At 40.6% G+C, this 72,089-nt stretch overlaps 3 protein-coding genes and 2 pseudogenes across 3 annotated transcripts in view; 4 read left to right on the top strand and 1 right to left on the bottom strand.

Annotated features, from left to right (window-relative positions):
- Positions 1-2,710, top strand: part of MBOAT4 (membrane bound O-acyltransferase domain containing 4) — a 7,034-nt gene extending 4,324 nt beyond the window's left edge. The window contains exon 3 of the mRNA XM_036250524.1: positions 1,753-2,710. Within this exon, the coding sequence (XP_036106417.1) occupies positions 1,753-2,710 (958 nt within the window). The remainder of the gene's footprint in view (positions 1-1,752) is intronic.
- A 9,318-nt stretch (positions 2,711-12,028) lies between these two features.
- LEPROTL1 (leptin receptor overlapping transcript like 1) lies at positions 12,029-24,009 on the bottom strand. Its single transcript, XM_036250326.1, has 4 exons — positions 23,853-24,009; positions 17,760-17,835; positions 15,666-15,852; positions 12,029-14,323 (listed from the first exon to the last, which is right to left on the bottom strand). Exons 1-4 carry the CDS (start codon positions 23,866-23,868, stop codon positions 14,207-14,209), a joined length of 396 nt encoding a protein of 131 aa, XP_036106219.1. The 5' UTR covers positions 23,869-24,009; the 3' UTR covers positions 12,029-14,206.
- Positions 14,530-14,962, top strand: LOC118622812 (annotated as a pseudogene).
- Positions 24,010-28,569: 4,560 nt separating the features above from the next.
- SARAF (store-operated calcium entry associated regulatory factor) lies at positions 28,570-50,313 on the top strand. Its single transcript, XM_036250534.1, has 6 exons — positions 28,570-28,825; positions 38,008-38,186; positions 42,842-43,241; positions 46,014-46,140; positions 47,520-47,644; positions 49,523-50,313. The coding sequence occupies exons 1-6, from the start codon at positions 28,690-28,692 to the stop codon at positions 49,546-49,548; spliced, it is 993 nt and encodes a 330-aa protein (XP_036106427.1). The 5' UTR covers positions 28,570-28,689; the 3' UTR covers positions 49,549-50,313.
- Positions 50,314-62,244: 11,931 nt separating this feature from the next.
- LOC118623033 lies at positions 62,245-67,696 on the top strand (annotated as a pseudogene).
- The last annotated feature ends 4,393 nt before the right edge of the window (positions 67,697-72,089 follow it).

Genomic DNA, 72,089 nt, shown 5'->3' with positions numbered 1-72,089 from the left:
GGCCCACAGATGAGGCCTGCCTGGCAGTGACTAAGCAGTTTGCTCACCTTTCCTGGGTGGTTTAGACACACAGACAGCAGCCGTCCCTCCCCGTTAGCAGGACAGGGAAGGCATAAATCCACTGTAAACTTAGCTGCCTTCCCATGGCACCTGCTGTGCAAGAGATGTACTGTCATGGACACTCAGCTGGTGCATTCGCCCAGAAGGAAAGTCAGCTAATCTAGGAAAGAAAAAAATTGGACACTAACTAGAGCCTAGAGAAGTGTTTTCATAAGTCGGTGAGATCACCATGATTTGGGGGAGGCCTGTCTCTGCGATCTTGAGGCCTGTGTTTCAGGCTCCCTCTGTTACCACAACCAATATGGGCCCATGGTCACTCAGACAGCGGGGGCTTTGACCTGTTGAGGTGGGTCAGCTCTCTGATTCAGCCTGCCATTGCTTCACTCACTTCGCTGTCCCCACCACACCCAGAATCCTCTTCTTTATTCTGACTGTTTCACCAAAACTTCACGGTTTGTTTCTTGGAAGAAAAGGCAAGATGGCAGGTGGATGGGGGTGGGGATTCTGCCGGGGATGTGATGGATTAGGGTTCCAGTAGGAGGAACCAGTTGAGCAGGATCTAGCTGGACAGGAGGAAGGCTGAGCCAGAGCTGAAATGGGAAGATTACGAGTTTGCCGTGACTGTCATAACAAAGTACCACAGGCCGGGTGGCTTAAACAGCAGAAATTTATTTCCCCTGGAGGCTGGAAATCCAAGATCAAGGTGTTGGTAGGTTCGGCTTCTTCTGAGGCCTCACTCCTTGGCTTGCAGATGGCCACCTTCCCTCTGTGTCTGTGTCCTAACCTTCACTTCTTACAAGGATACAAGTCGTATTGGATTAGGGCCCACCCTAATGACTTCATTGTAACTTAATTACCTCTTTAAAGACCCTATCTCCAAATATAGTCACATTCTGAGGTACCAGGATTAGGACTTCAACATATGAATTTGTAGGGGACACATTCAACCCTTAACAGAAGGTGAGTGAAAGGGGTTGGTGGCAGTGGATGCTGCTTGGTTCACTGTTAGGATAAGCCAAGTGAGGGCAGTTGTCCTTAAATGCCCAGACACAAAGATAGGAACAGCAGTGACTGGGAAACATGTTATTTTCTCTCCACAGGACAGCATTTCTGATTGTAGAGTACGTCACTGTAATTTTCATTCTCTCCACACTAACCTTGCCAGTGGGATCTTCTCTGCTTTGTGATGATGAAGCAGGGACAGTTCAGGTGACCGGTTAAGAACATAACCTCACATTGCTAATAACTCAGCACATACCCCAAACCTTTAGCTCATCCACGTTCCTCAGCACAAATCCCCAGCAAAAGTCAGGACTGGTTCATTTTTCAAATCTTCAACTTCCTATCATCTCTTCACCATTTTTTGTTTCTTCTATGGCAAATTTCTCTCAGGCCCCCGATCCTAATCTTTATAAGCCAGTCTTAGAAACATTATAAATCAGTATTTCCCCACAATATTCCTTATCATTCTTTTATTTGCCTAATGATTAATTTCCCCATTTATCTTTTGATCCTGCCTGGGGTAGCCTGTGATTCTGGATTAACCCGAGTTTTTGTGGGGGCATTCCAGGCCATGAGATTGGTCTTAATTGTTCAGAAGCCCCCATTTACTGTGGGGTCATGTGTGAGGGCTGGAATGGGATAAAATAAATGTGGAATGTTTTTTACATTAAAAAAAAAAATCTCTTTCAGGTTCTGCATCACTCTTTCTTCCCTCATGCTTTTGACCCAAAGGATCACATCCCTCTCTCTGGACATTTGTGAGGGGAAAGTGGAGGCATCAGGCCCCAGGAGCAGGAGCTCTTTCTCCGAGCATCTGCGTAAGGCCCTGCCCTATTTCAGCTACTTGCTCTTTTTCCCTGCTCTCCTAGGAGGCCCTCTGTGTTCTTTCCAGAGATTTCAGGCTCGTGTTCGAGGGTCCAGCCCTCCGTGCCCCAGGCGCTCCTTCTGGGCTCTAACCTGGAGGGGTCTGCAGATTCTCGGACTAGAGTGTCTGTTGGTGGTCACGAGGCGGGTGGTGAGTGCGGGAGCAGGACTGGCCGACTGCCGCCAACTCCAGTGCATCTATGTCATGTGGTCCACAGCCGGGCTCTTCAAACTCACCTACTACTTCCACTGGCTCCTGGATGACTCCCTCCTCTGTGCAGCGGGCTTTGGATCTGAGTCTGGCAAGAGCCCTGGGGAGGAGGGATACATCCCCGATGCGGACATTTGGACACTGGAAACGACCCACAGGATATCCCTGTTCACGAGAAAGTGGAACCAAAGCACAGCTCGGTGGCTCAGACGCCTCGTATTCCAACAAGGCAGGGCCTGGCCATTGCTGCAAACGTTCACCTTCTCTGCCTGGTGGCACGGACTCCATCCAGGCCAGGTGTTTGGTTTCCTTTGCTGGGCTGTGATGGTGGAAGCTGACTATCTGATTCACACCTTTGCCAATTTGTTTATCAGATCCTGGCCTATGTGGCTGCTCTACAGAACGCTCACCTGGGCCCACACCCAGCTCATCATTGCCTATATAATGTTGGCCGTGCAGGTCAGGAGCCCCTCCTCTCTCTGGTTACTGTGTAATTCTTACAACAGTGTCTTTCCCATGGTGTACTGTATTCTGCTTTTTCTATTAGCAAAGAGAAAGCATAAACTTAACTGACATCTTTCCCCAGCCTTCATCTTATACATCCATGAGACGGAATTTAGAAAGTACCAGATGGTTGTTTGTGGAGGGCGGCTGAGCCAAGGTCTCCTGTTGCTCCTGTGGTGTTTACAAAGCTAACCCAGGAACATTCTGTGCCAAGGGCAAGACCCTGTGGTGTCAGCAAGGCTCACCCAGGAGCATTCTGCCCAAGGTCTCTTGTTGGTTCTGCATGCTGGCAAGGCCACGCAAGAGCATTCTGAGCTGTGGGCAAGAATGTATCGACTGTCTGGACCTTGAGCTCAGAGGCCGGTGGAAACATCTGGTGTTTGAAGATAATGAAGCTTTTGAACTCCCCCCTCCATTATTGCTATATAATAAACATGCTGAGCTAGCTCAGGGTCACTGTTTCTCCATCAGAGAACAGTGTCCCACCTGTCCCCAGCTTTTGTCTGTATGATGTCTCTGTGTCTTTCTTAATCTCCCATCGCCCCTCCTCAGGTCTGATTTGACTACCTGCGCGGGTCGCAGCAGTTGTTGATGATGTCAATATTTGAACTTTTTCATAATAAAAGTGTTTAAAAATACTGGGTGAACATGCATGATATATTGCTATAAAAATTTGTGTATCTACTTTAACAAGCTATTATATTGATACTGAGGACCAACAAAAGAAAGACCTGGTTTCTTCCCTTAGGGTTTACAGTTTTGGTGTGGAAGCAAAGTTCAAGTAAAGCAGTACATAGAAACAGAAGGTAGGATGAGCCAAATAGCAAATAGTATATACACAGACATCCAAAAACTGAGTGTCTGATTGGTCTGCTTGATCCTGGAATGTGAGTTTAGCAAGACAACAACAAACAATACCTAAATCATGTTATATTGGTTTGTTACATGAAGTAGAGTTCTTGTCCTGGCACGTTTGCTGGCCCAAGAAGATTAGTATTTGGACAAAACATGCTCATCTTCTATAATGCAAGGGAGAGGTCAGCAGCCTCTGTCTTGTAGGCAGTAACCCTGGACAAGGGAATCAGATTCTGTGGGCCAAGGAAGTACCAGAACTAAGTGACCCACGGAAAGAGCCCCCAGTGGGCATACATGACCTGACCCCTGGCCTCCCACCTGTTATCAGCCAAATTACTTTGAAGGGCTTGGCAGGAACCCTTATAGACCCACAGGGGATCTCATCCAGTTGTTTAAAAGTATTTCATGAGATTCTGGTGATTAAGAAATCCCTGAAAATTGGATAAGCCATAACTGAAAAGCTCAGAATGCTGGCAAAGCTTAATTAGAAAATATTTAACAAAAGCCACAAAATGTGCCTTCCTAAGAGGACCAAAGAACTACAGATACCACTGTGCATTGAAATGGCATTGCCTAGTAAATGTTCAATGAAAACTTCAGGCCACCTCTTGACCTATTATTCTGTTTTTAATTTTTTTAACATCCTCACCTGAGGATGTTTATTGATTTGAGAGAGAAGGGAGAGGGAGGAAGGCGGGGGAGAGTGAGAGAAACATCGATCGGTTGCCTCCTGTACATGCCCTGATCTCGGACTGAACCACAAAGTAGGTATGTGCCCAGGCTCACAGGGCAGCCCTATCCCTGTGGCACTGGCAGCCACTCACCTGTGCTGGCCTTACTCCGGGCCGCTGCCATGACCAAGAGGCAGCCCGTGGCTCTGAATGGGGAACCAGGTTTACAATCCACCCCAACTGTTCAACTTCTCTAAAGGAGACAATCCGATCCTGTTTTTTCCTGCCCATGTAGTTTTATGAACAGACACAGGGAGAGTTCACTGGTGCATCCAGCCTGTTGACTCACTGGTCCTTGTGCAGCTGCAGAGAACATGGAAAAGGAGGCTCAGATGGCGAGTTTTGAGGAGTTTGTCCTGGCAAGTATTAGATCTTTCCAACTGGGAAAGTGCCAAGAACCCACGTTCTACTTTCTGGAGGCAATGGGCTGTCTCTGGTCACCTCGGAGGCCCTGGCAGCCGGCCTGCCAAACCTGGGTAAAGGCGAGGGGATCGAACAATGAGGACCAGGTTGGCGGTGAAGCAGGTTCTGTGGGTGTGAAAGAACAGACTTGACCACTGTACCCACAGGAGCACGGTAGAGACCAACAGATTATGGGCACTGCAATGACCAATTGCTGTAAAAGAACAAATGGGCCCTGGCCAAGCAGCTCAGTTGGTTAGAGCGTTGTCCCGATACGCCAAGGTTGTGAGTTTGATCTCTGGTCAGGGCACATAAAAGCAACCAATGAATGCATAAATAAGTGGAACAACAAATCAATGTTTCTCTCTCCCTTCCTCTCTCTCTAAAAAGTAATTTTTAAAAAATGGCAATCACTAGTATTCATGCTGATTAAAATGGCAATTACTAGACAGTAGATTCAAGTCACTTCCAACAGATTCTTCTTTACATGCTTGCAACATGGCAGACGGTGTGGAAAAACTGGTTTCCTGTCATTTCAGGGATTGGCACTAAGAAGTGAAGGAGTAGTGACTGTATTTTATGTTACCTTTCTCAACCATGCCTATTTCCAAAGCATTTCAAAAGAAACTGTCTAGCAAAATGGATATTACTACTTTAGTATTTGATTCTCAATCACTGTTGATTCTGATGTTGGCAAGGCTGCCCTGTGGTGGTGTGGCCACAGCCCCTGGCCAGGAGGCAGCGGGTCTGGTTTGGTCCCAAGCTGACACTAACCAGCCATGTGACCCCAGCCATTCCCTCTCCAGGCTCAAGTTTCCTAGTGTAACAAAACAAGAGGCAGATAAAATATATTTTGCTTTTAAACTTGAAGGCATTATGACTGTGCAAGTGCTTTGCCAATTTTTTGAGACAAGAAAAAGTAAAGCATTTTTCTCCTGACCTGCATCTATTTATCCAGCAAGAAGTTTGCAGGATGAAATAAACCTGCCGAGTGCCTGTAACAACTGGCGTGTTATATTTCTTACACTTAATTTCCACCATATAAAAAGGACAAAGTGATATTTTGGGGGCTTATTAAAAACCTGAGAGAAAACAGTATTTCTCTAGTACTAATAAAACACCATTAAGTACTCTTCACTCTCCCATTCCTGAATAATCATTTTCATTCCTCAGTCTATATTAGGCAGCTGATAATTGTCAAACACTAACATTATTAATCTGCTTTGGGCCTCATGTCCTGGGATGATTTGTAACAACAGCTAGAGATGCCAGATTATTTATAAGGAAGTACCTTGGTCTCACTTGGTTTTTGCTGCATCTTTTTTTAGAAACATTTGTTAAGCTACAACAATTGAGTTATATAGTTATGTATATAACACAGACGTTACTTTGGTTTAGTTGCATGGCCACTCTGAGTATGTTAAATTAAATGACTTAGATGAATTCACTGGTGTGGAGACATACAGGTGGCATTTTATGGCATCCTCAAGTTACTAATGGATTATTTTCTACAACTTTAGTTTCTAAATCGTTTGGAAGTTAATTGCATTTTCCTAGAGAGAGAACATTATGCCAACTCCTACTGGGTGTCACTCATTGTAATGATCTGAATTCAAGGTCACATGCAAGATAGAAGGAAAGAACAAAGATAATGCCCTCCTCATTCCTTAAATTGTAACTGAAACTAAGCACCTTTTATTTTTGTAATTTTCCCTATTTATATAGTTATATAAATGTGTGGACTTTGTTTAGATCTTTACTCAAATGAGCCAAAAGCAAAAAGACATTTATAGGGGAAATTTGAACACTAATTGGATATTAGAGCATTATTTTTAATTTGTTCAGGTGTAATAATATTTGTTTTAAAAGGGTCACAATTTAGAAATACCCACAGACAAAATGAGGTGTCTTGGATTTGCATTTAAGTAATTTGGGGTATGGCAAATAGGGTACACACAGACAAAACAGTGGGACGCATGCTGACAGTGTTGAAGCTGAGCGATGGGGACATGGGAGTTCAATCTATTCTACTTTTGTGTAGGTTTGAGAATTTACATGAAAACAAATATGCAAAGACTAGTGGGTACATATGGCAGAGTAAGCCAAATTAAGGAATTTCCCTTCCACAATCTCTTATGAAAAGAATAAAAACTGTAAAAGTCACTGCAATAAGTATCCTCTAAGATAATCCCTAATGATCCTTCTCCTCTCCTGGAATTCACATTCCCCCACATTCAACCAAGGCAAATCACCTCTAAGATTCGTTCACAAAAGACAATGCAGTTTACCTGCTAATCTTTTTTTTTTTTTTTGGTATGTGCCCCGAGTGGGAACCGAACCTGGGACTCTCTGCTCCGCAGGCCGACGCTCCAACCGCTGAGCCAAACTGGCCAGGGCTAATCTTAGCAACTTCACTTTTTGGCATTTTCTTCTTCCCTCTAGTCCAGCTGTACACCTGACTCACTTTCTATCTCCCTAAGACAGTAAGTTCCTGAGCTTCTGAAAACTGCAGTTTCCTCCATCTAGAATGTTCTTGCTCAGATCTACATACATATGGCTGCTCCTTCACATCACTCATGTCTCTGCTCAAAGGACACCTCACCAGGGAGAACCACGACGTCTAAAATAAACCCTCTGTCCACTTCATCATTCCCTTCTCCTCTCCCTGCTTTGTTGGCTTCGTATGATTTTTCACAAATTGAAATTCTATTGTTTCTCTCTAGTTAAATAAATTAAAGGCCTGGATAGTTTCCTAAACAGGGACAAGGAGAGACATGGAAACCATGCAAACATACCTTGTACTTCAAGTTTGACAGAGAATGTGCTCATATGACATCAGAAACCTCAGATATTTAGGGGTCTACTAAAATGAGTATAAGACCTGTACAGTAAAAACTGCATAACATTTGCTGAGAAAAAGTAAAAACCAAAATAGAGAGATATACTATACTCATCGACTGAAACACTCAATATTGTGGCAGATTATATTTTCTAAACATGAACACCATAATATATTCTTTCCCCTAGGCTTTTTTTACAAAATAACTATCACTTTTCCCATTGAGTGACCGATGGCTCTTTCCCTTGACCTGGTGAGGGGAGGGTAACTTTTTCACTAGCTTGACCAATAGATTATGGCAGAAGTGATACCATATGTCTTCCAAGGTATGTCATAACATTCCCATATGCTTCTGACTAGTTTTACTGGAACATCTGCTCTTAAGAGTCTGGACAACATGTGGTGAGGAAGCCAAATTTCCACGGAGAGGCAGAGGTTCACAGAGAGAAAGACAAACAGAGGTGCCTGGCCTTCATCCTGGCTGAGCTCCCAGTTGACAGCCAACCCCAATTTGCCAGCCATGTAGGTAACCCATCTTGGGAGATGATCCACCACTCCCAAGTTGAGCCACCTCAGCTGACACCACATGGAGCAGAAATGAATCTTCACTGTTAAGCCCTGCTCAAATTGCAGATTGGTGAGCTAAATAAATGACTAATTTAAGCCAATAGGTTTTAGTGTGGTTTATTATGCAGCAAAAGATAACTTAAGATTTTAATTTTTCCAAATTAAATATTTTTTCTTTTAAAAGATATGTTTTTATTGATCTTAGAGAGAGAGGAAGGAAGAGGGAGACAGAGATAGAAACACTGTTGAGAGATCCACATTGACCAGATTGAACCCGCAACCAGGGCATGTGCCCTGACTGGGAATCAAACTGGGACCTCCCAGTCCATGGGACAACATTCAATCCACTAAGCCACACCAGCGAGGCTAAATATTTTTTCTTTATTGATTTTAGAGAGAGAGAGGAAGGAGGAGCGAGAGATAGAAACATTGATGAGAAAAAACATCAACTGACTGCCTCCTGCACACCCCTCACTGGGAATTGGGCCCACAATCTGGGCATGTGTCCTGACTGGGAATCGAACCAGTGACATCTTGGTGCATGGGTCGATGCTCAACCACTGAGCCACACTGGCAAGGCAATTTTTCTCCAAATTAACCTACAGATTCAATGCAATCCCAATCAAAATCCCAGAGGCTTTTAAAAAAAGAAATTGACAAGCTAATTCTAAAGTTTATAAATGTACTAAGAACTTAATACAATGTTGGAAAAAAAGGAAGAGTTGGAAGCCTTACTATAAAGCTACAATAGAGTCACACTTACACGGTCAATTAATTTTTTACAAACGTGTCAAAGACCTTGAAAGAGAAAAGGATAGTCTTAACAATATACAGTGATGGAGGTGAATATTCATGTTAAAAAAAAAAGGAACCTCAACTCTTATTTCAAACCTCAATTCTTATTTCATACCACACACAAAAATAACTTGAATTGTAGGTCTTAATATAAGAAGAATATAAACTTCTAGAAGGAAACAGAAGAAAAGTCTTCATGACCTTAGAGGTATTTAACAAATACTTCCAACTCAGAAAAAGCAGTAACCATTTTTAAAAGAAAAAAGTTGATAACTGACTCAACAAAATAATACATATAATCCGACACAGGACTTTACAACTCAGTAAGAGCCCGTACAACAAAAATGTGCAAAAAAATTTGAATATACACTTCACAACTTCAGAAGACATCAGGCAGTGTGGTTCAGTGGTTGTGTGTCAACACATGTACCAAGAGGTCGCTGGTTCGATTCCCAGTCAGGGCATGTGTCCAGATTGTGGGTCCAATCCCCAGTGGGGAGCATGTGGGATACAGCCAGTTATTCTTTATTATCTGTATTTCTCTCTCTCCCCCTCTCCCTTCCTCTCTCTCTAAAAAAAGGAAAAAAAAATTAAAAAAAAGAACACATTTCACTTTTTAGCTATTATAAGCTTGTATCATGTACAAGCTTTTGTGTAGATATTTTCATTTTCTTGGGTATATATATTTAGGAGTGAAATTGCTGGGTCATATGGTAACCATGTTTAACTTTGAGGAACTGCAAATGTTTTTCACAACAGCTGAACCATTTTAAATCCCTAGCAATTAATGTATGAAGGTTCCAATTTTTCTGCATTCTCGCCAATTTATTTCTTTTCATTCTAGCTACCCTAGGGGGTGTGAAGTGGTATCTTATTGTGGTTTGCATTTGGATTTCCCTAATGACTAATAATGCTGAGAATCTTTTCATGTGCTTACTGGCATCTGTATCTTCTTTGGAGAAATGACTATTTGGATGCTTTGCCCATTTCTTAATTGGGTGTCTTTCCACTGTTATAATTTTGGATACTTAATCCTTATCAAATATCTAACTTGCAAATATCTTCTATTCTGTAGGTTGCCTTTTCACTTTCTTGATAATGTCCTTTGCTTTTATTTTTTTTGTTAATCCTCACCTGAGAATATTTTCCATTGATTTATAGATAAAGTGGAAGGGGGGTGGGAAGGGAAGAGAGAGAGAGAGCAAGAGAAGAAGAGAGGGAGAAAGACATCCGATTGGTTGCCTCCTGCATGACCCTGTCAGGGGCTGGGGATTGAACCTGCAACCCAGGTATGTGCCCTTGACCAGGAATCTTTCCTGCAACACTTTGGTCCACAGGCCGATGCTCTAACCGCTGAGCCAAACTGGCCAGGGTGATAGTGTCCTTTGAAGCACAAAAGGTTTTACATTTTTGATGAAGCACAATTTGTTTTTTCTTTGGTTGCTTGTTGCTTGTCATATCTAAGAAACCAATGTTAATCCAAGGTCATGGAGATTTACAATTATGTAAACTTCAGATTTTCATAGTTTAGCTCTTACATGTAGGTCTGTAACCCATTTTGAGTTAATTTTTGAATACAGGGTGAGGTTAAGGGTCCAATTTCAATATTTTGCATGTGGATATCCAGTTGTCTCAGCACCATTTGTTGAAAATACTGTTGTCTTCCCATTGAATTGTCTTGACACCTAAAGTTGATTTTTTTTTGGTACATGCCCCTAGCGGGAACCAAACCCAGGACTCTGGTCTGCAGGCCAATGTTCCAACCACGGAGCCAAACCGGCCAGGGCTAAAGTTGATTTTTTAAAAATAGGTAAGAACAATAACAATCATTGGAATGCTTGCGGGAGCATAAGTTAAGGAGGTCTCCATGAGAAGTGCCCCACACCTGTAACCCAGAGGTCAGAAGTTTCCACTACCATTCAGACATCAGAAAAACACTGCCAAAGTCACAAATCTCCTCCGTCTGGTTAAAAGCGGTGGAAGGCAGAATCTTGTCTGTCCCTGAAAAAACTCACATCTGCCAAAGCCTATATACCAGTGCTGGCAGATGATGAACATCTTTTGCTTTCATTCAGCAAATGTTAGTACTTTCCTGGGAATGACAGAAAAAAAAGAGGCTTGTAATAGAATTAGAGCTTCCCAGTCTTCTCCGAGAGAAAGGACAATACAGGTTTATATGGAAGAAATATAAATTTGCATGTCCACCAATTTTATATATCATAAAGCATCCTGAGACCTAAAACATACATATGACTTGACAGTAATGCTACATGGATGCTTGTTATAGCTGATGTGCTGACTGAAAGTGATATGAAACTTATGAATCTAGTCACATTTGATATAAGTATTCTAGAGTTACTATATAAATCTGGATTATTCTGACAATGCCCCCCAAATCATATTAGACACTAAGAATTTATAATCTGAACTTTACAAAGTATATAATGAGACTATAATTAGGATAATTTGGGACGAGATTCATTCTTGATAAAAGAGAACAACCCTGGCTGGTTTGGCTCAGCGGTTAAGGCGTCGGCCTGTGGTCCAGAGAGACCCGGGTTCGGTTCCCGCTAAGGACACGTACCTCGGTTGCAGTTTGTCCCCGGCCCTGGTTGGTCGTGCGGGTGGCAGCCGCTCGATGTGTCCCTTTCACGTCGATGTTTCTCTCTCTCTTCCTCTCTCCCTCCCACTCTATCTGAACAAAAAATGGAAAAATGTCCTCGGGTGAGGATAAAAAAAAAGAACAGTACTTTTCTTTGTTCACATTGCACAGCACAAATTCACTTTTTTTACTTTTAACTGTTTGATGTTTACTAACAGAAAAATAATAATAAATGGTAATAAAGATATTATAACATGTAGTCATAAAAAGGTCCTGAAAATTTAAGACCAACTACAACTTTGACTTTAGTAATCTCTTTATGTCAACAAAACCTTCTATGACTGTTTTTGTAACAGGTTGGGAAAAAATTCTACTTCCCCAAATCACCAATCCTTTTACTTCAGCTCAAATCATAGGGCTTCACTATAATATTTATTACTATGGTTTCAATTTTATTTTAGAAGTGAAACTTCTGAAAGTCTGTTATAACTAATGTCATACTTACTTTATGTCACACTATTAAAATGGATAATGCACTTCAGAAACTGAAGCGTGTAGTACATGTTCATTCAAAAACACCCACAAACTAAAAAAGGTATTTAAAATCTTTATTGTTTCATCATCAAAAGTTTTCTTTCCATAGAAGAATGGCAATGAAGTATCAGTGCATATTCTATGGAAAATTCATACTTTAGGTACCTAGCCTAGAAATCAGAGACAGCACTATGTCAAGCTAGTGTGCAAGATCAAAGACACAATGCTGCCAATGCAATTAGTATACAGAAATATGCAGCTGTTAGAAAGAGTCTATGGCCAAATGACTAAAACAGCTGCAGTGCACTGCACTGACATTCTAGAACAGAAAGTGGGGAAGGGTTAGAGAATGTACTTACTGCCAAAGAATAGAGTAGATCACAGGCACTGAGTTCCCAATGGTTTCACCAGCTAATTCATGCGAACCTGTACCTTCCTCTTCGAGTCTACAGCATTATAACTCTGCAAGCCATTTTCAGCCTAATGTGCAGATGGGATAACCACAGGCAGTATCTCATTCTGCTTCCCATCTCACAGCTAAAAGTAATAACTTGTGTTCCGCTATAAAACCTGTGACTTCAGGCATCTTTAGTAAAAAGATGACCAAATCTAAAATTTGTTCCCCTTTTCTTGAGAAATAAACTTTATAAAAAAACAAAAGATAGCTGTCATGATTACTCAGTTTTGTCTGAAGGTAAAACAATTTTTTATGTAAGTATACTGAATAAACATACATACAAATGTCCTTAAAATACTCAGACCAATTTTAACCTTTTCATAACTAGCTCCTGAAAAAAGTACTGATAATTGTGAGCTGCAAATAACCATTACAATCTGATCATGCCTGGCTACTGGGAACTTTGGGGTCAGGTTTGTCTGAAGCTGCTGCACAGCTGGATGTGGCTACTTTGCATTAATTCACACAATAATGCCATTTGAAAGGAAACAGCAGCTCTATCATGATGAAACAAAAATAAAAACAACTGAGAGGTATACAGGAAACTTGTCTTAAATAGTTTTAAATTACATATGATATAACATTAGAGAATAAGAACTACAATTAACCACTGTCTAAATCTTAAATTGTTAATGCATGAATTATTTGCAAGACTAACAAGTCACTTGTTAATCATGTCAAAGCCTTGTGGGGCAGGGGGCACTCTGAATGTATGGCATAGCAATTACCTTTTCAGGTGAAGATAAACACTTCTAATTTAAAGTGTTATTAAACTATATTTGAAAAGTTATTTTATTTGATATATACATTGTATAAAATAAGTTAAAAGGAGGGAGCAGGGAAAAGTTTTCTGGTATATATGATGCAAACATACAACTTTCCCTTCTCAGTAGTAGTTCCATGAATGTCCATTTTACCCGTGGCAAAACATGAAAGGCTGATAGGAGATCAAAATGTCCCCTTATAATTAGAAACAGGACTCAAAAAATGAAATTTGAACATTATTTCCTCCCACAATGCAACTCTTTATCAAAAACATAAATAAAAACCGTATCTCAAAAATTTGTTTTTACACCCTTAAAGTTTAACAAAAATTTCTTCAAACAATTCAGAAGAAAAGCACTCCTCTGTAGCAACTCCATGAAATAATTTCAATTCACAAAACACCTCTTTACTGGCAAAACCAGCAACCATTATGGATGGCATGGGCATTAATACTTGGCCCTTCTGAGGTATAAAAATGCAGCTATATTTGCACTGAGTATATAGTCTATAAGGTATGCCAACACTGAATGTCTGCATAAAATTGGGAGTGATGTCATCCTGACTGATTGAAAACTTACTTTTGTAACTTTTTGTAATAATGAAGGTTAAATAATTTTAAAAGATATACTTTAGCCCAGTAAAAGCCAGCAGAAATCTAATTCCTAACCAATGTGAATGGTTATTGCATTTAAAAAATGTTTAACACTGTATACTGATTAAAAAACAAAAACAAAACTAGACAAGGGAAACACATAAATATTTAAATTCAGCAGGGCACCACAAAAAGCATACTATGGGTAAGTGTGAAATCAGTCAAGCTTTTCCAAAAGAGAAAATCCTTTTAATCCTTTAGCAAGTCTCTGTGAAAATAGTATGCTTACAATAAAAGTGAGAAGGGAGCACCTAGAATACCCCCAGGAGGCTTGCTACACCATTCAGCATCGCTGCCCCATTTCCTGTGTGCATGATGACCAACGAATGACAAGAAGTCTATCTGACAATAGTTCAGTAATTTCTTTCACCACTGCTGCCAGCTGAAGTCGTCATTGCTTCCAAAGACCAAGAAAAAGCCCAGTATAGTTGCAAAGATGACTGTGTTTCCTGTGAGAACAAGTGCACAAGCTCCCCACGCAATCTATGGAAATAGGATATAAACGTTTAGTTCACAGACACATAAAAATGAAAAGCAAATCTAGGCTCTAGTCATATGCCAATCATGTTCTAAAACACTACTGAATACTTAATGGTACTTTTATATCACTGCATTTATCCTTAATTCCTTTAAAAAGACAAAGTCCTCTCTTCCGTTTTGCAGCCATCATAGAAGCGCCAATGGTCAAAATGAAGTTCAATCCCTTTGTGACTTCTGACCGGAGCAAGAACCGTAAAAGGCATTTCAATGCACCTTCCTAAATTCGCAGGAAGATTATGTCTTCTCCTCTTTCCAAAGAGCTGAGACAGAGTACAATGTTTGGTCCATGCCCATCCGAAAGGATGATGAAGTTCAGGTTGTTCGAGGACATTACAAAGGGCAGCCAATTGGCAAAGTAGTGCAGTTTACAGGAAGAAATATGTCATCTACACTGAACGAGTGCAACGGGGGAAAGCTAATGGTACGACTGTTCGTGTGGGCACTCACCCCAGCAAGGTGGTCACTAGACTAACACTGGACAAAGACCGCAAAAAGATCCTTGAACGTAAAGCCAAATCTTGCCAAGTAGGAAAGGAAAAGGGCAAATACAAGGAAGAAACTATTGAGAAGATGCAGGAATAAAGTAATCTTACATACAACTTTCATTAAAACTTAAAATAAAATAAAAATAAATAAAAAGACAAAGTCAGGAAAGATAATTAATCAAAAGCAAGCTTGACTCTGGACTATGAGGAGGCAGCATAACATTCTATAATTTTCTGTTTATGAAGAAATTTGCTCCAACTCTTCTTAATGAATCTAAAATATTATCTAGAGAGCAGATTAAATTGAAAGTATAAGAGGTGAAAACACACTCATGTACATTCTTTTAAAGGGGCAGGAGCAGTAATTGGCCTCTCCATATGGAGGGAGGCCAGTCACCATCTTTTCTACTTCCCCAGAGATGAAAGAGTGAATCTATGACTGGAGTTTGGGAGGAAGAACCGTATACATAACGCAGCTTTCTCCTCTTTTGTACTTCCCCACCTGCAAAGAACACAAGATCTCCTTGGATCCTCCACATTTCAAGCTGTTCAGGGCAGGTCTGTGATTGTTCAGCACCAGGTTTGGTTGTTGTGCCCAATTCTGACACCAAAGTATCAGCAAACCAACTGTGCTGCAGATCTGAACCATGCTTTCTAATATCATTTTTATCAGTTAACAAACAACAAAAGTTCTTTTTTATCTTTATCCTTCAGGCTCCCATGACCCTTATCTCTTTTTCACAAAAATTTTTTCCTGAGAAAAACTTTACATTACATTAGTGAAGAATGTATTTACTTACCAAGTGTGCTCTGGCAAATACAATAGGGAGTCCAAAAGCTGAGACAACAATGCCTGTTGTAAGAAATATGGCAAGTTCCTTACAAGCGTTACTCATAGCATCTGTATCATCCACTAATCTTCTTGCTATGCAGTATGGAATAGGCGAAAGGATGTAAAAAAACAGAACAAAGAGGGGCCAGTATTGGCTAGGAAAAAAAAAAAAAGTTAATGTAGTTTTGCCATCTATGTCATTTTCCTACACATAAAAATATGCTTTTAAAAAATAAGGGCCAAAGGAATATTGCAATGTACAAAACATGATACAGTTTAAACGTAGGCTATAATCTGAACACTAAAAAGGGGACAGAGTCATAGTATTCCTAATGTCAGTTATAATACAATTAGTAAAATATTTCTTATATTAAAAGAAAGTGCTTTATAAATATAACAGTTGGAACCAAGGTCCAAAATTTAAAATATATTTCATCTTAGGTTATAAATAAAGAGGCATATAGAGAATGGGAATATCACAGTGATTTTTAAAATTCGAAATTCATGCCCTTAACTTCAGTGATATCCTGCCTTAGCACAGAGCTGGAACACCTCCAAACTTCTTAGGTCACTAAGAAATCCCAAAATACTGAAATCAAAATAGAGAAAATGAACTGAAAGAAATATTGAAAACTTTCAGCCAGAATATAGAATTTATTACAATAAAAATAAATGGCTTTTAGTCTATTGTGTAGCTACCATGTTGTCATCTCCTGGTTATGATAATATAACTATAGTTATGTGAGACAGTATCACTGAGGGAAACTGTGTGAAGGGTACAGGGGACTGCTCTGTACTACTTTTGCAAATTCTGGAGAGTTCATAATTATTTCAGAATAAAAAAAGTGTAAGAGTGGAGATTTGTTCATACAGGCTTATACCAAAAATTTATCTATATATTTACTAAAATATCTTTCCCTAAATACTTTAAGAATAGAAAAAAAATCACAAATGAACATGTTTAAGAAAAAAATTCAAACAATACAAAAAGCACAAAAAGTGAAAACTTGCCCTGGCCAGTGTGGCTCAGTTGGTTGGAACATTATTCTGTACAGCAAAAGGTGGTGGGACTGATTCCCGATCAGGGCACATATCCAGATTGGGAGTTCGAGCCCCAATCCAGAGGTGACGGGGAAGCAACCGACTGAGGTTTCTCTCTCACATTCATGTTTCTCTCTCTCAAATCAATAGTTGCCCATATCTCCCCTGATTTTCTTTCCCACTCTATTGAGCTTCTCGTGGATCCTTCCATATTTCCATATAAAGAAACTTAGAAAGAATGAATGAGCCCTGGCCGGTGGCTCAGTTAGCTGGAGCATCCACCTGTACACCAAAAAGTTTCGGGTTCAACTCCCAGTCAGGGCACATACCTAGGTTGTGGATTTGATCCCAGGTCAGGGTGCACAGGGGAGGCAACCAATCAATTTTTCATTCGCATCAATGTTTTTCTCTTGCTCTCTCCCTTCCTCTCTCTAAAATCAATGAACATATTAATTTTATTATAAGCAATTTGCAGTTCTTTTACATACTTGTTGAAAATATACTTTAATTTTCTGTATTTGTTTCATTTTTCTATTGAGTTGTCTATATTTTTCTTACTAATTTATCCTATTAAATTTTAAAAGTTCTTTCTATCCTAAGGAAAATAATTGCTTACATAACCCTTTCTCCCCCTTAGTTAACGATTTCTTGGCTCTGCTGTGGTATTTTTTGCTAAAAAGACATCCTTAATTTTCTTGTATGTAATTTTATCAGTAGGTACTCAAAAGCGAACAGTAGCTCTGGGTTACTGTGTTGCTGTTTTGCCGTTACAGACTTAGCAGTAGCAGTCTAGGAGCACTAGCCAAAAGTCTTGTTTTTTGTATTTTGGTGTCCTAGAATATTTACAAACAAATTTTAAATGAAGACTTTTAAAAAAAGGGTTGTCGCCAGTAAATGAACATTTCTCAGGATTACTTTTACAGCAGTAAGTTAATAAATAAATAAATAAATAAAATTTAAACTTTAAAAGTGGAAAAATGCTATCCTTATCTATGCAAAAAAACACAAAAATTTTACATACTTGTATATTGGAAGGGCACATCCAAGCATCAAAAACATCAGCCCAATTGCTCCTCCAAAGGACAAACTAATCAAAGCTGCAAAGTAAAGAAAAAGTCAAGGAGAAACAGTAATTAAACTAAATTGATATTTTTTTTATTATTAGCAGTCTGAACATGTAATCCCAGAAGTAAAAAGCAAAACAATACACACAAAAACAAATGTATTAAAAGTGAGTTACCTCCCTAAGTGTAAATTACTTAGTCTCAGAATAAGACTTCTGTAGCATCTTCAAGGCAAAATGAAATAATATTGATTTTCAAAGCTCTGACCTACTGCTAGCACACCACTGCACTCCCTAATTACTGGTTCCATTCTCAGTCTTCAAGATCAATGCTCTTCTAGACAGTATTATATTTACTCCACAGATCATTAGTTTTGAAAAACAGAATGTGGAGAAATGCCACTGTCAGCTTTACTAAACTTAAGCCTCATCCTTTCGGAAAATCAGCTTTCACTTCTTATACATATGTGCACCCCAATGTGTGCAAAACTGATAAGAAAAGTGTCCCAGGATATCTGTAGTTAATAATTTTAATCATTAATTGTTAAAGATCTTTATTTATTTTTCCTAATTGAGTTTTTTTTTTTTTTAAGAGAGAGGAAGGGAGAGGGAGAGAGAGATAAAAACATCGATCAGCCACCTCCTGCATGCCCCTAACTGGGAGCTGGGCCCACAACCTGGGCATGTGCCCTGACCGGCACGGGTCGACACTCAACCACTGAGCAACACAGGGCCGGCTGTTACAGATGTTTAAATAGTTGGCAAAGCTAGCTGGGTTTCCTCCTCTAATCTCCTACACATTAGAAAATGTGCAGGACAGTGGGTACATCTTTCTGTGGTATCACTATTTTAAGACGTTATCTCAAGCAAAAGATGTGTTCTACAGGTGAAATAGACTTTCTAAAGTTATACACACATACTTATACAAAGCATTATATTTTACAAAGGGTTTTCACATATATTAGTGAATCAAAACAACTTTCTTGAATAGGTATATTTAATCAATGGCCTAGAATTAGGCAAAGAAATAAATGATCAAGTTCTATATGACCTACATTTCTGCAAGTACATGCCTAAAACAATAACTTACGTCTTTTTTTTAGTGATGTAGTTAAAATTCCAAATATTTATAGAAGGTCTAAAAGTTATCAAGATAAAATCTAACATGTAAAAACCAAAATTAATCTTAAATGGGTTCAATGTTGTCAAGTGCTACTGATACTTCTTTGAATTAAAGTGGGCATAATCAAGGAAACCCACTGACATGGTAACCTGGCAGATTCAGTGTTCACTTATATCACTGATGTAGGTCATGTCAACCCTGAACACATTTACTTAGTCTTTAATGCCATATTTTCAGTTGCAGAAACAGAGAAATTTTTGCACTTGTATTCTACAGCAAATGAGGAAGTTTACAAGGGAATCCAATGTAAACGATAAGCAAAATACTGAGTTTACCATCTGCTTTGGTCAGTTCAATATAGGTCCTCATGCCCTGTTTACTTCCCTTGACACATCATCAATCACAGCAGGCTACTCACTCTTGCTTCTGCATTCTAGTGACACTGGCCCTCTCTCCTTTTCTAAAAATTAGCAGGTTCCCTCACCTATGTGGTTGTTGCACATGTTGTCTCTTCTACCTCAGACACTTCTTTATTCTCTCATTTCATTAAAAGATATTTACTGAGCACTAAATATGTAACAGGTGATGGGGAGATGTGAATAAACAAGATAAGGCCCTTCCACGTTCAGGGAGCTTCATTCTTATCTTCCTACTCCTTTCCTCTTTCTTCCAAGTTAATTTCTACCCTTCCTTCAGATCTCAGCTCAGTCACTGCTTACTCAGGAAAGTTTTTCCAAACCTCCTAACTAGAATAACTCTCATTTATTTCCTTCCTTCCTTCCTTCCTTCCTTCCTTCCTTCCTTCCTTCCTTCCTTCCTTCCTTCCTTCCTTCCTCCCTCCCTCCCTCCCTCCCTCCTTCCCTCCTTTCTTCGTTCCCATAGATGTTTCTGTTTCTCTCTCTCTCTCTCTCTCTTTTTCCTCTCTCTAAAATCATTTTTTAAAAAAAATCAAAGCTCTTACTCTCAGGAAATTTACATTCTAGCAGGAGAATAAATTGTTTTTTTAAAAGTCAGCAAATAGCCCTGGCTAGTTTGGCTCAGCAGTTAGAGCGTCAGCCCTCAGACCAGAGTCTCAAGCTTGATTCCGCTCAAGGGCACATGTCTCAGTTGTGGTTCGTCCCCGTCCCTAGTCAGGGTCATTCAGGAGGCAACCAGATGATGTGTCCCTCTATGTTAATGTTTCTCTCTCTCTCTGTCCCTCCCTCCCTCCCTCTCTATCCGAAGATAAATAGCAAAAATATTCTTGGGTGAAGATTAAAATAAGTAAATAAATAAATAAAAAGTCAGCAAATAGCCTGGCGGTGTGGCTCAGTGCTTGAGTGTTGACCCATGCCCCAAGAGGTTGCCAGCTCGATTCCGGTCAGGGAACATGCCCAGGTTGTGGGCCTGATCCCCAGTGCGGGGCATGCAGGAGGTGGCCAATCGATGTTCTTTCTCATCGATGTTTCTCTCTCCCTCCCGCTCTCTCTAAAAATTTTTTTTAAAAAGCAAATAAATGTAAAGTGCTATGAAAAAAATCAAGCAGAGTAAAGGGAAGGAGTGCTGTTCCAGACACAGTGGTCTGGACGAGGTGACATCTGAGCAGAGATCTGTATGGAATGAGAAACTGGACCACGTGGGTATCTGGGGGAGCATTCCAAGCAGAGGGACATACATGTACAGAGGCTCTCCTTACACTGTACACCTCCCCTTTGCTCAGTTATCACAGCTGTAATTTACATTGATTTGTATTTGTCTTTCTTTTTAAACTGTTCGCTCCACAAGAGAAAAAGTGTTTCTGTTGTTGATGCTCACACCCCAGCTCTTAACACTCAATAATAAATATCTGTAGAATGAATGAAAGGAACCAAAGGGATGGGGGTGGGGGAGAAGGGGAGGGGAGGGGGGCAGAGCAGAGGAGAGAAGTGGGGGCAGGAGGAAAAGGGATGGTGGGAAGGGAAGGGGAAGATAGTGTGCATGATGTAGTCTAGTAGATACAGCCCTTAACTGAAGTCAGGAGATGCTGGGTCCTATCTCCTACCAGCCTCCTACTAGCTGTCTAAATACAGTGATTATATCTGAGTGTCAGTTCTTTCTTCTATAAGAGTTGGACTAGATCTGAAATGAAAATAATTCTCTGAACACTAAAGGTATTTGTTATAAGATCTGCTGAAGTAAAAAACCATCTCTACTTTTTTAATGTAGTTGCCCAACAGCTGAGTTCACCACTATAAATATATAGTAACACATTTATTCAGAAGCCAATTTAGTCAGAATATAGCTTAGAATTCTGGGTCACTAAACAAGAGTCACTAAAGAGACAAAATATATGTCACAAAACCTATACACTAAAGCTAACTTTCTTTATAAATAGACCCTTAGGCTCTTGTTCAGGGATTATTTATTCATGTTTTGTAACAGTTATTGTGTGTGAATTTCAGAACAAAACAATTTTATTTTAAAGAATCATCTATGCATATATATAGATATATATATATAGTAATTCATGAATGCAGAACAAAATTAATTGAAAAGTAACTTTCCCTTGCAAAAGATTAGTTACCTGTATTTTGTGACATAAAAAATTTTAAGTTTGATGATTTTGATCTCCATATTAAAACAAATGAAAAAGAGGTAGAAATGATATAAGCAAGATCTGCCCTCTGACGGGGGGAGGAGACTGAAAAATTCTACAAAAGCATACCACTTTTGGGAATCCTGGCCAAGAGGCAAGTAGCCTTAGGACTCTGTCTCTGAAGGTAACTGTTCTGTGACCAAGAACAATTATTTATGTTCTTATCATCAAAGAAGTAAGTGTAAATTCTTTGAGTATACTCTTAAAAAGTTAATGAAACACAGTTTCTTCAAAAAAATGAAGAAACTAAAATAAGATAAGATTCAGGTATCAAAACATAATTTCATATGACGTACCAGTCATACTGGATAAAAGCCAATGGGGTTAAATAAATTACTCAAAAGTGTTCCCAAAACTTGTAAAGTTTCTCCAGTCTTATGAAATCAGCAACTAGGCAAATTTCATCATTTGTATATAAATGGTTGTCCTAGATGACATATCAACACAAGAATTTATACTGTCATTGAGTGATGCAACATTCAGAAGCAAAACTTAGATGAGTCGCCCTGGCCGGTTTGGTTCAGCGGTGAGAGCATCAGCCATCGAACCAGAGTCTCAGGTTCAATTCTGGTCAAGGACATGTACCTCTGTTGCAGTTCATCCCCGGCCCTGGTCGGGGTTGTGGGGGAGGCAACCAGTCTCTCTCTCTCTTCCCCCCTCCCTCCCACTCTATCTGAAGATAAACAGAAAAATGCTCGGGTGAGGATTAAAAAACAAAACAAAACACTTAGATGAGTCTGGTTTCTCTTCCCAACACCTCTATGCTAGGGATGGAATAGCTCAATTATCTAAACTCTAGAGACAGGGTGCTGGTTCTGTGATCACAAAGAAATTAGAGTAGGAAAGGAGTCCAGTTCCCTAATCTAGGTATTACCAGAAAAATATATAACAAAGCAACAGGCAAGTGGCTCTGGAAATAAGTAATGAACTCCAATTACAGCAACACTCCTCTTTAATAAAATAGGCCAACAGGAAGAAAATATCCTGATAAACAACCATAATTATAACAATCAGAAAATCGTACTGAAACCCAAAGTGTTAAGTACAATTCCATCTGAGATACTTTCACCTAGTTAATGTTTACCTAGGTTTACAGGAAGAAATTACAGTTATTTTTAGAAAGAGACTCCTGCATTAATGACACTGAAGAAATGGAGAACAGGGAAACTGGCAACATCCTAAAAACCACAGCATTTTTTTTTTTTTACCATAAATGCCTTTCACACAAGGATTTAAAAAGGTCTATTATGGTTCAAAAGGCGATTATAAAGGCTCTCAGTTGCTCAGATGACAACATTTTATATAAGAAACAAAATGTTTCCAGAAATTAAAAAAAACAAGTGACTCTGGGAAAAATAGCTCAAAATGTCTTTAAAGGAAATAAAAGACACAGAGGAAACATTGCTATCAAAGTTCTTCGCCGCCCCTTTTACAAAGCCGCAGGTCAGGAACTCAACGAAGTTCGTTGTCAAGCTGAAAACGCTGTTGATGGTACCTGCTTCGACTCACACTAACAGAACGACCAGTTGGAAAATATGCAACATTCCTATTTCTATACAAAATGTTCCCTCAAACGACTAGTTTTTCATTAAGTTTTAATACCATTTAATCTTTTAAAAACCCAATTAAATAAAAACTTTGAAATGTGAAAAAGCCTCAACGTGCAAGCGTGGAGAAGGCAGAGAAGAGGAACACTTTGAAGTCGCCTACAGGGTCCAGCCTATGGCACAAAACCCACAGATCAAAATGCATCCGTCTTAGGAGCGTGGACAGCTTGGAGTACGGGTCCCGAGAGTGGATGGGATCACCAAGGTCTCGGAAGGAATCGCCCCTAACCCTTCCAGGGTGCTCCTGAGTGACTCGGTTGGGCTCAGCACTGGAAGGTCACACTTGCGCCTTTAAGTGGGAAATGACACTGATTTCCCGTAACTGGCATCTCTTGTGGTCTCAGCCCCCGAAACCCACATTCTGACCTCCTGTCTCTCGGATGCAAACTCGGCAAAGCGAGTTGCTGCGGGACTTTTAACAGACCGCGGACCCCTTCAATCTTTGTACGGGGGGAGATGGGCGGGCAGAGAGGCTGCGGAGATCAGCGGGGGCTGACGGGGAAGCCGCGGTGCCTGCGGTCGGGTCCCGGGGCGCCGCGCCCACCTCCGCTGCGAGGGCGGAGGCGGGGATCCGGGTCGGCCTCCGGAGAAGAGCCCCTGCGGCGCGCGCTCCGATGGGGCGGCGGCGTGCGAGGGCCGCGTGGGACCCCCACCCCCTCGCTTTGGGCGGCCGCACAGTCCTCCTGCGCCCTGCGCCCCAGGCCCACCTTTGATGCCGGCCATGGCGGTGACGTCGCTCCGGGCTCCAGGACCGAGGCGGCGGCGGTGGCCAGGAGACCAGAGACGCGCGGCGGCGGCGACAAGACAACACCCGGAAGTGCACGACGCAGCCGCAGCACTTCCGCCGGCGGCTCGCACTGGCGCGGGGGGCGCCGAGGACGCGCGGGCTGGGGACTAGCCGGCCGACCCCTTCCTCCCCTGCTCCGCTCCTCGCAGATCGCCGCCCTCGGAGGCTTTCCTCCCAGCCCCACTTCCGGGGCGTGCCGGCGCCGGCCCCGAGCTGCTCCGGGTCGGCGGAAGCTCCGGTACCCGGCGACGTTCCGTGTTCTTGGAGGAGGAGGAAAGAGCGCCAGGGCCGCCGAGCTTTGGGAGGCATGGGGTGTGATGTCCCCGGGGGAAGGTTTTGCACCCACTTCTCTCTCGGTCCAGCCCTGTCATGAAGGAGAGGAGGGCCAGTTGGCTGGTCTGCACTTGGCTCCTCAGAACTAGGGATCTGGTGAGACCCATCCCCAGAGATAGGAGCAGCGGGGCACAGTAAAGGGTGGATTTAATATAAACCCGATCTCTTGGAAATCTGAGGATCGCTGTTTTTTTTTGTTTTGGTAGTAAAGTAACAGAGCTAGGGGGAAAAAAAAGGAGAAAGCAGAGGTACAAATACATTTACTTACGTAATCGTAGAAATTTACTGTGTTCGGAACAGGGCTAGGAGCCGAGGTCAACAAAAAGGTTCGGTTTCTGCCCTCCAGGAGCTTGAAGTTCGGTGAGAGAGAGAGACACAAAAAATCGTGAAAAATTGCAACAATAATTGCTAGGAAAATGGGTATACAGTCCCATGAAAGCCTTCGATTTAGATCAGTCAGAACTTCCCCGAGTGGGGGACAAGGGTGGGATGAACAGGTGTGTAATTAGAGAAGAGGGAAAGCATTAACTGGGAGGGGATTGTGTGTTTGTGGAGAGAGTGGGGTGATGAGTTTGGGTGGCAAACTGGGAGGGAGCCTGGAGCTTGGTCGGCTGTAGAGGAGAGGCCACGGATTGCTGGGGTTTGAGGTAGGCAGTATGGTTATACAGCAAGGTCCTATAGAAGGAGCCCCTACCGCCGCCCCCAGCATTGAGAATCTTTGGAGGGTTTTAAAAAGATACAAGTGGAGGTGGGTGATTTAAGATTTGAATTGAAATCTTTTCAGTCATCAGACTAAGATAAACTAGCATGTAAGATCTTGTTGAGTGAATAGTTGGAAGAGGTGTTTCCAACGTGCTTTAAAATGAGAGCTGGGCATCCAAGGTTGAATTTTTAAAAGATAAAAAATTTAGCCCTGGCCAGTTTGGCTCAGTGGTTGAGCGTCGGCCTGCAGACCAGAGAGTCCCGGATTCGGTTCCCGCTAGGGGCACGTACCACAAAATAATAAAAATTAAATAATATAAAGTAAAATTTTAAAAAATAAAAAATTTAAAATAGGTCTCTTCTTGAAGCTTAATGTTCCAGATAAATCTAAAGGTATCTCATGGAGGAGAACCTTTTTTCTGTTCAAGTTTGCGCAGAAAAGGTCTGCCATCTGTACCATGAAGAGTTTCTTCATTTAAGGAGGGTGGTGGAAAAACCACAAGACACACTTAAACACATGTGGAAATGTTGCTGTTCAGACTGTCTGTGAACCACTAGCTTTCCTTTTCTAAACTGAAGCAGACAGACATCCCGCTTTCCAACCATCTTTAAAGAGATAGAATTCCTGGAGAAGTAAATGACTCCATCCCAAACAATCACCACTAACAACATCTTTTGTTTTGTTTCACAGTATTCTATTGTTGTAGACCAACGAGACAGACCAGACTCAGACTCAAAACTGGGTTCAAATTAAGAGAGCTTTATTAGCCGTGGCGACTGTTCCATACTACTCAGAGGAGAGAGCAGCCCCGAGCTCAGGGGGAGGGTTGCTTATATAGTTGTTTTAGGCCCTGTTAAGGAATATGGATTAAGGGTATGCGAGCAAGCAAGCTCATACAGAAGTAGATATTTGCAGTTAGCTGTTATGCCTGAGGGAATAATCAGTTTCTGTGTACACAAAGCAATGGTAACCTATACAATGCAGTGGTTACCTATATAATGCAGTGGTTATCTATTAGCAGATAGTTCTTGCCATTCCCTTAAAAATCCAGGGGCAAGGTCATGTGTTTGTCCTTTACACTATTCTTGAAAGCAGGAATGGTTGAGGGAACAGCAGAGAGATAGTTGACCAGTGGCGGTGTATTGGGAAGTGATAGGTTTTCATCTCTTAGGCTCATAGCTTAGCTCCTGGGGAAAGATCACATTTTTTGGAAGCCTTTTGGAGCTCCCAAAAGCCCCAGTGGCAGAGTTAAATGCTAGTCTCCTAGTTTTCTCTTGTGGATATAAGGCATTACAGACATTCCTCCTTGATGACCTTTATGGACAACTGGGATTGTTCTTTAGATTAGAGGGATCTTTTGTTTCCATGGTCACTGAATCCTAAGAGTTTGTACTCCTTTGACTTTTCCATGAGATCCACAGTGTTTCTAGGAAGAAAACACTCACTACCCCAAGGACTATTTTTGGTCTACAGATGTTATCTAGAGTTACTTGAGACCTTAAAAACAGTATGTCTAAATGTTGTAATTCAAAGACCACCTACAACAGAATTCTTTGGAATGCTTCCTAAAAATGCAAACTTCTGGGTCCTACTCCCAGACATTCTAAATCAGAACTTTTGTGGGCAGAGCCCAAGAATCTGAAATTTTAACAAGCACCCTAAAGATTTCCTATGCAAACTAAAGCTTAAAAATAATTGTCTAGAAAGGGCAGAATGTCAGGAGTCTTCCTCATCAGTTTACCTAATGAATCCTAAACATTAGTAATGTTATATCCTTTAAATGTTCTCTAAATATTCTTATATAATAACCTTTAATAGTTTCAAAGCGTTCCATATGGCTTGCTGTCCTCCAAAGTTAATTCACAAAGATGGGGATGGGCGTGGGAGAAAGAGAGCTGTTGTTTATTGAGCAGCTGCTATGTGCCTGGTGCTTTAAATATTTATCTGATATAATCCACCCTAAAATTTTGTTAATTTGGAATTACTAACACTTACAGATCAAGTCAGAGAAACCTCAGAGAAGATTTAAAAAAATTTTTTTTTCTTTATTTTAGAGAGAGAGAGGAAGGGGGAAGGAGAGAGATGAGAACATCGATTGGCCACCTTTTGCATGCCCCGCACTGACCCCACAACCTGGGCATGTCCCCTGACCGGGAATTGAACTGTTGACCTCTTGGTGCATGGATGCTCAACCACTGAGCCACACTGGCTGCTCTATTTTGTAGTTTGTTTGAATCAGGTTCACACATTGCTACTGCCATATCTAAATTCTCTCGTTACACATTGTAGCTCTTCCTGTGGCATTAAATGCCGTCTTCATTTTGATAACATAATTACCAAGTTTACCTTAGCTTTGAAATTCAAACTTGTAAATCCAAGTATCTATTTGACATGTCTACCTGGATGCCTACTTCAAACTTAACATGTTGAGAATTCTCTAATCACAACTTTATTCCAGTTGTGCTTGGTCCCACTCGAAGCCACTACTGTTCTGCCTCCTCTTGTTCCACTCTTCCCCTACCTTTGCTTTAGTTATACTGACATTGTTTGCCCCCCTAGCCCCCCAATTTTGTTTTATTCACTGCTGTATCCCCAGTGCCTGGAACAGCATCTGGCAGGTACTATTAGTTACTGGTAGGTGCTCAATATATAAAACTATTGGTCGAATTAATGAATGATGTTCCTCAAAACACAAAGCTGGGGCTTTTGCGTCCACGTTGGTTCACCAAGTCATGAAGGCTGTTCCACTTATGTCTGGTTCTTATCGTTCAGGTCTCAAAACTTCCAAATAATTTACTCAGTAAGGTCCTCCTTGAAGTCATCTTCCAGTCTCTATTGTATCACCCTGTTTTATTTTCATCAATGCACTTATTATTACCCATTATCTTAATTTATTAATTTACTAGTTTTGTGTGTCCTGTCTCACTTCAATGTAAGATCCTTGAGTACAGGGACCTTGGCTGTATCCTCCATGCCTAAAACAGTATCCGACACATATTAGGCATTCAATCTATATATGCTGAATGAATGAATGAGAGAAACCTAGGCCTGCCAGACCTCAAAGATAATGCCTCTGCACTCAGAACTGTTTTTTTCTGGCTGTTTCTTCATTTAGGCAGTAGTTTCTCCTCCTGATATTTTGTGAATTCTTACCTCCACCACGCACAAGGAAATATGTAAAGGCTCTGAGCTTCTGAAACCAGACAATTATTTTCATGGTACTTTTTACTCAAATTCTCTCTCTATGTAGCAAACCGTAATAGAACATGAATAATGAGCCAGAAGCTATGCTAGGTGCTGAAGACAAAGCGAGTAAGGCACAATAACTTCCCTGCGAAGGTTTCTGAGATTTTGTAAATACTTAACTACACACATCTTAGATTTTGCGTTGCGATGGTTTCACTCTCTCCAACCGCCGCACCTACTCCAAGAATCTTCCTGAGAATGGCCCTTGGCCCCGCCCACAGCGTTGCGTCACCCTTCGGCTGGGTCCTCAAAGGCAAGGCCCCGCCCTCGGCCGCACGGAGCCTCTGGGGCGGGGCCAGAGGCGTCCATCCACTCTCCCACGTAAGTCGCAGCGGTAGTGACGTGAGACCGGCGCGCACAGACATTCGTAACTGCTGCGGCTGTGTGTACAGACCGTCGCTTCTCCGCTGCTGGAGTTTTTGGCGTCCCTGTGCCGCTGCGCGCGGATTTCTATAGCCCCGGTTCGGGCCCGCGAATGCCTGGCAGCCGCGCGCCATCTTCGCCCAGCGCCATGGCCGCGGCCGGTGGTCCCGGAGCGGACAGACGCTGCCCTCTTCTCGGCCTCCTTTTGCTTCTGATCGCAGGCCCAGCCCTGGGCTGGAACGACCCTGGTGAGTTCTGTCTTCACTCGCCCATTCCTGTCGCCGTTAGCCTGCTCCGAGAGGCTCCGCCAGCTACCATTTTCACTCTGAGCCTTTCTGACCTATTTTCTCATTATCATCCCCTTCGCTGTTCATCTGTGCCCTGCCTGCCGCCTCTTCTCTTCCTTGACGCCCGACGGGAGAGTGGGGAGTGTTGAGTTGGTGGCGCGGGGCGACTCAGTTTTTTTTCTTTTTAAATCCTCACCGGAGGATATTTTTCTTTTTATCATCAGATAGAGTGGGAGGGAGAGAGAAACATCCCTGTGAAAGAGACACATTAACTCGCTGCCTCTTGCAGGACCTGGGCCTGGGACCAACGGCAGCCGCTGAGGTTCGTGCCCTTGACCAGAGTGCAGCCCCCATTCTTTGGTACCGGTGGTCGCTCTAACCGCTGAGACAAACCGGCCAGGGCTGTTTTTTGTTTGTTTTTTAATCCTCACCCCAGGGTACTTTTCTGTTGATTTTCAGATAGAGTGGGAGGGAGGGAGAGAAAGAGAAAGAGAAAATAATCCTTACCGGAGGGTAGTTTTCTATTTTTCTCCAGATGAATGGGAGGGAGGTGGAGAGAGAGAGAAACATGGATGTGAACATGGACTGGTTGCCTTCTGCCCTATCTGACCAGGGCTGAGAGTCAACCACAATGAGGTAGGTGTCCTTGACCACAATCAGCTGGAATCCAGCTGACTTTTTGGTCCGGTGGCCAGATGCTCTAACCACTGAGCAAATCGGCCTGACTCGGTATTCTTAACGTCCTCTTTCTTCCTTCCCTGGACTCCCAGAATTTGGCCGCCTTCACCTTTCTTGGGCTTCAGCCCTCATTCCGATGTCAGGCTGGAAAGTTCAGCTTTGTTGTCATGACTGTCTGATGTCGTCATTGCTGGCTGTTGTCATGGCTGCCTGTTGCTATGACTGGCAGTTTCCTTGACACCGGCAGCTTATGCCTTAGACTTAAAGGACAGAACAGCAAACCTGTAGGTAGTTTAGCAGAATCCTGTATTTTGTGGATACTCATTCTTCTTATTCGCACCATTACAGTGAAGTGCATTGTGTTATGCCAGCTTTTCTTATTGTTTTACACTGTACTCTAGAATTTAAGAAATATTTTCATCTTATTTTTTGTGATGGAACATGATAAATGATTTTTAGGGAAAAAGTTCAGGGCTTCAGCATATGAATTTTAGTGCCCTTTAGGACCTCTAGAGGAGAAAGATGCTGTAGGGTTATAGTAATGATACCCCATGTGTGTGTAGCTCCATAACATTCTCAGTAATATTTATTATACATTATCATCTATTGTGTGTCGAGTATTCTGCTAGAGAATTTTAGTAATCATATCTATACTTCACAACCAATTTTAAGGTTGATTTATGTCCTTATTTTACAGTTGAAGAAATTTCCATACAGATATGTTAAGTGACTTGGCGAAAGTCATAAGCGAGGTGGTGATGGAAATGGACTGCATTTATAGACTTATCTTTATTGTTGAATGTATTACAGATGTTCTCCCCCCTTTTTTCCCTATTGACCCCAATTCTTCCACCCTCCTGCCTTACCCACACTATTGTCATTGTCCATTGAATATGCATACATGCATAGAAGTTCTTTGGTTTATCTCATCCCTCCCTCCCCCCTTTCCTTTGAGGTTCATCAGTCTAACAACCAATTTATACTTCTTAATTCCTTCATCTTTTTCACCCATCCCCCTAACTCCGGCCCATCTGGCAAGCAACAAAAAGTTCTCTGTATCTAGGAGTCCATTCCTATGGTAAAGCCTTTGGAAAACAGCTTAGGTGGGCCCAAAAGTTGGGTGGGGTGGGGCCTCAGGGACCAGGGTGGGACAAACAGTGTGAGCCAGGTTGTTGGAGTCCCAGATAAAGTGGCAGGTCTGTCTCCTCAGGGAAGGGCTCACCAAAGGAACATCAGTCTCCCACAGCATGTCTGTCCAGGAGAAAGCCGCCTTTCCAGCCCTCCTGCTGAGGCCGAACAGCTGAGTTCTTCCCTGTATGTCTCTGGTGCCCCTCAGGTTGCCTCCCCTCGGAGTTTAGAAGGAGCAAGTCTGAGGCTGTGCCCGTGCCCTTTAAGAGGAGCTGCCTGGGGCTCCAGCTGCCTCAGCCTCCTTCTGCCTCAGTTTCCAGCCAGAAGTGATGGAGACTTCTCTTCCGGGCATTGGAGCCCTGAGCTAGGAGCCTGGCGTGGGACGGGGACCCCTCACTCCTCAGGGAGGACCTTCCCAGCCCAAGCGTCGTCCTGATTTTTATCCGCCACATGTAGATGTGGGACCAGTGTGGCTGCTTCTTTATTTTCATAGTTGTAGGACTTCCATTCAGGTCAGTATCAGGCAGTTCTGAATGATGGTTGTGTTGTAGTTTAGTTGTAATATGGTTGTGGGAGGAGGCGCTACCGGGTTTATCTATGTTGCCATCTTGACCTACCCTCATGACTACAATGTTCTTTACATTATTTTAACGCTGCTACAATAAATTCAGGTTATTATTATTCCTGTTATTTAGTTTAATAATACTTTCTGATTTTTTAAACCATTGAACATTTTTATTGTTACAGTTTTTTATTTATGAAGAGGTAGTTTGGGTTTAATATAACATGTTATTTAAATATAGTTCTTGGAAATTTTATATATTTAGCCCATGTGGAATTAAGTTTTTATATAGCTTTAGGTAGACTTTCTTCTAGCTGTATAGTAAGTTATGCCAATGTCATTTATTGAAGAAGGCATCATTTTCCCAGTAAATTTAAGAGCTTACTTTATCTGATACTGAATTCCCACATATATCTATATTTCTAGATTTTCTTTTGTTTTACAGTTCCATTGTCTTTGTTCCAATTCCATACTGTTTTGGTTATAGTAACTTTATAGTAAACTTTATTATCTGGTAAAGCAATGTATTTTTCAAAAATTTTTTTGGCTATTTATAGATACTGATTTTTCCACAGGACCTGTAACATAATTTCTTTTGAGTTTACCCAAAATCCAGCTGGATTCTTGGTTGGAAGTTCATCAAGTTTATTTAGGTCTTACACATTTTTTTTTTAATATATAAAGATCACACCTTGACCTTAAGCTTATTTCTAGATATTTTGTATATGTAGTTTGTCATTAATTTGAGATGGGCTTTTCGGGGGTTTTTTAGATTTTTTTTTTTCTTTATTGATTTTAGAGAGAGAGGAAGGGAGGGAGAGTGACATAGAAACATTGATGAGACAGAACATCGATTGGCTGCCTCCTGCATGCCCCCCCACTGAGGATTGCGCCCACAACCTGGGCATGTGCCCTGACCGGGAATTGAGCCAGCAGCCTGGTGCATGGGTCGACACTCAACCAGTGAGTCACACAGGCTAGGCTCTGTTTTCATTTTAATTGGATATTACAGGTATAGAAAAAACTGTTGGCTTTTGGTAATTGATAAAATAACCAGCTGCTTTATCCAATTCTCTTGCTATAACAGGGTTATCTTTTGGGAAGTTCTCTTGGATTTTGTATGTCCAGAAACTAAATAAAATGTGTTTGTGTTTTTTTTCAAGTGTGACAGACACTATTGGATCATTGCTTGTTACCTTCTTGTCTCCCTCCATGTAAATACTAGAAAAGTCAAATAATCATTTTACTAGAATTCTTTGATGCTGAATAATTCTAGTCAATCTACTGGAGGAATTCTGGGAAAGATAACTTTACATTTTGATGTAAAGTTGTCAATTTTTTTATATTCTTTGTTTTTTTCCAAATTTCTTTTTTAAAAAAGTTGAAATATAGGTATTATGACAGACACCACTAAATCCTTCAGTATTCATCTTTAAAAAAATAAAAATAGTTCAGCCGGTGTGGCTCAGTGGTTAAGTGTTGACCCATGCACCAAGAGGTCGCCGATTCGATTCCTGGTCAGGACACATGCCCAGGTTGTGGGCCAAACCCCCCAGTGGGGAGCATGCAGGAGGTAGCCAATCGATGTTCTCTCTCATTGACGTTTCTATCTCTCTCTTTCTCTCTCTAAAAATCAATAAAGGAAAAAAAAATAAAGTAACTTCTCTACACATAGTAAAAATAACATTACACTCACAAAATTAATTCTAATTTCTTAATATCAATTATTACCTACTCCATATTTAGGTATCACAGTTGTTCCTCAAATGTTTTAAGCTAGTTTGCTCAAACCATCACCCAATCCAGAATCATGCATTACATTGATTGAATTATCTCTTAAATCTTTTAAAGTGTAGAACAGCTCCCCTTTTCATGCTACTGATTTGCTTGAGAGATTGGGCCAGTTGTCCTTTATAATATCCTTCTTTCTGGATTCTGTTTTCTCAAAGTGTTGTTTTAGCTTGTCTGTTTCTTCCTTGTATTTTTAATAAACTGGATTAGTTCCAAAGGATTGATTAGATCTATATTAAATACTTTGGGGGATTACATCGTAGGAAATGGTGTAATATCAATTTGTTCTACTATTAAAGATGCCAGGATTGACTAGTGGATTTTAGTGACTTTATTTCTCCTGCGAAGTTAAATAGTTCCCGCTTGTGACTAGAAAGCACTCTGTGTAATACTACTTTGGTACCATACCAGTGTGCCTGAAAATTCTACCCTCCTGCTTGAGTGACAGTCTGGAATTCTATACCCAGCCAAACATTTTGCTTTAGGGTTTTGAAAACATTTCTCCATTGTTGTCTTCTGTCCTGTTGAGATACTGGAAGCTTTTCTAATTTTTTTTTTTTTTTTTAATTCTCACCCTAGGACATTTTTCCATTTTTTGTTCAGATAGAGTGGGAGGGAGGGGGGGGGGGAGAGAGAGAAACATCGACGTGAAAGGGACACATCAAGTGGCTGCCACCCGCACGACCCAACCAGGGCTGGGGACAAACTGCAACTGAGGCACACACCCTTAGTGGGAACCGAACCCAGGTCTCTCTGTACCGCAGGCTGATGCTCTAACTGCTGAGCAAAACTGGCCAGGGCTAATTCTTTTTTTTTTTAATGCTTACCCAAGGATATTTTTCCATTTGTATCTTCAGATAGTAGTGGGAGGGAGGAAGGGAGAAAGAGAGGAGAGACAGACAGGCAGACACATCAATGTGAGAGAGACACATTGATTGGTTGCTTCTTGTACCACCCCAACCAGGGCCTGGATGGACCGCAACCGAGGTACGTGCCCTTGACTGGAATTAAACCTACCACTCTCTGGTCTGCAGAAGAACCTTTGAACCACTGAGCCAAACCAGCCAGGGCATATAATTTTTAAAATATGTTTTTATTGATTTTTAGAGAGAGAAGAAGGGAGAGGGAGACAAAGAAACATCAATGTGAGAGAGAAACATTGATTGGCTTCCTCTTGCACGCCCCCTACTGGGGATCCAGCTGGCAACCCAGGCATGTGCCCTGATGGGGAATTGAACTGGGACCTTTCTGTCCATGGGATGACGCTCAATCCACTGAGCCACACCGGCTGGGCTCTTTTCTAATTCTTTTTCTTTTGTATGTGACCTGTTTTTCCTCTTTTCTTCTGGCAGTTATTTGTTGGCAGTTATTGTCTACAGTGTTCTAAGATTTCAAAGTGATGTGCTTTTGTGTGCATTGTTTTGAAGCCCTATTTATTGAGTTATTTTAATATGACAGCTCACATCCTTCAGTGTGGGAACTTGAAGTGTATCACTGAGATATTTCAATCTGATTACTCTTTCTTTCTGGAACTCCTGTTGGATTTTTGGACTTCCTGAACTGGCCTATAATCCCTGCCACCGTGGCCCACCACCCACTTTTCATCTTTTTGTTCTATTTTCTAGGAGATTTTCTTACCTTTAACTTTTTTGTGTGTTTGTGTGGTACGTGCCCCTAGTGGGAACCGAACCCGGCACTCTCTGGTCTGCAGGCCGACGCTCAACCGCTGAGCCAAACTGGCCAGGGCTACCTTTAACTTTTAATAGTTCTTTTGAATTTTTCATTTCAGTTGCTCTGATTTTAATTTTCAAGAGCTCTTGTTTTGTTTGAGTGTCCCTTTAAAAATGATTGTCTTATGGATGCAGTATTTTCTTTTATATCTTTGAGGATATCATAGCTTTAAAGAAGTTTTTTCCTTTAGGTATAGTCTCTCTTTCCTCCAAATTGTTTTTGTGGTTTGTTTTGGCCTAGTTGTTGTATTTCATGTTAGTGCCTTTCCTCATAATTTTTAGTAATTCTTGGCTTTCTGCTCAAAATCAAGGGTGGGAACTAAAAAGCTGATTGGAAGCTATCAATGTAGGATTGATTGGTGCTTTTGGACTTTAAACTTTATTGTGGGGTGACCCGGTAACTATAGGGTTACTTGGGTGTGTGTGTGTGTGTGTGTGTGTGTGTGTGTGTGTGTGGCGGGGGGAACTCCTGATGTTGGTATATTCAAGTATTTCTTTCTTGATTAGGTTTCAAAGGGAATAGACTTCCAGTTTCTCAGAGGGCAAGCGAATGGTTGCTAGGATTTTGTGGGCCATGTGGGGAAAGACGTCTGTGCTTGCAGCATTCAGAGTGCAGACAGTTACTTGGGATCTCTTTTATGCTTTTGCACCCAGGCCCTCTACTGTGCCAGATATCCTCTAGTACGAGCTCTTTGATTGTATCCTCTTCAGAGAACGTCTCCAGACATTTTCCTGGGTAGAGAAAGGGCCATCGCAGCAGCATAGAGCTGGGGAAAGTTTCTGGGATGTAGCTTCTTCTCAAGTAGCTTTTACCTTGTAGTGCCTATTTTAGGCATCTCATGTTCAAGAACTGCCAATTTGTTTTCTTTTTAGGGACTCCATTATTTGTGTCAGATTGGTTCTCAGTTTTCCATCCTCCTGGTCTGGCATTCGGCTTTTGTTTAGGTCTACTCCCTTACCGTTACACCACCTCCTATATGCTTGTACCTTTCCAAATTCTGTTGCCATCTCTTTTGCTATTTTACTTGACAGTGTTCATTTACATCACCAAAACAATCCATTTATTATAGTTTCAGTGGAATTTGGGTGGCAGCACAGTCTCCTAATTTGACAGGTTGAATATAGGGAATTAGGTACTTACAAAATGGTAGAAAGTAATGCCTGCTACATGCAGCAGGGGAAAGTGGATTGCTCACATCAAGCCTTTTGACACCCATGGAGCTAATTACAGGATACTGGAACACTGGCAGGAAAATCCAGGGCCCCCATGACTGCTTGCTCGTCAAAGGACACAGCGCATTTTGATTTTAAGGTCTGTTCTCCACATGTGACTTGAGTTCCTCTTTTGGGAACTATGGCTCCAAGAGTTTTTGGAATCCTTTTAGCTTTGCCAAGGAGGTGTACTAAATTTGAGGGTAAAATGGATATTGAATGAAACAGTCCACAGTAATCTTCCATCATAATGCAAGGGTGATAAGTAGGAAGACTGTTCATTTTCCAGTAACACTTTAAAATTCATTTATGTACATGAAAGCTAGACATAATTTTCTTGTCTAAAGTTTTTGTTCTTTTAAAATATTTTTTCTTGCCCTGGCCAGTTTGGCTCAGCGGTTAGAGCGTCGGCCTGCGGTCCTGAGAGACCCGGGTTCGGTTCCCGCTAAGGGCACGTACCTCGGTTGCAGTTTGTCCCCGACCCTGGTTGGTCGTGAGGGTGGCAGCCACTCGATGTGTTCCTTTCACATCGATGTTTCTCTCTGTCTCTCTGTTCCTCTCTCTCCCTCCCATTCTACCTGAACAAAAAATGGAAAAATGTCCTCCGGTGAGGATAAAAAAATAAAAATAAAATAAAATATTTTTTCTTTATTTATTTTAGAGAGGGAGAGAGAAATAGAAACATCATTGAGAGAGAACATCAATTGGCCGCCTCCTGCATGACCCCTACTGGGGATCAGGCCTACAACCTGAGCTTGTGCCCTGACTGGGAATCAAACTGGCGACCTCTTGGTGCATGGGTTGATGCTCAACCACTGAGCCAAACTGGCTGGGCTAGAGTTTTTGTTCTTAAACCTCTTTGTCAATGTGATTTTTAGTTTGTGAAATAGTTTAAATATTTAAACATGTACACAATGAACATTCATATACTCACCACCCATTTTATTGAACCTTCACATTTTATCATATTGGCAGCAAATCTGCCCACCCAAAAAGTAATTAAACATTAGGGATAGAGAACTAAATCCTCTCTTCTCCATCTTTCCTCAGAGACACTCACCTGAATTTGGAATTTAATTATTCTTGTGTGTGTTTTCATACTGTCATAATATACACATACATTATTATATGGACATTAACAATATGTAGTTTCCAAGGTTTATGTACTGCTATCATACTAAACATTCTGAAACTTTCCTTTTGCTTAAAATGTTTTTAGTATTTCTACTTTGATATATGAATTCTAGTTCACTCATTTTAACTGCTGTAGAATATTCCACTGTATGAATAAGGCAAAATTATATGAATCCATTCACCTGTTGAAAGACATTTAAGTCTTTAAATGTACTTCAGAAACATCGATGTATATTTTTTGCTCTTTTTTAAATTTTTTTAATTTTTTTAATCCTCACCTGAGGACATTTTTTCATTTTTGTTCGGATAGAGTGGGAGGGAGAGAGAGAGAGAAAGAAACATGGATGTGAAAGGGACACATCAAGTGGCTGCCTTCCGCACCACCCAACCAGGGCCAGGGACAAACTGCAACCGAGGTACGTGCCCTTAGCAGGAACCGAACCCGGGTCTCTCTGTACCGCAGGCCAATGCTCTAACCGCTGAGCCAAACCGGCCAGGGCTTTTTTGCTCTTTTAATTAACCGTTAATGTTATTGTACAATAGTACATTTCAGGTTAATGAACTTTTTATTCTGATTTTGCAAAAATTATGTAGAACTTGTGATACAGCAACAGTTTAGGGGGCATGTGGTCTGAAATGAAGGGAGCCTTAAAGGTATGACCACTTGAATTTTGTGCAAGAGGACTGAATGTTGTTGGTATGGCTTTGGAAGACCATTTCATCTTTTCTTTCTTAGTCATCCTCAAAAGGTGAGAACGACATTTACTTTGTGTGTGTGTGTGTGTGTGTGTGTGTGAGAAAGACCCTTACGTTTGAGAATATTTAATATGCCAGGCGTTTTATTAGGATGACTTTCTACGTTTGGCGAGGTATTTACTATTTGTTTATCTGTGTTCTTACTGTTTCAGACAGAATATTGTTGCGGGATATAAAAGCTCTTACCCTCTACTATGACCGCTATACCACCTCCCGTCGGTTGGATCCGATCCCACAGTTGAAATGCGTCGGAGGCACAGCTGGATGTGATTCTTATACCCCAAAAGTTATACAGTGCCAGAACAAAGGCTGGGATGGCTATGATGTACAGGTGATATTCATTACATTGATGGCAGTCTGAATGGGATTTTTATTTAATAAAGTATTTATTGAGACATTCAGTATTTTGGAGAAGCACGTACAGAAAATCTTAAATTAACTTAAAATATATAAATATAAATGTCATTTATTCTCTGGAACAAACATCCTCCAAAAGAAATGCACTGCTTTTATTTGTGTAATTAATTCATTTTTGTATTGTTTAAAGTATTGTTTAAAGTAAAGATATCACCCCTTTTCCGCCATTGACCCCCTCTTCCCCACTCCCACTGAAATGAACTGATTTTAAAGCCTGGAAATATTCATTGTAATTTTTGTTCTATGACTTTCTTATAAGATGTTAGTATTAGTAAATTTTTAAAACTTTTTGTATACTTAGGGGAAGTAGAGGATTTCTTCTGGTTGTCATTTTTCTGTCATTCCTCAAAGAATACCAACCTACCCTTAAGAAGTAAAGTTAAGATTATAAGGAGTGGGGGTACATATGTATCCCTTTTGTGCTTCATACACTTGATTTTAAAATTGATTTGGAACTGAGGGTGGCTGCTTCTGAACCAGAGCATTTCAGTGGGCTTTATTTGTTGTCTCTGGGACTCTGGCACTTTATACTGAAGTTGGACCATCTTCTTGAAGTTCTAAAATTTATTATTCTTTTTTTTTTTTTTTTATCCTCATCTGAGGACATTTTTCGATATTTTGTTCAGATAGAGTGAGAGGGAGAGAGAGAGAGAGAGAAACATCGATGTGAAAGCGACACATCGAATGGTTGCCACCCACACGACCCAACCAGGGCTGGGGACAAACTGCAACCAGTTTGTGCCCTTAGCGGGTACGTGCCCTTAGTGGGAACTGAACCCGGGTCTCTCCAGACCGCAGGCCGACGCTCTAACCGCTGAGCCAAACCGGCCAGGGCTAAAATTTATTATTCTTTAGAAATGGAATGGATTTTATTAAATGAATTCAGTTTGAATCAATATTGTATTTCTACTTTGTATTCTGATTGCTTTCAAAAAGGATTTAAGATAACTGGTCATTTGCAAGAAACTTGTGTTGATGATTTCCCCTTCCATCAGCATGATAACCTTTGTGCATGGTTTGTGCAGTTCAGAGAAAGAGTTCATGTTTACTAGGTGATACTTATTTCACAATATATTTTCCTAGTATTGCTAACTGAATCACAGAATCTTCAGGTTAAAGCAGAGTCCCACTTTCATTTTACTTTTTTTATTATCTTTTTATTTAAAAAAAATTTTATTAATCCTCACCTGAGGATATTTTTCCATTGATTTGTAGATAGAGTGGAAGGAAAGGAGGGAGGGAGGGAAAGAGAGAAACATCAGTATGAGAGAGACACATTAAGTGGTTGCCTCCTGCATGACCCTGACGACAGGGGCTGGAGATTGAACTTACAACCCAGGTAAGCCCTAGACTGAGAATTGAATACATGACCCTTGGGTCCACAGGCTTATGCTCTATCCATTGAGCCAAACCAGCTAGGACTTATTTTACTTTTACAGTCTTGATGGATAAAAAGATACTAATGGTAAAGTTGTGCATTAAACATATGAAATTGTACACAAAAATAAATAAGATGGAGTGATAACCCTCAAGAAACTCTCTTCCTAGTAGAAGAGATAAGACAAGCACTCAAATTACATGTAGGTGCCAAAAGTGTTATAAAGTCATGTAATTTATAAAATTGAAGGGATTGGGGAACCCTTAAAGAAGGAATGAGCTGTGTTAGGAAGGAAGGGCAAGATTTTTGGAGCTGAAGAGAGAGAAGGAACTAGCATGAGCAAAGAAGTGTAGGGGATATCATACACTGACTTGTATGAGCGGGAGAGAGCCTCTTCCGATTCCAAAATTTACATATAATAATTAGAGCCACTTTTAATATACACTGTTAAGGAAATGACCATTAACATGAAATACAAATAGAGATTTAGTTTGTTTTCTTTACTTAAATCAGCAAGGTTATAAATCTTCCTCCAAATGAAATTATTTAAAAAATAAATGATGTAGCAATAAGGATTACAAAATAGAAAAATTGTATTATCCAAATTAAAAATTTCTGGGCTTCAAAGGACATCAGCAAAGTGAAAAGATAACCGACACAATGGGAGAACGGTTTTGCAAATCATGTATCTGACAGGATTTGTATCTAGAATATAGAAGGAAGTATTACAACTTACAGAAGACAAATAACCAGATTTAAAAGTGGGCAAAACATCTAACTAGACATTTCTTCAAAGAAGATATGCAAATGACCAACAAACAAATGATAAAACATTCAGCATCATTAGCCACCAAAGAAATACAAGTCAAAACCACAATGGTTTGGCTCAGCAGTTGGAGCATCGGCCTGTGGACCAGAGAGTTCAGGGTTTGGTTCCCGCTAGGGGCACGTACCAAAACAAAACAAAACAAAAAAACCACATTGAGATATCAGTTAACACCCAATAGATAGGCTATAATGTAAAAGACAGATGATGTTGGTGAGGATGTGCTGTAAGGAATGTTAAATGTTGCTGCAGATTTGGATAAGTGTCTGGAAGTTCCTAAAAAGTTAAACATAGAGTTCCATATATCCCAACCATTCCACTCCTAGGAATATACTTAAGAGAATTGAAAACATGTTCACACAAAAGCTTGTGCATAAATATTTGTAGCAGCGTCACTCATAATAGCCAAAAAGAAACAACTCAAATGTCTATTATTGATGAATGAATAAACAAAATATGGTATATCCAAACAATGGAATATTATTCAGCCATAGAAAAGAATGAAGTACTGATACCTGTTGTAACATGTGTGAACCTTGAAAACGTTATACTAATTGAAAGAAGCTAGTTATTTAGGACCACCTATTGTATGATTCCATTTACATGGAATGTCCAGAATAGGGGAATCTATATAGATAGATTGGTGATTGCCTAGGGTTAGGAGATTGAAATAGGGACTGACTGCTAATGGATACGAGTTTTCTTTATAGGGCATTGAAAATATTCTAAATTGATTTTGGTGATTGTTTTAGTATATTCAATTCTGTGAATATACTAAAAACCATTGAAATAGGTGAATGTATGGTATATTAATTATATCTCAATAAAGCTGTTACAGAAAAAAATTAAAGAGTGTTCTCAAGTATGAGAGAAGATAATTTGTCTTCCTCTTACAGAAAAGCAATAGAACCAATCAAATCTATTTTAGCTTGTGTCTCTAAATGTTGTTAAAAAGGCACATTCACCTCAAAATATAGTTATAGAACTTAAGTTAGCCCTGGCCAGTTTGGCTCAGCAGTTAGAGCGTCGGCCCGTGGACCAGAGAGTCATGGGTTCAATTCTGGTCAAGGGCACGTACCTCGGCTGTGGTTTGTCCCTGGCCCTGGTTGGGGTCATGCAGGAGGCAACCAGTCGATGTGTGCCTCACATCGATGTTTCTCTCCCTCCCTCCCACTCGTATCTGAAGATAAATGCAAAAATATCCTCGGGTGAGGATTAAAAAAAAATCAATGAAAAGAACTTAAGTTCAGCCTGGGCTTTCAAATTTTTTATTTATTTATTAAAAATATGTTTTTATTGATTTTTTTTTTTTATCCTCACCTGAGGACATTTTTGCATTTATCTTCAGTTAGAGTGGGAGGGAGAGAGGAAGGAAGAGAGAGAGAGAAATATTGGTGTGAGAGAGTCTCACAGACTGGCTGCCACCCTCACAACCCCAACTGGGGCCGGGGACAAACTGCAACCGAGGTACGTGCCCTTAGTGGGAACTGAACCCGGTACTCTGATCCACAGGCCAACGCTCTTAACTGCTGAGCCAAACCGGCCAGGGCTTGATTTTTTTTTTTTTTTTTTTTATAGAGAGAGGAAGGGAGAGAGACATAGAAACATCAATGTGAGAGAGAAACATTGATTGGCTGCCTCCTACGTGCCCCCAAACTGGGGATCAAGCCCACAACCGTGACATGTGCCCTGACCGGGAATCGAACACCGCAGTCCATGGGATGACACTGAGTCCACTGAGCCACACCACCGGGCTTTTAAGGTGGAAATTTTTGAGACTAGTGTGGGTTCTTTTTGCATTTTTTGAAATAAGTTTTAAAAAACTTAGGAGAATTACATATAGGATTGGACCCTAAAAAGTTAGTCCATGGTTTTTAAAAATTTGTGTAGAAAGTTATTCTCAGAAGGTTATATACTATCTCTAATATTATATATATATTAGATCTTCATATATAATGCTGATTTTTGAGCTTTATCATTAAAAATAAAACCCTATTTTAAAAGAAAGCATCTTGAACAGCAGTGGTAAAAAGTTATTTAGAGAATTTGCTTAAAATTTATAAATTAGGGAATACTTAGTATGTACAGAATAATTCCTTACATCTATATGTAAAGAATAAGGACTAGTAACAAAGTGAACACTTATATACCCACCACCTAGCTTAAGAAGTAGAAAATCAACATCACCAATATTTTCGAGGCCCCTAGCTTGCCCTCCCAAAACAAATATTTGTTGTCCTGAATTTTGTTTATCATTCATTTGCTTCATTTTGCAGTTTTATGACAATTAGATAATCCAAATGATAATAAATTAAGTGAAAAAAAAATTTTGGTTCTAATAATCTATTTTTACTTTTCTTCACAGTGGGAATGTAAGACTGATTTAGATATTGCATACAAATTTGGAAAAACTGTGGTGAGCTGTGAAGGCTATGAATCCTCTGAAGACCAGTATGTACTAAGAGGTTCCTGTGGCTTGGAGTATAACTTAGATTACACGGACATTGGCCTGGAGAAACTGAGAGCGTCTGGGAAAAACTATGGCTTTAACTCCTTCTCTGATAAAAATAATTCCGGTGGCATCAGTGGACTGATTACCATCATGGTGTTTCTTGCTATTGCCTTTGGAGTCTATAAGTTGTTCCTTAGTGGTGGTCAAGATTCTCCTCCACCGTATTCTGAGTATCCTCCATATTCTCACCCTTATCAGGGATTCACCAGCTCAGCAGGACCCCCTCCCTCAGGCTTTAAGCCACAGTTCACAGGTATGTTTGCATAGGCAATGGCAATAAGTAGGGTAGATATGAGGTATGAATCCTGTGCCGTTTCTGAAATAGAAAATGGTTGCCATGGGGAGACCAAGCAGATTTGTCTTCCCATTTTTGTTGTTGTTGTTGTTTAAACATATTTTTTCTTTATTGATTTTTAGAGAGAGAAGAAGGGAGAGAGAGATAGAAACATTGATGAGAAAGGACATCGATTGGCCACTTCCTGCATGCCCCCCACTGGGGCTCAGGCCCACAACCTTGCCATGTGCCCTGACTGGGAATCGAACCGGCGACCTCTTGGTGCATGGGTTGACGCTCAATCACCGAGTCACACCAGGCAGGCTTCCCATGTTATTTTTCACTTTCAACTGCTTTGACTTATTTGTTCTGTTTCTCTATAAGGACATTCATATTACTATTTTAAGCATGCATGATTAAATTATATATCATCTTAATCAGAAAAACTTGATCAGATTTAGTAATGAGCATTTACCTATACACAAAAATTTATTCAGGTATTATAGAGCTCAACGTAAAAGATAAAACAATTAAGTTTCTAGCTAAAAATGTAGGAAATTTTTTTTTTTATCCTCACCTGAGGACATTTTTCTGTTTTTTGTTCAGGTAGAGAGGGAGGGAGAGAGAGGAACAGAGAGAGAGAGAGAGAAACATCGATGTGAAAGGAACACATCGAGTGGCTGCCACCCGCACAACCGACCAGGGCCGGGGACAAACTGCAACCGAGGTACGCGCCCTTAGCGGGAACCGAACCCGGGTCTCTCAGGACCGCAGGCCGACGCTCTAACCGCTGAACCAAACTGGCAAGGGCTGTAGGAAATATTTTTCATGACCTTGGGATAGGCAAAAATTTCTTAGAACACAAAAAATGCCAGCTATGAAAGAAAGATGGATAAATTAGACTTTACTTAAATTAAGAATGTCTGGTTATCAAAAGACAACATTAAGAGAGTGAAAAGGTAAGCTATTATACACTTGGAGAAAATATTTATGACACATATCCAACAAAGGGTGCATATCTAGACTACATAAAGAATTACCTAAGAAAATCCAATTTTAAAAATGGACAGGACTCAAACAGCTATTTTATAATAAAGATGATATCCAGATGTCCAATAAAAATATTAAAAGGTGTTTAGCATTATTAATCTTCTGGGAAATGCAGATTAAAACCATAGTGAATTTGTTATTAACCACCATTTAATTATTAACATTAAAAAAACAGTACTAAGTAGGCAACTGGAACTTGCTGGTAGGAGTTAGAATGGTAAAACAGCCCTGGCCGGTTTGGCTCAGCAGTTAGAATGTCGGCCCGTGGTCCAGAGAGACCCGGGTTCGGTTGCCGCTAAGGGCGCGTACCTTGGTTGCAGTTTGTCCCCGGCCCTGGTCGGTTGTGCGGGTGGCAGCCACTCCATGTGTCCCTTTCACGTCGATGTTTCTCTCTCTCTTTCTCCTTCCCACTCTATCTGAACAAAAAATGGAAAAATGTCCTCGGGTGAGGATAAAAAAAAAAAAGAAAAGAATGGTAAAACACTTAGAAAGTTGTCAATATCTCGTAAACATACCCCTCTATTGGCCCAGCAGTTCCATTCCTAGATACATACCTAAGAGAAATGCGTGCATATATACACAAAAAATCATGCACGAGAATGTTCATTGCAGTTTTATGCACAGTAGCCCCAAACTGGAAACAGTATGTCCATAAAAATTATAATGAGACACACTGTGCTTGCTTTTAACACAATGAATACCATACACCCGTTTAAAGCCCCAAACCTGATATATACAATAGTAGGATTGACTCTCATAGTCATGATGTACCAGACACACGAGTACCTACCATATGATTCCATTTATAAAGAATAAAAGTATGGGCAAAACTAAAGTTGGTGAGACAAGTCAGAGAAATGTGTATCTCTGATGTGGGTGGTTATTTTTAGGAAGCATCATGAGAAGGAAGTCTTCTGGGTGCTAGAAAAGTTTTATTGATGTGAGTTACTTGCATGGATACATACGTACAAATTTACTATGCTTCCCATGTTTGATTAGCATACTTTATATATATTACACATCAATTTAAAAACTTCCTCTGAGCAGAAGACACTTTTTTGGCCCCTTTAAGACCTGACTTTCCAACTGATGCAAACAAACATCTGGCTGCCTCCAGTTGGATTCCTCTGTTAGACACTCTATCACCTGGAACTTTTAGAGATGTTCACACTGCAGAAAGGAAGTAACACTGATAAGTGGGAGTTATTTTCTAGTAGCTCATCTTAAGCAGGGCAAATGACCTTATAGGAAGGCCCCCCCCATCCTAAAATAAATCCTTAGTAATAAACCTGTATTTTACAGATACGCTTTGTTATTGTCAATCCTCACCCGAGGATATTTCTCCATTGCTTTTGAGATAGAGTGTAAAGGAGGGAGGGAGGGATAAAGGGAGACATGTGTGAGAGAGATCGTTTGGTTGCCTCCCCTGGTTGGGGCCAGGGATTGAACCTGCAACCCAGGTATGTATGTGCCCGACCAGGGTCAGATACACTTTTTTGCATACAACTTGTTTATAAGTTGAGGCCTGAGTACTAATAAAAAAATAGTACACAGACAATAATGTGGCAAAGACCCGGGGGAGGGTCGGAAGCTGGGTGGAGGGGGCAAAAGGGGGAGGAAATGGGAGGCATCTGTAACAGTGTCAACAAGAAAATAGTACAGATGAAATGATGGAAAATTTCTCATCATTTTTGTATCCAGGAATGCCTGGTGCAACGTCTGGTTTTGGCAGTGCTTTCACAGGACAAGGACACGAAAATTCGGGACCAGGTTTCTGGACTGGCTTGGGAACTGGAGGAATATTAGGATATTTGTTCGGCAGCAATAGGTAAGCTTTGCATTTATCTCACTTTGTCTTTAATTCAGCTTTTCTTTAGAATTCTTTGTTGTTCTTAGTTTGACTGAATTTGGTTTTGTTAAGGAAAATAAATTATGGTGAAATTATCCTATTAAATCAGGTTCTTTGGGGATGGGGAAATGTATACTATATGAGCCTTGATCAATATTGTGTGTTATTTTCTTTCATTGTGTTTCTTCTTCCTATGTTATCCTTAAAGATAATATGAGATAGGAAAAGACAGTTTACTTGACATCTGCAAAAATGATTAGGCAGGAAAGAACACAACATTTGGGGAGTAGTTGATTATTCTGGTTTGGTAGGAGAATGACAAAAGTAAGGCTGGAAAAAACTGGGAGCCAGATTTTGGAATGTCTTCAATACTATTGGCAGTTTAAGTTTAGAGTTTACTCGAGTGTGAATTCAGAAAGAAAGCCATTTCTCCCTTTCACTTTTTCATTTTATTTTTTATTTTTTTTATCCTCACCCGAGGACATTTTTCTGTTTTTTGTTCAGGTAGAGTGGGAGGGAGAGAGAGAAACATCGATGTGAAAGGAACACATCGAGTGGCTGCCACCCGCACAACCGACCAGGGCCGGGGACAAACTGCAACCGAGGTATGTGCCCTTAGCGGGAACCGAACCCGGGTCTCTCAGGACCGCAGGCCGACGCTCTAACCGCTGAGCAAAACCAGCCAGGGCTCCCTTTCACTTTTTTAAATAAAAATATGTTTCTATTGATTTTTTTAGAGAGACAGGTACGAAGAGGGAGAGAAAGAGAAATATCAGTCGGTTGCCTCCCACAGACACCCTGAACCTGAAACCTGAGTCTGTGTCCTGACTGGGAATCAAACTGGCAACCTTTCGGTGCCGCCAACTGTCTGAGTCACACTGGCCAGGGCTCTCCTTTTCACTTTCTTCCCCATGGCAATAGCCATGATATCAGAAATATAAAAACAGTACTCATGCCATGTTAATCCTAATATACCAGCATATTGAAGAAAACACATTTGATAAAGAATTTTCTTCTGATACTGTAGGGATAGGAAGGTATTTAAAAATTAGCCCTGGCCGGTTTGGCTCAGCGGTTGGAGCGTCGGCCTGCAGACCAGAAAGGCCCGGGTTCGGTTCCCGCTTAAGGGCATGTACTTTGGTTGCAGTTTGTCCCTGGCCCTGGTTGGGGTTGTGTGGGTGGCAACCACTCGATGTGTCTCTCTCACATTGATGTGTCTCTCTCTTCCTCCCTCTCTCCCTTCTGCTCTATCTCAAGATAAATGCAAAAATGTCCCAGGGTGAGGATAAAAATAAAAGAAATAAAATAAAAATTAAAGGCACAAGAGAAATACTTGACACGCTTTTATGTCTTTATAGAGCAGCAACACCCTTTTCAAACTCATGGTACCACCCATCTTATCCTTCATGCTCCAGCACAGGGAGTAGTCATGCTTACTCTCCGCCTCGTGGAAGCTCAGGCAACTGTTCCAGACCAGCGTCAGGTAAGAACAGAAATACAGACGTTTCTATCACGTAGCAGTAAAGTACAGAAATAGTTTTGGAACTTAAGAAGATGATTATATATTTAGCAATTGTGGTTTTATTTGGCATACCCACCAGAAATATTTTTTTCTTTATTGATTTTTAGAGAGAAAGGAAGTGAGAGGGAGAGAGAGAGAGAAATATCAGAGAGAGAGAACATTGATTGCCCGCTTCCTGCATGCCTCCCACTGAGGATTGGGCCCACAACCTGGGTATGTGCCCTGACTGGGAGTCAAACCGGCGACCTCTTGGTGCATGGGTCGACGCTCAACCACTGAGCCACACTGGCTGGGCCACACCAGAAATATTAATAGAAATTAACTGAGATTAAAAATATAATTCAAATTCATCATTTTCTTGCACTTCTAAACATTCTTTTAAAATCAGACAAGGATTTGATTTAGCCTTCTGCCACTAACCAAGGTTTTAACTAGAACCTTCCTGGACATTGGTTTCCATGTCTGTTTAATTCTCTGTGTCTAGGGGTCCTTTAAGCTCTAAAATGGAATTTTTTAGGTTGAAATTTGAAGTTTTTAAGTTCAGTAAAACTCAATAAAAATGTAGCCATACTTTAATTAATGGTCGAGATTTTGATTATAATGTTTATTGCAGTTTCTAAGAGGACATTTTACAAAAAGCAAAGATACTAAAAAACAACTATTTGGAGTAAAACATTCAACTAATTAGCAGAGAATGGGAGGTGGTGGATAATGAGGCAATAATAAGGTGCTGTGGATTAATTCTAAAATTGGTAGAATATATTTAAATATGTTTTGAAATGTAAGAGTTGAGTTCTCCTAGTGCTGCTGTGAATATAAATTAATACAATCCCTTTGAAAAACTGTTTGGCATTCCCTAATTGAACATAAGCATACGCAAGGCTTGGCAGTTTCACTCTCAGATATATAGCAACAGAAATGCATGTACTTGTACACCAAGAGGTAAGTACAGCAATGTTCATAGCATCCCTGTTCATAGTAACCTCCAACTGGACTATCCATCAGCAATAAGATGGAGAATAAATTAAGTTATTCATACCATGGACTACTGTGCAACAGTGAGAATGAATAAACAGTTGTATCAATGTGGATAGGTCTGCCAAATATAAAGAAAGAAACTAGACACAAAAGAATATACAATTGGATTACAACATTCATATTCTGTAAATATACATGTTTTTAAAAAAGCAAAACTAACCTATGGTGTTAGATGCTAAGATAATGGTTACTTTGGGGAGAGAAAGGGAGTAGTAATTGGGAGATTATATAAAAATATAATGACATAGGACACAAGAAAAGAAAACTTACTCTCAGTGGAAACAAAAACTTGTAAAAAACCATGAATATCAACTAGAAATGTATGGGACTTATATGAAGAAAATCATAAAACTATCAAATAACCTAAAGGAAAACCTGAAAAATGGAGACTTTTCAGGTGGGAACACTGTCATTTTGTGACCTGTTAGCACGTGTGCATTGGAAAGTCCGAGACTCGCCCCCACGCTATTTCTTCTTACCACTGGGGTTGAGGGAGGTAGTGGGACATGGCTTGGGCTCCATTGGCTCCTCTACTTTTTTGCTTAGACTTTGTGTATTGCCCGTCCACATTGGCCCCACTGTGGACACATCTTTGGTTTACTGGTTTACTGATGAGGGGAGGATGTCCTGGCTGTTTTGGGGAGGAGCTGCGCCATGTCCTGCACAGCCCTGTTTTGGGCACTCCTCCTGTCCTTCCTCCATCTCTCATTCATTTCTAACAATAAAATGTATCATGTTGTAATTTGATAAGCAATTTTAGTGTATTTAAAAAATAATATAAATTTTACTCTTCTCATTTAGGATATGGTGGTACCAGAAGACGATAAGAAAATAAAAAGTTGAAGTCAAACACTGGATGCAAAGTTTTTGATTTTTCATCATTTTCTCTTTTAAAAAAAAGTGCTACCAGCTAACAACTGGGGAAAGGGTATATTAAAAAATTCTGTGGTGTTTTGTTTTGTATAGCTTTTTGTATTTCATCATTTAATGAAACGAAGTATTGATATTATGACAAAATACTTATGTAGAAAATTGTGTTGGTGTCACATGCAGATGTTTATTACAGTTTTTGAAAGTGATGATTACTGTAGAATGCTGAAAATGTATTATTTAATTTCTAAAACCTGTCAAGTCATGGAGAAGCATTATGAATGAGGCTTTATACCAGTAGACCCTGAGTGTATAAAATGTCTATGTGGTTTCTGTTCCTGAGCCATAACCTCATAGAAACAATAATATATTTGGTATTTAGTATTTGGTATTTGCTATTCTTCAAACATTTAAACCAAGCTTTGAATTACTAATTATACTAATCTGTGGGTTTTGATTACTTTGAGCTCAGGAGCTTTGAATCCTTCTGTGGTGGTAAGGTTCTGGTGAATATTACCTTTTTTAGGAAAAGGTAGAAAAAAACAAGTATCTAGAAAGTTGTTGTGAATGACTGTACTGATAAAAAATTCTTGAAATCTCTTTATTCATTTAAGATGTAAAGTTCAAATGCTTCAACAAAGGTCTTCAATACAAAAGCATGCAATTCTCTGGAATCTCAAATATTGTTGTAGCATCTATTTCAGTCTTACATTAAATTGAAAGAAAAAATAAAAACGAGGTTTCATTCTTATTCTTTTTACCTGCTTTGGATACAAATTGATGTTACTTTTTGTTTTGTTTTTTTACCATTTTTCTCAAAGGAAAAGGAGTTTATGCAGAAGTTCTATCTCCGCAAATGATAATTTCCCATGGTAGTCTTGTCTTAGTTACCAATCATTTGATAAATGTTTTCAACAAAGTAATTTAGAAGTAGTGTGGAAGGAAGCCTCTGCTAAAAATAGCTTAAAAAAGAAAAAAAATCAGATCTCCAAGCCTTTGAAAGTTCTACAATCTCTTAGTTAAGCTCTATAATTTTAATCTCATTTTACCTTTTAGAAACCATTTAGAAACAAACTATTATTTAGACTTCAAAATGTGATTTAGGGCGTAATGGAAGGTACTGTGATTAGATCTAGGCTTTCTTCATCAGTAAAACTTGGTAGACATTTTATGTTACGTTACAGAGGAAATAATTTTTCCTTAGGTTGTTGCAATAAATCCTTACCCTATTTTTCTTTAGTAGAAAGAGATGGAATAAGAGAAAATCCAGTTTATTGCCTTTTTCTCCATTTGCTTATTGTTTGGGTTTCCTTTTTTTTTTTTTTTGCTATAGGGATTGATAATCTTGCATTGAGTATGTTTTATTTGGAAAGCAAAGTAAAAAAAAATTGTTCATTTAGAACTGCTATCGATTGGGCTGATTATAGTGATCTGCACATTAAATTTGCTGTTCTTAAAACAGTGCTCAGATTTGTTTTGAACACCTCATTGCAGATCATTGGGATCATAGGGAAATAGTGAATCCAGAGTTGACTAAATTGGTGGCTTCCAGACTACCCTCAGAAGTCCTAGGGGTGTTCTTTGAGGCTCTGTCAGTGGCTTGGAGGGAAGAGAAGGAAAGATGCTGTGAGTGTAGGGCGGAAGGGCCTCTCAGCCGTCCCTCCCCCGCTTCTCTGTTGTATGTTTATACTTATGAAAAAGCTTCTGAGGTATCACCTTCAAAATCTAAGCCTCAGAATAAAAGACAGGATGGCTGGGTCCCAATTGGGAGTTGATGGCCCACGATAGGGGTTAATTGCAAGGGGCAATAGGGTACTTCAGTTGGGAGCTTGTTGTGCCTGGTTGGGAGGGCGTGAAAAGGAAAAAGTAGAGAGATGAAGGGGAGCTGAAGATAAGTTTGACAATTTTACTCAGAGTTCAGCAGAACTGCTTGGATGTTAGGGTAGGGTTCCTGATATTTTAACCAGTTAGTCGTGTTTCTCTAGTTTGTGCATGTTTCTCTCTGAAGCTCCTTGACCTCTTCCATTCCGACCCCGTCCTCTCAGACTGGCTAAAAATTATCTGTTTTCTATAACATGGCACACATTTTTACTATTGTACTTAGTACATTGCACTGTAATTCTCTTTTCCATGCAGGTCTTTCTTACTGCTCTGAGCTCCTTAGGGAAAAGGATCAGATATCATTTATTCCTGCCCCTTGCACATAGGGCAAAGTCATGTGACAAAATTTTGTCAATCAGAGGCTTCCTCCAGGTCTTTGGAGGTCGTGGCACAAAGATGTGAGGGCAATTAAGAGATTGTTTTCAGTGTGGTTCCCTAGGGAGACATTTGAACTGGACAGTTGTGTTCTTGGCTGGTTGTGTGCTGCCTGGATCCTGTGCCTGAAAACCTGCCTCTTCCTCAGCCTGGTTTGCCAGCCTTCCCAGCGATTCTAGGAACTAGTTGATATATGTTAATAAATTCCTTTTCTGCCATATTTACTAAAGTCATTTTCTTTTGTTTGCTACAAAGAACCTTGATATATATGGTGAATCTCCTAAGATTCTTTAATTCTAAGCAATAGAAACTGGCTAATTGTAATGAAACACTGGATTCACCTAGAACTCTATCTGTAGAGGTGCAGCAAGAACTTAGAGAAATAACCACTCAAACCCGACAAGCTCATCCTCAGTCATTAAAGGACCCTATTCAGCTCTTTGTATACCCAACTGCGCCATACCCTACAGCATTGATAGGACAGTTAACTCCCAAAGTAAAAGATCTTGAACGGATCTTTCCCCCAGCTACCCTGTCTAAAGCAATAACTCCATTTATCGAACAATTAGCAAATCTAATAGACAAAGTTAGTAAAAGAACACAAGCACTAACAGGGTATGACCCTCAGATTCTACATTTACCTGTTACTCAGGAATGATTAACATTTTGATTTCCCAGGCAATGGACTTTCGAGTAGTTCTAGCAGATTTCACTGGGGAAATTAATTATTCTCTTCCAGCAAATAAATTACAAAATATTCATCTATTACACCTTAACATGGTGTGGAAAATCAGTAATATGTCATTACCTGGGTCTAGAACTATAGTCATTGGTGGACCACAAAGCAGGTGCAGCCTGGAAAGAGAAGGAGGATTGGAGAAATAGCCTTGAGCCTGGGTCAACTCAGTACTGAATTACGGGCTGCAATATTAGCTCTTCAGCAATTTACAGAAGATCCCTTAAATATAGTGATTCACAATATGTAATTAAAATGTTATAAAGAAGAGAGCAAGCTTTTATTAAGCCTTTAGCTGATCAGCATCTATTAACCTTTTTTTAAAAATCTTTATTGTTGGATGTAAAATGTATTACAGATGTTCCACATTTTTCCCCCACTGACCCCCTCCTCCTCACTCCCGCCCCCCTCCCACCTTTTCCCACACTATTGTCTGTGTCCATTGGTTATGCACTTAAGTTCCTTGGTTTATTTCTCCCCCCCCCCCCAACCCCTTTCCCTTTGAGGTTTATCAGTCTAGCAATGAATTTGTACTTCTTAATCTCTTCACCTTTTTCACCCATTCCTCCAACCCCCCTCCCAACTGGCAACCAACAAAATGTTCTCTGTATCTATGAGAATGTTTCTGTTCTACCTATTCATTTTGTTTGTAGATTTCATTGCCGATAGATATGTATTCATTGCCATTTTGTTTGTTCATATATTTTATCTTTTTCTTCAAAAAGACCCTTCATCATTTCATATAATAACAGTTTGGTGGTGATGAACTCCTTTAACTTTTTCTTGTCTGGGAAAGTCTTTATATGGCCATCGATTCTAAATGACAGCTTTGCAGGATAGAGTAATCTTGGTTGTAGGTTCTTGCTTTTCATCGCTCTGAATATTTCTTGCCACTCCCTTCTGGCCTGCAAAGTTTCTTTTGAGAAATCAGCTGACAGCCTTATGGGAACTCCCTTGTAGGTAACTAGCTGCCTTTCTCTTGCTGCTTTTAAGATTCTCTCTTTGTCTTGAACCTTTTGCATTTTGATGATAATGTGTCTTGGTGTGGGCCTCTTTGGGTTCATCTTGTTTGGGATTCTCTGGGCTTCCTGGACTTGTATGTGTGTTTCCTTCATCAAGTTAGAGAAGTTTTCTGCCATTATTTTTATCAAAAATGTTTTTAATTTTTTGCTCTCTCTCTTCTCCTTCCAGTAGACCCATAATGCGAATGTTGGTACACTTGAAGTTGTCCCAAATGCTCCTTAATTATCCACTTTTTCTTTTTTTTCTTTTTGTTGTTCTGATTGGGTGTTTTTTGCTTCATTATATTCCTTTTTTTTTTTTTAATCCTCACCCGAGGATATTTTTTCCATTTTTTGTACAGATAGAGTGGGAGGGAGAGAGAGGAAGGGAGAGAGAGTGAGAAACATCGACGTGAAGGGACACATCGAGTGGCTGCCACCTGCACGACCAACCAGGGCCGGGGACAAACTGCAACCGAAGTATGTGCCCTTGGCGGGAACCGAACCCGGGTCTCTCCGGACCGCAGGCTGACGCTCTAACCGCTGAGCCAAACTGGCCAGGGCGTGCTTCATTATATTCCAAATTGATGATTTGATTCTCAGCTTTACTGAATGTACTATTGATTCCTTGTAAATTATTCTTTATTCTTTTAGTGTATTCTTCATTTCTGACCGGTCCTTTGTTATGCTCTTAAGGTCCTCACTAAGTTCTTTGAGCATCCTTATAACCATTTTTTTGAAATCTGCATTTGTTAAATTGCACATCTCCATTTCATTTAGTTCTTTTCCTGGAGTTTTGTTCTGTTCTTTCATTTGGGACATGTTTCTTGTCTCCTCATTTTGGCTGCCTCCCTGTGTTTGTTTCTATGTATTAGGTGGATTTGCTAAAACTCTTAGGCTTGGTAGAGTGGCCTAATTTAGTAGGTGTCCTCTAGGGTCCAGTGGCACAGTCTCCCTGATCACTGCAGCTGGGCATTCAAGGTGCTCCCTCACCCCCCGTGGACTGTACACCCTTCTGAGTCTTGATTGCTGTGGCACCCAATGGGAGGAATTTACTCAGGCTGATCAGTTGCAAGGACTGGCTGTGCCCACTGCCCACTGATCTCTGCCCACCTTGGAGGATCAGCTGTGCAGAGGCCCACCACCCAGAGCAAGACTTATTTCAGCAGGGCTCTAGTACCCACTGAGTCTACCCCTTGAGTGTGTCACTTGTGGAGATGGTTGGGTGGTGGTGCTTCGACGTGATCTGAATCTGACCACTGGCTGTGCTGGCTCTGGGGCCTCCTGGGAGGCACAGGCCAAGGTCAGCCACTGCCTGTGTTTTACCTGGGGCCACCAGGCATGAGTTACAAAGCAATATGCAGATGCCTGCTTCATGTGCTGGGCTTGGAGGTGTCCAGGCAAGGCCAAGCTATGAATCAAGGCCAGCTGCTGCCAGTGCCAGGGCTGGGCCAGTTAAAGAGAGGTATGGGGCTGGCTGAGGCCAGATGCTGCTTGTTTGAGAGATTTTAGGAAAATTCGAAGCAGGAGCCGAGAAGGCCATTCTATGGTAAAGCCGCTAGAACTGCTTGGGTGGCCCCAAAATTGGGTGGGGCAGAGCCTCAGGGACTCACCAGGATGGGGCAAACAGTGTGAGCTAGGTTGCTGGAGTCTCAGATTTTGTCCCCATCTGCTGGGCCCATGGGGGAAGGGCTCACCAAAGGAACAATGACCTTTGCCAGCATGTCTGTCCAGAAGAAAGCTGCCCCTCCAGCTCTCACCCTGATGCTGAACAATTCAGTTCTTCCCCATGTGTCTCTGGTGCCTTTCAAGCTTCCTCCCCCATGCTGGAGCCTGGAAGGAGCAGGTCCAAGTACGTCTGTGCGTGGGCCCTTTAAGAGGAGCTGCCTGGGGCTCCAGAAGCCTCAGCCTCCCTGCAGCCTCAATTCCTGCTGGTTTTTACAGCCAGAAGTTATGGAGACTTCTCTTCCTGGCCTGGAATCCTGAGCTGGGGGGTCTGGGTCCCCTTGCTCCTTAGGGAGGACCTTCACAGTTGAGATATCCTCCTGATTTTTATCTGCCACACGTAGGTGTGGGACCAGCGTGTCCACGCCTCCGCCCCTCCCACCAGTCTCCTTGTGCCTACTTCTTTAATTTCGTAGTTGTAGGACTTCCATTCAGTTCACTTTCAGGTAGTTCTGTATGATGGTTGTTCTGTAGTTTAGTTGTAATTTTTATGTGGCTGTGGGAGGAGGTAATACCGCATTTACCTACAATACCATCTTGACTGGAAGGGTGTAATTTTCTGAAATCTTTTCTTGAATACTTAATGGGTTGTTTATGCTGTTGTAGACCTACTAGATATGTTGTTTTCCTGCATCTGTTGCCAGAATATAAGATTTGCTATTCACACAAGATATTTCTGACATACTATTAGAACCAATGTGGTCTGCTGCCGCTGTTCTCTTATCTTCTGTCATTTAAGACTCAATTCTTTTCTGTACATAAAGATATATCCAGATTCTGATGACTTCTCATCTTTTCTACTATTGACATTCAGGGTTAAGCCATCAAACCATCATGTGTCACCTTAGTGAGGCCTACTCCTGACTACTTGCATTAGTTAGAATAGGCTAGGTTATTCTGCATAACAAACAGTCCCCCAAATCTCACTCCCTTAATCAACACATAGCTCACACCAAACGTCTCACACACATCGACAGGGCTCCAGCTCCTCACAGTTGCTCAGGGATCCCGGCAGGTTCAAGCTTCCTTCTGGCATGTTCTGCGACTGCTGCAGCAAGACGGGCGGGCGTGTGGGAAACCACGCACTGCTCTTGGACCTCCTGTCCCGAAGTGACACGCCATTTCTGCTCTTCACGGGCCATTCCTAACTTTAGTATGGCAGGGAAGTACAATCCTAGCATGGGTCTGGGAGTGGAAAACTAAATATATTTGGTGATCAACAGTAATGAAACCAAACTACTGCATTTAAAATGTCCAACTTCCCATCTCTGCCTTAGGACTTTGCATATTCCTTACTCTGTTGCATCCCCCCCTCCTCCCATAGCACTTATTATCTTCTAATTTATATAATTTATTATTATTTTTCTATCTCTTCTCACTAGAATATAAGCCCACAAGGGGAGGGATTATTATTATTATTTTTTTAATGGTACGTGCCCTTAGCGGGAACCGAACCCGGGACTCTCTGGTCCGCAGGCCGACGCTCAACCGCTGAACCAAACTGGCCAGGGCAAGGGGAGGGATTTTTGTCTATATTGTTTTATATCCACATTGGTAAGAACAGTGTCTATCTTATAGTAGGCTTTCTGTAAATAAATACTGAACGGTTAAATAAGTCATTGATCATATACCAGTTTTGTTCTCATACAATAGCCATATATACTATGGCTAATGAGAGCAACGATGATATAAATTAGAGAGATTACTTTCTATGGTTATTCAAAACCATTATACTTAGGAAAATCTTTGCAACTAGGATGTCTTATTGAGAGGATGAATTCTTTTGAAAATGGGAACTCCTAAAACATTACAACAACAAACAGATTGTTAAAAGTCTTTATTGTATTATCTTTACAGTTGGATTCACAAATATAGTAGTAAACAAATAATTGCTTATTTGAAATATATGCTGTTATGGTCCCTGCAGAGGCAGATGGACCCCCACCCAAAGTTAGGCTTGGCTGCTGAGACAGAAGACCTGACATACACAAGAGGGTATAAAGGTTTATTACTCACATAACCAAGGCTTCTCAGGGGAGTAGGACAGATCTCGCAACAGGTTTGAAATGCGTTGTAATGGTCATTAGGGAGTGGGGCTGAGTGTGGGGGTCCTGTCGGTGTCAGAAGAGGGAGCTCTCAGACTTTCTCACCACTTGTCCAGGTGTGGGGCATAGGGGTGAGGCTTACAAGCTGTTCCTTCTCCACGACCACCTTTGAACTGAAACCTCACCTCTTACTAGGTCTCAAGCCTACCGGTCCTGGGATTGGAACTATACCATCGAATCTTGTGGGTTTCCAGCTTGCTAACTCATGCTGCAGAGCTTGGAACTTGCCAGCCTACATCTTCAAGAGCATCAGAGACAAACATTGGCTATCATTTTGAGTTCCAATAGAACAAACTATTAAAAAATAAGGTACCTCTTGCCCTGGCCAGTGTGGATCAGTTGGTAGGAGCATTGTCCAGCACACTGAAAGGTCACGGGTTTGATTCTGGGTCAGGGCACATCCTAGGTTTCCGGTTTGATTTCCAGCCCGGTCAGGGCGCACGTGGGAGTCAACGGATGGATGTTTCTCTCTCTCTCTAAAAATCAATGGACATGTCCTCGGGTGAGGATTTAAAAAAAAAAAAAAGATACCTCCTTTGCCTTCACTTAAAAAGTATCTGATCACTGTAAATTATGAATTCCTATCTTGATTTGTAAAAGTAGCTTTCATTAATTTTTTTTTTTTTTTGCTGCTTTCATTAGTATTTTGAAAAACTATCCTGTGAATTCTCGATTGTATACTCATTTTGGCCCATCTGATAATCCCTGCCTGCACTGACCCTGCGCTCTATGTTCCCTACATATGTGCAGCCTCTTGGGAAAGGTCCGCAGTCAGGGGACCTTCTCTTCTGTTTCTGCTACCCTTTCTTCCTGTTCCCCCTACTTCGTTCTTCTTTCTGCCTGGGCCACTGTTTCTCCTTTCACACAGTTATAGGGGAGGCCCCGGGGAGTTTACAGGGTGGGTTGGTGGTGAGCACAGGAGGTAGAGAGGGAGACGAAAGATGGGATAGAACACTCTTGGGGCTGCACCTCGGTTCTCCCCACTGCCAACCACCGTTGTCACCCACTGGCTCCGGCAGTGGGCGTGGCATCCTCTGTCCATCTCTGTCGTTTCTCAGAGTCCCTAATTTGCTCTGCCTCCCTCTGCGGTAATTAACTTGCTCTTGAAACTACAGTTATGGGAGAAAATGAGAGAGGAAATAGTAAGGAAATAGCGGGGGCTTACCAGAAGGCGTCCCTGGGACAACCCAGACCAGGTATAGGGCTGGTCAGAAGGTCCGATGCCCACGGTCACTCTCCCACTGCACTGTATCTGGGGGCAGAGAAGGCAAGGTAGGTAGGGCCCGGTTTCAACTTCTTACTTGGCACATTCTCAAGGCTTTTTACTTTATCACCATGTACACATTAAAACCCAATTCTCTAGCTCAGTCTCTATTTAATAAATAGGAATTTTGATGCTTAAAAATGGTTGAATAGAGAGGACATCACTATGAATCCTATGGACATTAGACAGAATAATAAAAGCATTTTGTGATTAACTTATGCCCATAAATTCAAAACAAGAAAAGAAGCCCAATTCCCTAGATTAGTCCAAGTGTAAATATACCCATCAATCCAGGTTAGCTGCCACGTCAGTATACTCATCTAATGCGCTAGTTTTCAGTCACCTCTTCATTCCTGGCCTTTGGGAATTTCTGTTACTTTCTTGTGAGCTTAGCTATACATTCAAAAAGATGTGTTATCTGACATTCCTCTTTGTTAATACTGAGAAATGTTTTCAGAACCTTGAGTTCTATTAATAAAACTAGAAACCTCAGTGTTCTATTTAATTTATCAAAGGTCTTTGTCTATACCACATCCTCACAGCCTAATTTACATACATAATACTTACAGATGCATGGTGTATAAGCATACATGTACATGTATTCTCTCTGTCTTCTATTTTCTAGTCTCTTAGCCCTTTGGAAAGCTTAGTAGATTCTTAATTATAAGCAATACTGAGCTTATCAAAAGCTGTAAATTCTGAATGTAAGAAGACTGTTGTATACAATAGACTCACCATTAGTACCTGTGCATAACTTTATCCTTTACAAGGTCTAAATGAAAAACTAGAAGATTGAGCCCTTGCCAGTTTTGCTCAGTGGTTAGAGCATTGGCCTGCGGTCTGGAGAGACCCGGGTTCGCTTCCCGCTAAGGGCATGTACCTTGGTTGCAGTTTGTCCCCAGTTGGTCGTGCGGGTGGCAGCCACTCGATGTGTTTCTTTCATGTCGATGTTTCTCTCTCTCTCTCTTCCTCTTTCTCCCTCATGCTCTATCTGAATAAAAAATGGAAAAATTTCCTTGGATGAGGATAAAAAAAAAAGTAGAAGATTGAATGGCTATGCAAGTAAATGAAATCAGAGGGAACTTTTCCCACTCTATATCTTCATTTATTACCAATGGAAACTTTTCAGGAAGAACAGCACAGTGGTTAATACCTATGCAGACAGGCAAACCTGGGTCTGAATCTAGCCTTTGCCAGTCTGTGACCTTGAGCAAGTTACTCAACCTCTTTATGCTTCAGTTTTCACATTTGTGAAAAGAGAGTGTTAAATGTAAAGGTAAAATGAATCTATCTATCTATCTATCTATCTATCTATCTATCTAATCTATCAACAATTCTTGTCATATAAAAAGATCTGAATAATGTTAACTATTGCAATTATTATAATTTTTTATTTTATTTTTTATTCTTACCCAAGAATATTTTTACATTTATCTTCAGACAGAGCGAAAGGGAGAGAGGAAGGGAGAGAGGGAGAGAGAGAGAAAGAGAGAGAGAGAGAAACATCAATGTGAGAGAGACACATTGATTGGCTGCCACCTGCATGGCCCCAACCAGGGCTGGGGATGAATTGCAATGGAGATATGTGCCCTTGGCCGGAATCAAACCCAGGACTCTTTAGTCAATGGGCCGACGCTCTAACTGCTGAGCCAAACTGACCAGGGCATTTATCCTTGGTAAAACTCAAACCCATTCAAGAAAACCTCTGAGCGCCCTGACCAGTGTGGCTCAGTTGGTCAGAGTGTAGTCCCATGTAGGAAGGTTGCGGGTTTGATTCCTTGTCAGGGTACACACTTAGGGTGCAGGTTTGATCCTGGTATGGGAGACAATGGATCAATGTCTCTCTCACATTGATGTTTCTCTCTCTTCCTTTGTCTCTAAAATCAATTTAAAAAATTTTTAAAAAACTAAACAACAAAAAAAACCTCTGAGGGCCTATGCATTAAGTTGAACTGTATGAAATTGCCACAACTATAGGTAAAACAATCAAATATTGGCAGTTTCACAGGGCTCAGTCTAATACTTGCTTTAGAGTATGAATTCTATTTTGAAGTTGATAGAGGAAGAGTCATCAGAAGGGTGAAATTTTGATAGCAGAAACACAGATGAGCACTCAGTCACTGGTGTTGATTTTGTGCCCAGTTGAATTCTCCATTGGCTGGGCATTTAACTTCATAGTAATTTGGTTACTCCATTTTAACTTTGCCTTATTTAGATAAAATTTTTCCAGTAAGTTGCAGAAAAGTTATATCTTTTAGTGTATTGAACTGGCCTGTGAATTTGAAAGAAAAAAAAGTCCCATCTTGGAAGTGATCATTAAGAATAAGAGCCAGCCAGCTTGTTAGTTGGCTGGGGCACCTCATTAGTGAGCTCCCAGGGTGACCTGCTGAGTGATTAGGAGAAAGTAGAGAGAATGCATTTGCATCCTTCTAGACTGGATCTTCTTGTTAACACCGAGTAGCTGATTAATAACTGTGGAGAAAATAGAGGTCTTGCTGGTGGCCCGCAGGGAGCAATACATAATTAGAAGAAACGTCCCTTGCCAAACAGACAGCTGATAGTTTAGGAGAGATGAATAACCTTCTGATACTGGGACTTGAAATTTAGCCGAATTCCTGTCACTTTCTTCTGTAATTTGACTTGTGATTCACTGACAGGAAAAGTGGCTCTGAGGACAGACGTGAACCCTCCCACACCGAGCTCTCAAATGCTGTCAGATTCCTCTGGAATTCACTCCTTTTTTATAGATCAGCCATCAGGTAACCTCTCCAGCTCAGTTTTTATGACTAAGGTAAATTAGAAAATAGCCCGGCTGGTGTGGCTCGGTGGCTGAGCACCGGCCCATGCACCAAGAGGCCGCCGGCCTGATTCCCAGTCAGGGCACATGTCCAGGTTGTGGGCCCGATCCCCAGTGGGGGGCAGGCAGGAGGCTGCCAATCCATGTTCTCTCTCATCAATGTTTCTATCTCTCTCTCCCTCTTACTTCCTCTCTCTAAAATCAATAAAGAAAAAAATTTTTTTCAAAAAGGAAAGAGAAAATAGTAACAAGTTGGCTATGGAAGCTTGAGCTACATGGCCTGTTAAGACATAGTTATTACATTCTGTAACCGTGTGATCTCCTCAAGACTTGGGCTCATACAGCTCCTTGGCTGAATGTTGACTCAAATGACAAGCGGGATTTACCCACATTTCCTATCACAACTTTTAGATAACAATGGGCTATACCTTTTTCTTAAATTCTTCTTTTAAAAAATTATATAAGTAATCTGTGATAACTTTTATAATATAGATAAAAGAAAAAACAAAGCTAGATCACCCACGATCATTCAGAAAATGCCATAATGAACACCTTGGGTGTCAAGAAATGCCCTGAGTGGAAAGAATTTTCAGCCCAGGGCAGATAGGTAGAATATGACTTTCATGATGGGAAAGGCACTTCCTCTGTGTAATAGAAGGAAAAAGAAGAAAGTAGTTGCAAATCGAGGACTGATGGATAGAGTATGATGTGCTTGGCATGGTGGACTCTATATTCTTCATGATGTATGAGGACTGATCATCAGCTGAAGATGAAGGGGAAGAAGGAATTCAGAGTTTTAGTGAAGAGAGGAGGTATGAAATAATAATGGCAAGTGGGAGAGGTGCTAGTAGAGCAAATTAGGAAAATTTCTGGCATGGTTGAATGTAAATTTGAGATTGGTCACTATGAATTCGACCTGTGACCATGCTGCCTAACCAGGTGTTTTTCTTCAGTAAAGTACTGTTTCAGGTTCAGGCACAGAGGAGGTAGGTGATAATGGATCCATGCTTTGTTGGGGTTTTGCTTTAAAAGGAGGTCAAGGAGTTGGAGGTATTAGCCTCTGACAACAATTGGTGTTCTGTCTCTTTGGATTTCCCTATTTTTGGATATAAATGGAATCATATAGTATGTGGCTGTTTGTGTCTGATTTCTTTCATTTGTTTTAAAAGTTCATCATGTAGCATGACATACCTTTATATGGCTGAATTGTATGCCACATTTCATTTACTCATTAATTAATGGTATTTGAAGTGTTTACTCCTTTTGGCTATTATTAATAATGCTGCTATGAATACTATGTATAGTTTTTATTTCAATATACATTTTCAGTCCTCTTAGGTGTATACCCATGAGGGGAATTACTGGGCTGTATGATAAGTGTATGTTTAACTTTTTGAAGAACAATCAGCCTATTTCCCACAGTGGCTGTTCCATTTTACATTTCTACCAGCGATGTATGAGTGTTCCAATTTCTCCACATTCTTGCCAAAATGTGTCACTTCCTTTTTATTAATTTTTTCTTTACAACCATCCTCATGGATGTGAAGTGGTATCTCATTGTGATTTTGATTTGCATTTCCCTAATAAATAATGATATTGAAATTTTCATTTCATTATTATATCTTATTTTCTTTTTTTTTTTTGTTATCCTCACCCGAGGACATTTTTCTATTTTCTGTTCAGATAGAGTGGGAGGGAGAGAGAGGAAGAGAGGGAGAGAGAGAAACATCGATGTGAAAGGAACACATCGAGTGGCTGCCACCCACACGACCAACCAGGGCCGGGGACAAACTGCAACCGAGGTACGTGCCCTTAGCGGGAACCGAACCCGGGTCTCTCCGGACCGCAGGCCGACGCTCTAACCGCTGAGCCAAACCGGCCAGGGCATATCTTATTTTCTTAACTCCAGAATTTCTGTTTGGTTTCTTTTTATAATTTCTAATGTTCATTGATATCCTCTATCTGCTGAGATATATTCTCGTGGTTTCCTTTAGTTTTTTGAATCTTTTGCCTGTTTAAGCATATTTCAAACAGTTAATATACAGTACTTGTCTAGTAAGTCCAAAGCCTGGGCTTTCTCAGGGCCAATTCCTATTAATTTTTAAATTTTCTCTTCATTGGCTTTCTTATTTTTTCATGTCTTATAATTTTTTATTGAGAACTGAACATTTTGAATATTAGAATGTGGTAACTCTGCTAATCAGATGCTTTTCACTACTTAAGGTATTTTGTTGCTAATTATTGTAGTAGTTGTTATTTGTTTAGTGACTTTTTTGAACTGATTTTATAAAGTCTTCATTTTATAATGTATTCTTCATGTGGCTACTGAAATCTCTGCTCTGTTAGTTTAGTGGTCAACCCAGTGATTCTACAGAGATGTCTTTTTTTTTTTTTAAAGGGAGGTAGATTTTATTTATTTATTTTTTTTATCCTCACCCGAGGACATTTTTCCACTTTTTGTTCAGGTAGAGTGGGAGGGAGAGAGAGGAACAGAGAGAGAGAAACATTGACGTGAAGGGACACATCGAGTGGCTGCCACCCGCACAACCGACCAGGGCTCAGGACAAACTGCAACCGAGGTACGCGCCCTTAACGGGAACCGAACCCGGGTCTCTCAGGACCGCAGGCCGACGCTCTAACCGCTGAGCCAAACCGGCCAGGGCTACAGAGATGTCTTTAAATTCCTGGAACTGAGACTTCTGGTCAAGATGGTGATGTAGGTAAACATGGTACTTGCCTCCTTCCACAACCACATCAAAATTACAACTAAACTACAGAACAAACATCCTTCAGAACCACCTGAAATTGAGCTGAATGGAAGTCCTATAACTATGAAATTAAAGGAGAAGCCACATTGAGACTGGCATTTGTGAGTCAACTTTAACAAGAACTGGCTGATACCCTAAGAAAACAATCTATGTTAGAGGCTTCACTGGGGGTTACATCACATTATCCTATGAATTTAGAAAATGAGATACAGGATTTAAAAAAAACTAGATCAAAGCAGAAGTCAAGTTGAAGAAGAAAGTAAAAAGCAGAAAACTAGTAAAACAGAAGTAGGAGGAAACACATATTATGTATCTGCTGCTGACAGTGATGGAATTATTCAACAAACAAAGAGTACACAAACAGATAACCAACAATATCCTATGGAGAATGAATATTCTGATAGATTTATTTGAAAATAAGATAGAGAGAAGAGACACAAATCTGATCTGTTATATAAAGAAAAGAGGAAGCAGTTAAGAGAAAAAGAACAATAATATATTAAAGAAGTTGAAATAAAGCAACAACTTAAAACCACTGTTAGAACACAAGAGATGGAATTGAAGATTGTAAGAGGGAATTTCAATCACGTTTCTGATAATTGTGAAAAAGAAGGATATCTGTTCCATGAAAATCACATGTTATAGGATGAAAATGCAAAGCTAATACTAGAAATAGACACAATAAAAAATCAGAATCAGGAAATTGAAAAAAAGTATTTTGAAGACATTAAAATTGTCAAAGAAAAGAATGACCATCTTCATAAAACCATAAACCCGAATGAGAAAATATTAACAGAAACCATATTTCAACATAATGGACAGCTTAATGTCCTGACAGCTGAAAATACATTGCTAAACTTTGACCTGGAGAATGAAAAACAAAACAGAGAAAGACTGGAAACAGAAGTTGAGTCTTACAAGTCTAGGCTGGCTACTGCTACACAAGATCATGAGCAATGTCAGACATCAGAAAGAGACCTGCAACTTACTTTCCAGTCAGAAAGAGATGAATGGTTTTGTTTACGGGACAAAATGAATTTAGAGGTGTCTAACCTGAAAGATAACAATGAGATTCTTCTCAACAACTCCTTCCTTCCTTCCTTCCTTCCTTCCTTCCTTCCTTCCTTCCTTCCTTCCTTTCTTTCTTTCTTTCTTTCTTTCTTTCTTTCTTTCTTTCTTTCTTTCTTTCTTTCTTTCTTTCTTTCTTTCTTTCTTTCTTTGACAGAGAGGGCCCTGGCCAGTTTGGCTCAGTGGCTGGAGCATCAGCCTGTGGACCAGAGAGTCCTGGGTTCAGTTCCCGCTAGGGGCACGTACAATAAATAAATAAATAAAAAAAAAAAAAAAAAAAAAAAAGACAAAGAAGAAGGGAGAGGGAGAGAGAGACAGAAACATTGATGAGAGAGAACATTGATTGGCTGCCTCCTGCACTACACCCACTGGGGATCGGGCCCACAACTTGGGCATGTGCCCTGACCAGGAACACCAATGACCTCTTGGTGCATGGGTCGACACTCAACCACTGAGCTACACTGGCCAGGCTCTCAACAACTTTCTAAAGCTGAAAGTAAATTCAGTAACCTAGAAACTGAGCTTAATCAGGCCAGAGATGCTCTCAGAGAAAAGACATTGGTTTTAGAAGGTGTACAAAGAGACCTAAGCCAAACACAGTGTCAGAAGAAGGAACTGGAACACATATATCAAAAGCAACAAGATAAACTGCATGAATACATTAAAAAGCAGGTATCCTTAGAGGAGAAGTTATCTCACCTACAAAGCGAAAATATGTTGCTTCAACAGCAACTAGATGATGCTCACAAGACTGACGATAAAGAAAAGACAGTGCAGTCGTCACTCACCACTTCGTGCTTCGACTTTCGCGGCTTCACTCTATCATGTTTTTTCCAAATACCATAAAAACCGCGATAAAGTGAAGCCGCCAAAGTCAAAGCCAAAGTGGAGAGGGACGATTTTATATAAATAAAGAATCCTACTTTGTGGAAATTCATTGATCGTGGTAGCGTCTGGAACTGATTAACCACCATAAACGAGAGCCGACTATAATTAATATGCAAGATCAGTTTCAGGATATCATAAAAATACTATAAACCAAAAATGAAAAACAAGGTCTTGTGTTGAATGAAAGAAACAAGGAGTTAACCAATGAACGTACTTATTAAAATAATATATCAGTATGAAAATGATAAAGCAGAGAGTTGCAGTTGTGGGACAAAAACTGGCTGATACCCTAAAAAAAACAATCCGTGTTAGAGGCTTCGCTGGACGTTATGTCATGTTATTGTGTGAATTTAGAAAATGAGACACAGGATTTAAAGAAGAAACTAGATCAAAGCAGAAGTCAATCTCAGGATGAAAATGAAAAATTAAAGAAATACGTTGTAGCAAAATTAACTCTGGAATATAGCTTGGGTCAAGAAATAAAGAAAAACGATGAATTAAAAAAAAGAGGTTACACCCTGGCCAGTTTGGCTCAGTGGTTAGAGTGTCAGCCTGTGGTCCAGAGAGACCCAGGTTTGGTTCCCGCTAAGGGCACATACCTCGGTTGCAGTTTGTCCCCGGCCCTGGTTGGATTGTGTGGGTGGCAGCCACTGGATGTGTCCCTTTCGAGTCGATGTCTCTCTCTCTCTCTCTCTCTCTCCCCTCCTCCCACTCTATCTGAACAAAAAATGGAAAAATGTCCTCTGGTGAGGATAAAAAAAAAAAAAGAGGTTACCAGATTGATGAAACTATTAGAAAGGACACAAAGCAAGTTAACTGAACATGCAAACGAAGAGCTTAGTTTCCCTAGAGTTTTAAAACCAAATCAAACAAAAATGGATGTTCAGAATGATGACCTGTAAGCAAAGCTAGAAGCAGCATCTTCCAAATGTCTATGCCTGGATGAAGAAAATCTATTTCATCAACAGGAGTTGTTATCAGTGAAAGCAATAAAAAAATGTAAAAAACTAGAGAATGAAAACCAGAAGTGGAAACAGGAAATAGTAAATCTCAAAAGACATATGCACATGAATATGGTAGAATTCAGTGAAGTACAACAGTATAAATGGAAGATTGAAGAAAGAGCAGGACAGTATAGAAAAGAAGTATTAGAAGAAGTCGATCTGTTTTTACAGACACAAGCATTATCTCAAGCAAATCTAGAGCCATTAAGAGAGAATCATGATGCTTCAATTGCTCTTTAGGAACTCAGAATGAAAGAACTGGAATTTGAACCCTCCAGAATAAAAACATCTCAAGATTGTAAATCGAAAAAGTATAAGCAACTCTACCTAAAAGAAATAGAAGGTAGAAAGTCATTGGCAACGAAACTAAACAAGATGAACGAGAAGCTAATGCACATCAGCATGGAACTTCTCCTAAAGGAACAAGACAACAGATGCTTACTCAGGAATCTTAAACACAGGGCCAGTCCTGAAGATACCTAGTGTTGGAAATCTTTATAATAAAATAATCAAAAATAAATAAATAAATACATAAATTCCTGGAACCACAACAAGATTCCCCACTCCTTGGAGATGGGCTGCGTGTCTTGGGGCATGCTCTTAATGCTCAGCTAGGGCGTTTACAACTCTCTTTTAGCTTCCTGCCTGTAGAGAGTCTGAACTTCAGCCAGAGGTGAGAGCTTAGACCTTTCTAGCCTTTTTAAAGGTCTTTTTGAACATGTGTCCAGCCCTGAACATGTGTGTGGCCTTCTAGATTCTTAGGAATATGTGGGAACTTTTCAAAGCCCTTATTCTCCAAAGCATTTCATACAATGGCCTTTCCTCCCAAGTTTTTTAGTTTATGTATTGTTTATTCCAACTTTTATCCCTTGCCCTAGGTGGCATCAGCTAATACATTTTGCTTTAAACAGACATGCCCTCCTCCCTCCTCCCCTCCCCTTCTCCCTTCAGAGAGCTGCCTTATCCCTGGGAAAGTGCTGTCTAACCTGAAATAAAGGCAAACCCTTTGAGCTAGTCCTTCAGGGCACCACCAGATAGGTCAAAACAAACAACCAGTGTTTAAGAATAAGATCTGCTCTGCTCTTTCCTGTACTAAGTACCTATTCTGGGAATGTGGGCTGTTGTCTTCAAGGCCACTGCCAAGCTGGGGTGGAGGATGGGGCTGGGGAGGTGGGTAATTAAAAATACCACAAAGCTCTCCTCCTGAGACTCAGCGGTTTTTTTCTTGATTAAGCATCCCTTATCTACTGTATGCTGATTAAAACCCAGCATTCTGAAAAAGTTGATTCTGGCAATGTTTGCCCATTTATTTATTGCTTTTATGGAGAGATGGACTATTAGATTTCCCTACTCCACCATTTTCACTGATATTACTCAGTAATTGAATCCTATGGTATATTACCTCTTTCACAAAACTAAATTAATACCAGATGTTTACTTGTTCTGCAATCTCAGAGTAAGGTTTTGGGTGATTTGGGGGATTCTGTCACTAAACTGTGAAAACTTGGTCATTCTTTGTTATACAGACTCACAGTCTAGGAAGGAAACTCTATTCCTTAAAAGTAAGATGGAAACATTCTTAACATTTCATCCTTTTCTAGGTGTTTTACAGACTACAACTCAACCAATGATACATGCATATCATTAGCATGTGATGAATATTTTAGTTATCTTTATATGATGCCCTTCTGTGGGCCAGGGAAGATATATATATTTACTATCAATGAGATTGAGGTATTTCAATTGATAAATGTATTATCCATTTTTATGTTAATGTTTGTTAGCTTAATTTTCAGAATATGATGTTTTCTGATTAAAAAAATTTTTTTCATGTGCTGGTAATTGTCTAGCCAGGTCCTGAAAGTGTAAAAATCCAGCTTCTATTGTGAAAGGAAAGAGGAGGGTAGGCAAATACATTTCTGGTTGAATATTTTCTTTTTCTGTGGTTAATTCCTCTGACCTGCGGAAAGATTTACACTAATCAGTACATTCCAGAGAATTTCACCCAAGGAACACAAAACTTTGTCTGAAAGGTGAGACTTGTCTTTCATGAGGGTGCATTTAGAGGTGAATGGTTGGATCACTGGTAGCTAGTTAGATTTTTCTCATGTCATAAAAGTCTTAGCCTGAAAGTCCAACATTTGTCCACCCTAAAAGTTAAATGGATGTGGACATGTTGGAGGACAGTGAGTGAGCCCACATTGAGTTCATTTGGTGAGGACAGACATACTCTCTGGCAAAGAACTCATTCTTAGGGATGAAAAGTCATGTCTATCTGCTTTCTTCAAAGACAGTGGGCCAAAATGGCAGAGAAGAAGGGATTCTGTTATTTGACTTGCCTTCCTACTGCCCAGCCCCTAGTCTCACGATTGAAGTCTAGGGAGAGAGAGCTGCAATAGAAAATCGAAAACAAACAAACAAAAAAGTGATTGTTTCCATCAGTGACCTTGGCAAGTTAAATAGAAACTGAGGTAAAATGAAGGTGTGAAATTAAAACCCCTTTTGGTTCTAATATTTTATGGTTCTATAATACCATCCATGAATATCCTCTCCTCTATTTCTTTTTTTTGTTGTTGTTAAATTTCAGAGAGAGAGATCACCTCCTTCCTCTGCCCCTTCACTGTCTACACACACCTTGCTGAATGGATAGTTATCTTTTCCAGTGGGAGCAGGAGGCAGGAACAGTAGTCATCATACCTCTTCTTACATTGGTCTGCACATAAATTATTCTTTCTACCCATCATCATTGTGTTAATTTGATACAGTGCTAATCTGCCAGATACAGATTTGAAAGTAACTGATTTTCATTATACTCCCCCCATTTTTCTCTAATAATCAATTTTTGAAATACTTGAAGATGTAGCAGGATTGCAAATAGCTGACTATTCAACCGAGAGTGGTTTAAATAAATAGGGTTAGGGAAAGTCTGAAGGTAGGTGGCTTCTTGCATTGGTTTAGCAGCTCAGTGAGGGAAAGACTCGCTATTGGCATCTCTGTGATTCTGCTGGTTATTTCCTCATGCTCACAAGAGAGCTGTTGTAGCTCAGGCATCAAATCTGTGTTCAAATATCACTTAGGATTTGGTCAGGAAAACAAAAGGAACTGTATGTATTCCAAGCAAGAAACATTTTAATACATGAAATTAGATGTTTACATAACCTTGGGAAGGGCTGGGGAAGCAAAGATGAGAGACATCACTACTATGATCTCAGCATGCAGCACCAAAGTGAGTGTTGCTCAGAGCTTATAAGCTACTACAAATCTCAAGAAACTGCAAAGCTTTTATCAACCATCCCCATCTGAAACAGCAAAGTCAGTTGTTTTTTTTTATCCTCACCCGAGGACATTTTTTTTTTCCAATTTTTGTACAGATAGAGTAGGAGGGAGAGAGAGAGGGAGAAACATCGACGTGAAAGGGACACATCGAGTGGCTGCCACCCGCACGACCAACCAGGGCCGGGGACAAACTGCAACCGAAGTACGTGCCCTTAGCGGGAACCGAACCCGGGTCTCTCCGGACCGCAGGCTGACGCTCTAACCGCTGAGCCAAACCGGCCAGGGCAAGTCAGTTGTTTTTAATGGCTCTGGGAGCTGCTACTGTCTCTCAAAGATGCTGGCCTTTCATTCCTGTCTTCTAAAGTTCAGGTGAGTGTCTCTTATGGCAAACTTGAACTCAGAACCATATAAGAGTGGGAATTCTGGGAACTGTAGTTCCTTGTTTTTTCTTTGTGATGCTAAAAAACCTTATAAGCAGGTACATAGTGCAGTTGATACAAACAATCCATAGCAGGTTGGCACCAGCCTTCTTAGAGTTCTAAACAGGCATCTATTTACATTTCATTGGCTACAATCCCATCACATGATCACCTGTGGCTGAAAACAATGAGCTTTTCTAGTCTAAAGAGTAGAGGTAGTTAGGGAGAAGAAGGTCTGAAATGTTTGTTAAATTAATAAAAAATCAGTGTGTGCTAGAGAAAGGCTGTAGCATGGATATCTAGGTTGATCATGTTGATATTTATAAGGCTCTTGATCAAATAGAGTCTTTTGTCCTGTAAAATAAAACAAATACTCAGAAGAATAAACCAAGAAGGGTCAGTTGTGTGGGCAGATTTTGGTGCCTACCATGGCAGGTGACTACTGCTTTGTGTGCGTGCGTGTCCTGGAGCAGGGATGGGTTTTCCAGGTACCCCTGCTCTGCCTGCAAGCCTGGGCAGGCCCCGCAAACCCGTGCCACTCAGACCTTGTGTCCTGCTCCCACCCTCCTATGAGCGCAGAGCATAGTGAGCTCGCGGAGCACAGAGGAAGGGCACTGAAGTCAGAGTAGATTCTACAGAGGAGGTCATCCTTGAGTTGAATCCGACAGTGGAAGTAGGAGTGAACTATGGGTTACGGTTAGATTGTGGGCTTCATAGAAGAAGGTGCTGAGGTGAGGAGGACAGTGATTTTTAAATTCAGCATATTATAGGCTGAATTGTATGCCCACAAATTTATACATTGAAGTCCTAAATCTCCATGTGACTGTATTTGGAGATAGGGCGTTGAAGGTTAAATGAGGTCATAAGGGTGGATCTCTAATCTGATAGGATGATGTCCTTATAAAAAGATCACTCTCTCTCTGCATATGCACAGAAGAAAGGCCTTGAGAGGACATGGAGAGATGGCCATCATCACTGTGATCTTGGACTTCCAGCCTCCCGAAGTGTGAAGAAATACAGCTCTGCCTTTTAAACTACCTATTGTTGGTATTTTGTTATGGCACCCTGAGCAGAGTAATACAGAGGATATTGTTAAACTCAGAAGGAGGCTCAAAGTTCAGCATGCATGAATAAGCTTCAAAAGTTTATTCCATCCTTAGGCCACTCCACTTTATTCTTATTTTTCTTTAT

The sequence above is a fragment of the Molossus molossus genome, unplaced genomic scaffold (assembly GCF_014108415.1).
Source record: "Molossus molossus isolate mMolMol1 unplaced genomic scaffold, mMolMol1.p scaffold_m16_p_9, whole genome shotgun sequence".
Classification (NCBI taxonomy): domain Eukaryota; kingdom Metazoa; phylum Chordata; class Mammalia; order Chiroptera; family Molossidae; genus Molossus; species Molossus molossus.
Note: the sequence above shows the minus strand (reverse complement) of the source record. Positions and strands in the feature narration are given on the sequence as shown.

Bases quoted from the DNA above. Each gene is read 5' to 3' on its own strand.
- LEPROTL1 (XM_036250326.1), bottom strand. The intron at 15,853-17,759 runs GTATGTAAAATT...TTTTTTTCCTAG, and splicing joins TGTGCCCTTCCAATATACAA to CCAATACTGGCCCCTCTTTG. The intron at 14,324-15,665 runs GTAAGTAAATAC...CTATTTCCATAG, and splicing joins TATTTGCCAGAGCACACTTG to ATTGCGTGGGGAGCTTGTGC.
- SARAF (XM_036250534.1), top strand. From the start codon at position 28,690: ATGCCTGGCAGCCGCGCGCCATCTTCGCCCAGCGCCATGGCCGCGGCC. The intron at 38,187-42,841 runs GTGATATTCATT...TTTTCTTCACAG, and splicing joins GGGATGGCTATGATGTACAG to TGGGAATGTAAGACTGATTT. The intron at 43,242-46,013 runs GTATGTTTGCAT...TTTTGTATCCAG, and splicing joins CTTTAAGCCACAGTTCACAG to GAATGCCTGGTGCAACGTCT.